The sequence below is a fragment of the Harpia harpyja genome, chromosome W, assembly GCF_026419915.1.
Source record: "Harpia harpyja isolate bHarHar1 chromosome W, bHarHar1 primary haplotype, whole genome shotgun sequence".
In the NCBI taxonomy this organism is placed as follows: domain Eukaryota; kingdom Metazoa; phylum Chordata; class Aves; order Accipitriformes; family Accipitridae; genus Harpia; species Harpia harpyja.
Window position 1 is genome coordinate 12,157,720 of NC_068968.1, and position 72,089 is coordinate 12,229,808.

Here is a 72,089-nt window from a genome sequence, read left to right on the forward strand (position 1 = left end):
CGGCGTGGGGTCCTCCATGGGCTGCAGGTGGATATCTGCTCCACCGTTAACCTCCATGGGCTGCAGGGGGACAGCCTGCCTCACTGTGGTCTTCCCCACAGGCTGCAGGGGAATCTCTGCTCCAGCACCTGGAGCACCTCCTCCCCCTCCTTCTTCACTGACCTTGGTGTCTGCAGAGTTGTTTCTCTCACATATTCCCACTCCTCTCTTCCAGCTGCTGTTGCGCAGCAGTTTTTTCCCCTTCTTAAATACGTTATCACAGAGGTGCTACCACCATCGCTGATTGGCTCAGCTTTGGCCAGCGGCGGGTCCATCTTGGAGCTGGCTCTGTCCGACATGGGGGCAGCTTCTGGCATCTTCTCACAGAAGCCACCCCTGTAGCTCCCCCCCACTGCCAAAACCTTGCCACGCAAACCCGATACATGAGCAGATAGATACCCTCTTCTTCTACATACCCTTACAGATACTACTCCCAGCTCAACAGCAATACAGACAGACAGCACATTCAGCAGAGCATGTTTTGATTTTTTTCTTCAGAGAAAAACTGGTGTTTTGAAAGGTTACATTTCAATATGCAAAAGAGAAGCAAAGGGACTATAACTGTCTGCTATTTTTCCAAGCTGCTCACCACATGGAATAGCGGTGAGCACTGAGAAGATTTTATTCAGGATGGCAGTACATCCTAGGCACTTGGATGACTAGTGCTGGAGCCTGGTCCCCATTACCTGGGACCTGAAAGCTGCAGGAAAAGACCGGAATAAGCCATGCTGGACAGGTTTCTGTTGGATACAGAGTATCAGCAAACTGATATTTGTTACTGCTGATTTTTGGTTCAGCTTGCTGCAGCCTAAGGCCACAGGCCAGAGGTGGTGCCTGAGGAAAACACCTGAGATGTGACCTGGTGATCTCTCCAGGGCTAAGAAAGTCTGAGGGTTTGGGATGACGTGGTAAAGAAGTTTGTCTGCAAACCAGTCCTGGACAGAGAAGAGACAGCTCCCATACAGAGACACCAATGGGTTCCAGATGACAGGTCAAGTGGCAGACTTCAGAGACTGAAGCCATTTGCAGCTACCTACTCTAGTTAACTATTGAACTTATCATGGTGTTGAATGCTGAAAAAGTAATGAGCGCTTTGCAGCACCTGCCCTTCAGACTGACATAGTTTGGCTGTCTGGACAGTCACTTGAGAGAAGTGCTTCTGTGAATAAAAATCAGTTGCTTGTAGAAGACTGCGTAAATATGGCCATAAGTGCACATACAGGCTAGAATTAAGGGTTTGTGCTTTTTGCATTATTCAAGTAATACTTTCCTTATCACCAGCCAAGAAAGGAAGATTCAAAGCCTTGGTAAAGCTTGCTGAGATGACAAAGGGAAAAGGGAAGCAGCCCCTACAAAGTGGTTGTCCTATTAAAGCTGCACTAAGACTAGTTTCTGTCAGTGCAACCAGGCATCTAGAGAGACATTAGGTATTAGGCAGTGTTTTATTACACAAGGTATTTATACAGAGATATACAGAGGTGCCTTTCTGTCAAAATGGCAGCCATATTTACCATCATTAACAGTCATCAGCTGCAAGATCACTTCCTGCCAAACTGAGGTAATGGTGGTGGTACTTTAATGTCTTGACCTCTTTCCAGTTTCTTCTCACAGTCAACTAGATAGTTGACCCCATCAATGACAATCTGAACTAGTTCTACCTACAACAACAACAACAACAAGAAAAACAATAAGAATAAAAGATTTAGGTAACGCTGTTAATAGAGGAAGGAAAAAATTGGCTTGTACGGCAAAGACAGCAAGTAAAGCCGGACCCAAGGAGGGCCATAGAGACCTTGGCATAGAGATCACACATGCTGTGGCACAGGGAGTATGGGTCATGCAGTGGTCCAGTGGAAGCCCATAGTAATTCCCTTCTCCCTACCCCTTCTCCTGTTCGTGCTGAGTTTGGCCTTCTGACAATAGAAATTTTCAAATAGGCCCCTAAAGGTATTTCCACCAAATTCTGCTTCTACACGTATCCTTATATAAACAAACAGAAGTGCTTAAATAAAATGTTTAGGCATGAGTTTAGAGACCTATTTCCAATGTGACCACTCTGAAGGTACAAGATCCTCCCCAGACATTTGCTGAGAACTACAGCCTGGCACAGCCATGAGTTGCCATCTGCTGTGTTCTCAGCATTCACATATTAGGACAAAGAAACTGAAAAGGCAGTGCCATGGATGTTCAGAGTCATCAGGCAGTTCTCTCTGAAGCAACAAATGCCAGTGTAAGTAAAGAGGCTCTGGTGTTTTGCCAACAGCATCTTGTGAAGTTTGGATTAATGCCTTTATCCAAATGCCTTTGGGCTTAAAAGCTATTGAACATTGGTCTGACATTTGGCAAATGACTGCAGAGACTACTGGCACTTTGTCTTTCTTCTGTAGAAAGGGGGGGCAGTTGTATTTTCTTGATGGATAGGAATGAGAGAGATGAATAGTACTGAAATGATTCAAAGAATCACGCAGAGCCCTCCCTTACTGTTTAGCACGCCTAAAGAATCTGTACATATGTGCTTACTTCTCGATGTTTTAGATTGTTGTTTTCCTATATTCTGTGAAACACAGCAGCTTTATTCAATATACAGTCAGTACTGTAGAAGAAAGAATGAACCGCATCCAAGTGGACACCAGTGAATTGCAGAGGATAATCGATTCTTACGTGTTCTATACATCATCAACTGTAGAAACTAAAACTTATTCTATGGTATTAAGATACTAGTGTAGTTCTGTGCTATTTAAGTTTAAAGCCATGTAGTTCTTTGTGTGTTTCTGAAAAAGCAAAAATTATGTTCTCCTATGAGACAACACTGTTTTTTTTAACAGGGACCCATCAAAATTAACAAGAGGGAAAATTCTTTTGCTATCGTGATAATGTGTGTCTAATAATCCTACTTCACCTGAACAATGTTTTTCGGATTTTCATTTTGATACAGAAATATTAAAGAGCATTGTTTGCTCACTGTGTAAAGTAACTAATAAAATAGGCAACCACGGGCTAACCTTTAAAGGCTTCAGTTCATCCAGGCATTTAAACGCTTGCCAAAATATAAACCTTTAAATATGTGAGTTGATCTAGCAACACATTTAAGCACTTGTTTAAATATCTTGAAGAATCAGAGCCACAGGCAACATAGCCTCATGAAAGTGATACGGGGATATGGTCAGCTGAGCAGGCTTACTGAAGACTGTGCATCCTTGGGCATAACAATTAAAACCCATTAATATTTGAGATTAGATATAGAATATGTAAACACTTACTACAAAAAGACAAGGAAGCCAAAAAGAAAAGGATCAGTAATTTGTTCAGTTTATGGTTAAAAAGCCAAAATAGCCCCCTGTACAGGAACCCTCAGAATGCTACATATACAAAAGAATTTAAGCAAAAGCAAGCCTTCCTTGTTCCTTTCTCTCCCCAGGCTTAAATCAAAATTATAAAAACCAGAAAAATGTCATCCTGATACTCTAGCAATTAATATTAACTATCCGAAGATCATAGACAAAAATAGAGTGAACAAAGATACCATCAGTCACACGTAAGTACAACTAAAGACTCTGACACTTCTTCAGCAGACAAAACTTCTCTTTTGGGGGTTTGAGGATTATAAATATTATCAGCCAGAACAAAAACAAAGTGACTTTTCAAACTTTCTAAAGAACTTGACACTGTGACATATTCAGCTGCACAGTCTTGCCTGTATCAAATACCAGACTACATGGAATGTCTTTATATTCTTTTTCCAATTTACTACAGTCTTTGTTTGGGCTCCACATATGTAAAGGAGTCGCAGCATAGCTGTGAATCCCAGGGTTCTGATACAGAAGTTTCTCCCTCAGCATTCCTTCACAATTTCTTACTATTGCATCTTTTTTGCCTTTCTGCATTTTTTACTCTGCTGCCCTGTGCTCACTGAACCTAAATCATAGGCCCTGTTTGGCATTTAACCCCTCTCATTTTCTGTACCAGTCTTTCCAGATTGCCAGCACAGCTCTCAGTGGCCCTAGAGCACAAACTGGCCCTTGTACTGCTTGCCGACATTCCACTGTCACCGGGAAGGCATACGCTCCTCCCCTGGAAAACACTGGAAGGAATCCCCCAAGAGCTGTGTTTCCAGCTGCAGCTTCAGGAATAGTCATTATTGTAACACCCTCTTGAGTCCATACAAATTCCGAAGAGGAAAAAGTGCTTAACTCCCCTGTTTTCTGGACTCTCAGCAGAAGGCCAGCTCAGCTGCTCTTTAATGGTCACTTGCAGCTGCCAAGAGAGGCAGTCTCACCTTCCTTGCTGTGTGTTTCCAGTTCCCAAGCCTGTACCTCCCTTGTGCTTGCAGGAGAATTTATGTGAGCAGAGTCAGCTGAAAACTAATTGGAATGGGGGTGCAAGGAGGGGAAGAGACACACTCATTTCCCCAATCCAGTGGTGCCATGAGCCCTGAATGCTGCTGGATGCATGGGGTAGGAGGGAAGCGGGGGTTCTTTCACATGACTGGGAGTTGGTAGGATGGAAGGGCTAGACTTTTGGCCACAGCTGTTTAGACTGACTGGCTGAAAGAACTCATCAAACCAGAGTCTTATACTTCTTCAAAGGCATGGCTCACTCCACCTGCAGCACCATACATTCCCCTGCAGAGGATCATGAGTTGATCATTCCCTACCACAATAATTCATCAGGTGCCTTTATGCAGGGAAAGATGTCCTACTCATTCTGACAGGAGTGTTGGCATTGCTGATACTGTTTTATTAAGCCCAGGAACCACATTTCTCAGGTAGAGGGACTCATCCTAAACTCATGCTGGCTTTATATCATCTATAAACCCTTCTTTTTCAGCTGACACGCTCTTGATGTACACTGGCACTGGTAGAATTGGATTCAGATGCAGAGCAGCAGCAAAATTTGCAATTTTATATTGCACAGCATAATGGTATCTTTGTAATCTTTTTCAAAATTACTGAAGAATACAAGATATCTTGTCCCCAGCATAATTCCTCCACAGGCAGTGACATGCTAGGACTCCAGACCCCATGGCATTGTTAGCTTCACAGTAGCCAGCAAGCTATATTACTGATTTTTCTTAATCTCTGTGAAATGGTTCATTAGCAATCTTTAATGACTGGTTTGTTAAAACTTAACACAAAGACTAAATCCCATTGTCTCTCTATTGTGACAGTGACTTATTTTCAAGGGATTTGTTTTTACTATAAAGTATTCAGTGGCTTAGCAGTTTATTTTACTGTCTTTTGCAGACCAGCTGTGTTGGGAAATCAGAGGTCTGAATTTGCAACCTCCAGGAGTAAAATAATTTCATATTAAGTTTGCATTGACCAGTAACTGAAACAAAGGAAAAATGCAAACAATTTTATCTTGCACCTTTAGGAATACAATTCAGTTCTGTAAACACATTTACCACATAATGGAATTTATTTTATTATATACTGAAAAAGATGTCCAATAATAAACATTTCTATCCCTCTGAGTTTGTCTTGTCCTATTTAGATTTAAAAATCTACAAGGTAGGGATTGTATCTTATCTATTGGCTTAATTCTTTGAATCCTCACTATATGAGGCACCACTGACTTCAGTAGAGGTTTTCATATAAGCAAAATTTATAGGTTCAAGTCATCTGTCAGTAGAACTCATTAATTAATCATGCCATATAATCCTTTTTATATTATTAGCATTATTTTAATATAAAGCACACATGGTGATGCTTCAGATTTTAATAAATACCTATGTATTTAGGACTAGATCCAAAGGAAGTTAGCTACCTACTTGCCAGCATAGGCATCAAAATCCAAAATTTAAATTCTCCAAACCCCTGTCAAAATATACCTTGGCTGTGAAGACATTTAAGAGGATGTCCAAATAAGAAACGACAGGAGACCTGAATTTGCTCTGTCCCATAGGCAGAAAATGCAGGGTGAGTGTCCTGGTTTCAGCTGGGATAGAGTTAACTGTCTTCCTAGTAGCTGGTACAGTGCTATGTTTTGAGTTCAGTATGCAAAGAATGTTGATAACACACTGATGTTTTCAGTTGTTGCTCAGTAGTGTTTAGCCTAAAGTCAAGGATTTTTCAGCTTCTCATGCCCAGCCAGCGAGAAAGCTGGAGGGGCACAAGAAGTTGGTACAGGACACAGCCAGGGCAGCTGACCCAAAGTGGCCAACGGGGTATTCCATACCATGTGACATCATGTCTAGTATAGGAACTGGGGGGAGTGGGGGCGGGGGATCGCCACTCAGGGACTAGCTGGGTGTCGATCGGCGGGTGGTGAGCAATTGCACTGCGCATCATTTGTACATTCCAATCCTTTTATTATTGCTGTTGTCATTTTATTAGTGTTATCATTATCATTATTAGTTTCTTCTTTTCTGTTCTATTAAACCGTTCTTATCTCAACCCACCAATTTTACTTCTTTTCCCGATTTTCTCCCCCATCCCACTGGGTGGGGGGGAGTGAGTGAGCAGCTGCGTGGTGCTTAGTTGCTGGCTGGGGTTAAACCACGACAGTGAGCAAGAAAGGGAATCCAACTGGATGGGTGTGAACCAGTTTTAATCTAGTTGCAGTCTAAGTGCATTAGCCCAGGGTTCTATTTGTGTTACAAAATCCTGGCAAGAATCAGTCTGAACTCAGGTGCTGTGCCGCAGTAATAGGACCAAACCGCATACATACCTAAGCTGCTAAAGCCTCTCAGTGCTATGCTGGTCTGTATAAATATACCTTGACAGTACACTCTATTTTGCAATGGAGTTTTAACTTGCAGCAGTCCCCAAGGTAATTAAAATTTTGCTGCTATGCAGGCAGGCAGCCTTTCAAATCCTGACCCATGCAAGCAGGTTGGCATCTGAGACAAAACCCTGTTTTGTGTTGTTAGTAGAGTCCAGTGGAGTAAGAGTCCTCGGGAGACATCTATCCCACTAGGGCCTACCCAATTGAGCATAACTGAGAGGTTAGAGCACTCGTGGGAAGTAAAAGACATGTTTGACAGAAGATTTGAACCTATATTTCCTATTTACTAGAAAAGTGCTCGAATCACTGGGCTTACAGGGTCTTGCAAGGTTAATTTTCATCTCAGTTGTTCTTGACATGTCCAAGGATGAACACAGCCCTGATCTCAGTGAGGAAAGGGAAGCTGTATAGCTGTGCTACAGGGTTTAGTATATGACTTGGAGTAAGGATTTGGCTCAGGTAGAGCTGATGGAAGTGGGCTACAACTATTTCACACTGCTGGCTTTTTCCCCATTCACCTGTAGATTTGCTCTTTGGAGCTGTTCTGCTTTATAAAATACTTAAATATTAAACTGGAAAGAGGTCTGGGACCTGAGTCTTCCAGGAGAGCAACTTCACCATCTGTCACACGACACTAAGGGGACACCACCAGACTGTAGGGTCATTTCCACTCTCTTTCTGGCTCAGTGAATATGCATTCAAACTGAAATAGCTTCAAAAGAAGTGTCTGAGACTAACCCATTTCATCTTAGCCTACAGCCCAACAGGGAGGGCTCAGACATGACAATTCAAATCTCTGCTCTACAGAAGGCAGAGGACTGATTTAAACCCAGCTCTCTTGCATCCTGTACTCGGTGTGACATTGGACATGGTAAGATGGCACCAACTCATCCTCCTCCATTATTTTGTTGTGAAAGGACTGGCTTAGTCCTGCTGTCTAACTGTAGATGTGGTGGGTTGACCTTGGCTGGCTGCCAGGTGCCCACCAAGCTGCTCTATCACTCCCCCTCCTCAGCAGGACAAGGGGGGAGAAAATAAGATTAAAAACTCAGGGGCTGAGATAAAGGCAGTTTAATAAAGAAAAGCAAAGGTCGCATGCAAAGGAAACAACAAAAAAATTATTTTCTACTTCCCATCAGCAGGTGATGTCCAGCCAGTACGCATAGCCTTAATAACGAATGCCCTCCCCCCCCCCCCCGCTCCTTTCTCTTAGCTTTTATTGCTGATCACAATGTTCATATGGGATATGGGTCAGCTGTCCTGGTTCTGTCCCCTCCCAACCTCTTGCCCACCCCCAGCCTACTGTGGAGGCACAGCCTTGATGCTGTGGGAGCACTGCTCAGCAGTAGCGAAAACACTGGTGTGTTATCAACACCTTTCTAGTGACAAATACAAAGCACAGCACTACCAGAGCTGCTATGGGGAAAGTTAACTCCATCCCAGCCAGACCCAATACAGTAGAGAAAGTGCATGACTCTGAATCCTAAAAGGAAAACTGCATGTTCATCCAGTCTTGATTTCAGTGCCTGATTCCCTGGGTGGGTTAGTCCTCAAATCCTGCTTCTTTCCTCAGCGTTTTGCACTGGGTACAGCAGGTACCTGCCCAATGTACAGTACCTAGCTCTGTTCCCAGTGTACAACTTCAGTGAACCCCATTCTTAGATACCTAACTCATGTCCAGCACTGTAGAGAGAACCTGGACACCTAGCTCATAGCTGTGTACTCCAGCAGGTAGTCAAGTATAAGAGTTTGTGCTGTGACGCTGAGAAACATCGTCCCAAGGGAATTCTGTTACCACAGCCAAATGTTTCCAGTACCTGCACGCTTTCAACAAAAAGCCTCAGCACATGGTGTAAACAAGTCACATTTATGGAGCTTGCTCAGGGTTGGGTGTTTTTCATTGTCATATTTGGCAAACACTGCACGCACAGTAGTAATTTTTCATTGTGTAAGCCTTTCCCTTGGATCAAATTCACCAGGAGAAAAAACTGCCATAGCTCTCAAAAGTGACTCTAAAGTCAGAGTGAACCCAAATGGAGGGAAACTGACTTATGTCGGTACAGATCTGAGTTTAAAAGCAAAGAAAAAACCAAACAGGTTACCTCTGATCGACCCATGCGGTCCAGGTTGGAGATATCATACACATCTGCTACAGCTGCTGTGTCCACTCCACCAGTGCCGCGCTTCTGCAGCCTCAGGTTCTCCAGGATTTTTGGAAACCTGGGATCCTAACAGAAGAAATAGGTTTGTGCACATTGCCTTTTGCCTTGCTTATTGTTATTATCCCTGATCTAATAGCACCCCCAGAAAGACAGGCAGAGACAGTTTCCTCTGTCTTCAGATTATAGCCTGTCTTGGTGGCTGTCTGCTGAGTAGATTAATTTCCATTAACAAATACAATAATTTGCAGAATAAAAATATGCTCAATTAGTCATGCATTATGCCTGGGACCTAGTTGTTGCATATCATGCAAACATCCGATTGCCGTAAACTGTCATTTTTTATTTGTTCCTTTATAAATTAGATGAAGACTTGATTTATGTCACTGGCCTTTTAAATAACTTATGTACCTTGCTAAGCTTTGGCAGCTTAACATGGACTCCAGCACGTAAACCAGTTCCCAGGTTGGAAGGACAAGTCAGAACATATCCAAGACGTTCATTCCACATGAACTCCCAGCCTCGTTCTTTAATTAATCTTTCAACCTATGAAGGCAAAAAAAAGAGAAAGGAAAAAGAAAGAGCTGCATACAAATGTCTCATCTTCTGACACTTTTTTATAGCTGAAATTCTTTTCACCTTGTATCTATGTTGATGATGAACTTCGCTATTCACCAATGGAGGTGCATAAATATATACCAAAGTAGAGTCTGGTTTGGCTCTGGTGTGAACCTTTGCATTCATCAGGCACCAAGTTCCCCAATGATTATTACAAGGATTTCTTCATCATTTTCTCACTACCACAAACCTGAAGGCTCTTTGGCACTTTATCACATGGCCTTAGCCCATGAAGCCATATGTTTACATAATAATTATGGATTTTACCTAGAATATAAATGAATTTCTAGCCTTGGTGCTTTTAGAGCAAGGTTGCAAAGCACAAGCTGTGGTGGTGCATTTCTTTCCCCCTCTCTGGGCTGATCTACAAACTCGGGAAGTCTCACCAGGCCTTAGCATAAGTGTAACGAGTCAGGCGGTTAAGCGTCCCTTGACCGTACCAGGAACTCTCACACGGCTAAGACAGGGAGTCATGCGGACCGTCTCAAGGACTCCTGTTGTCCAGCAAAAACAAAAAAAATGAAGGTAGAGATAACTAGTTCTCTCATAAACTTGAGACATCCCAGCCCTCCCCTGACAACCTTGGAGCATCCCATATCTGAATCTTAAGTCATTCTCCAACAGCCCCGGAGCCTTCCTTATCTGAATGGTAACTCATGTGAAACGGTACCAGCGCAGCTAGAATGCCAGTAATTTGCTAATGACAAAAGTCAATCATCTCCCGAACCTATAAGCAGCGGTACTAAGTGAGGCCCTTTGAGCTCTCCTGGACCGCAGCAGGCTGTAACCAGCATCTCCCTCTGAGTGGGACGCCTCCTGTTTGCGAAGATCGGAGGTCTGTCGCCGAAAGCCAATGAGACTTGGGCTGATACTCTTCGCTCCTTGAGGCTCGACCCTTCGCCCGTTGAGAAAGATGATGAAGCATTTGACGTGAATATTTTCACTGAACTCGAGGGGAATTTTTAACAGGTATACCTCTTTTACTTGCTTATGTATCTCTCTCAGTGTCTTTGTGCACGTGTGTGTGTACTAACCTGAATATTCTATAGCAAGTATATTGCAAATATTGCTTTTCAAATCTATACATAAGTTACTGTCATGAACTTCATTCAACTGTGAATGAATCTCAGGCTGCTATTATACTCATAATCCCTTTAGATATAAACCGTTGACCAAGTCTGGGACTAGGAGTCAATCCAGCTGCACATAGACTCCGACAGGAGTTTAGAAAGCAAGGGGGTCTTCTCTGAACCTCGTGACTCAATGGGAGGGTCTCCCTTACCCTTTTTACATTCCCGATCTCTGTACAAATCACAAGAAATCAATTCTAACTTGATTTTTCTTTGTATATTCCTCTCTTTTAACTTGCTACAGTTTGGGTCTCTGTATACCTAATTTTAGCTTGATTCTAAGTTAATTTTCCTGTGTGCGATTCATCCATGTGTTAAGTAATAGAGTGAACCTTGCCATCGAATTCTGTGAAGTCGCGCTTTTATATAAATTCCTATTACATCTTTTTTTTTTTTGCTAATACCACTGGAAGTGATCCTTTAAGCAGTCCAAACAACTCCCTTTCACGACACAAGCCCAAACATCTCAAACGCTGTGGAGCAAACAAAAGAAGCCAAAGCCTTGTTTTATATAATTTTCTAGGTGATTCCATCATGCTAGGTGAAGGACACTTGATTTCTAAATGCTTAAATTTCACAGCCCTGCTTCCACTATAAAAAGACTACATAGCTTCTCTATAATGCTTTTCATTAGTAGTTCTAAAACCCAATTACAAAGGAGACTGAAATCATTATCCTCAGAAATATCACAAAGATCTATTGACCTTTGAATAAGCCACTATTCTGTCCACTCAGCTACACTTCCGAGACTTATTTCTGTGATCCCAATACAATTTCAGTTCAGTAAATTCACTGTCAGAAGAAAATCAGATACATATGCCAGCTCACGTTCACAAGACCTCTGCAATATAGGCAAATAATTCTATTCTGCAGAAGGATACAAAATAATGGACTCCCCTGACATCATTTCTATATTGTGTGAGGACACAGAAATTGCTGGTAAGAACCTAGACCTGATTTCCTGCCTCAGACACCTGCTCTGGTTACAGTTCCCAAAGCTATCTGACCATTTCTCGTGGCAAGGTCCATAGGTCCACTTCTGTTGAACAAGAGCTAAGCACAGTAGCAGAGGCAAACCTGGAAACAACATCCACAAGCTATGTCGCTTAGGCCATGTCGTGGTTTCAGCCCAGCCGCTAACAAAGCGCCACGCAGCCACTCGCTCACTCTCCCCCCACCCCGGCCACAGTGGGATGAGGAGAAAATATAAAGGCTGGCTCGTGGGTCGAGATAAGGACAAGGAGGGATCACTCCCCACTTATGGTCACGGGCAAAAGACAGGCTCAACTTGGGGAAGAAACAAAATCAATTTAATTTACTACAAATCAAATCAAAACAAGGATATTAGGAAGTAAAATCAAACCTTAGAACACCTTCCCCCCACCCTTCCCTCCTTCCCGGCTCAACTCCACTCCAGGTTCTCTCTACCTCCTCCCCCCGGCGGCGCAGGGGAACAGGGGATGGGGGTTGGGGTCAGCTCGCCACACATTGTCTCTGCTGCTCCTTCCTCCTCAGGGGGAGGACTCCTCACCCTCTTCCCCTGATCCAGCATGGGGTCCCTCCCACAGGAGACAGTCCTTCACGAACTTCTCCAACGTGGGTCCTTTCCGCAGGCTTCAGTTCTTCCCGAACTTCCCTGGCATGGGTCCTTTCCGCGGGCTGCTCTTCAGTCACACACTGCTCCAGCATGGGCTTTCCCATGGAGTCACGGCCATCTTGGGGGGCCTCCGCTCCACCATTCACCTCCATGGGCTGCAGGGGGACAGCCAGCCATCTCACCACGGGCTGCAGGGGCATCAGCCTCCTCAGGCACCCCTCCTCCCCCTCCTTCTTCACTGACCTGGGTATCTGCACACGTGTTCCTCTCACATCCCAATCCCCCTACTCACTGTAGGTTCCCCTTCTTAAAGATGTTATCCCAGTGGTGCTACTACCGTCGCTGATTGGGTCGGCCTGGGCCAGAGGCGGGCCCGACTTGGAGCCAGGGGAGCTTCTAGCAGCTTCTCACAGGAGCCACCCCTGTGGCCCCCTCCCCCACTACCAAAAAAAACCCGTGCCACACAAACCCATAACAGGCCACAATCCTGTACATTATTCAGTCTCATGGGTATGCCTGAGAAGTATACCAGATCCCAGTGAACCACCCAGATGCCAAAGAAGCATCCATTAGGCACTTTTGTTTTTCCATGTTTCCAAACTTACTACATACTCAAAATTTCTTAGAGATGCTCTGAACTTACCTTCTGGTTTTCAGGGACCACTTCCACAATCCGAGATTATAGTTCCCTGCTCTCCCTACTTTGCCTTTTTTTTTTTCAGGCCAGGGCCTGTGCTGGTGGCTTTGAAGCGATATGAGAGTGCACAGTTGTATGAGCTCTACAGCAGCTGGGGATTCCCTGAGACAGGGGAGTCTCTAGAAAGCCAGAGAAGCTGGAGTGAAAGCTATTTTGCCAGAGTGAGAGGAATGAAGCAAGTGTTCCAAGGAACAAAAGCAGTATGATGGATATAAACACTGTTCCTCTACAGTGCAGATGAATTGAGCATGTCAAGGACTCCAATGGGGAGAAACAATTGTTGTATGCAGCCTGAGTATTCTTACAGTCTTGGAGACAATTTGAACCCAGTTTCAACCTTACATAAGTTAACCTCTGGGATTTAAAAGACGTGTAGATGTGGTGCTTAGGGACATGGTTTAGTGGTGGACTTGGCAGTGTTAGGTTTACGGTTGGACTCGATGATCTTAAAGGTCTTTTCCAACCTAAATGATTCTATGATTCTATGGCAATCCATCCAGGAATGATGTGGACAAGAATAGTGGAGAACAGAGTTCTGACACATCACCTATCCCGCTCTGCCTTTTTTTGCTAGTATTGCTCATGGTAATCCTTTTTCTCTGTTAAAGCAACTTTTTCTTTGCCAGAGCAGTACACAGGCCTGCACTGGGCCCAGAGCCAACTTGCTGTCATACCTGGACTGTCTAGACAAAACTGTTTTAACCCACAGATCATTCTACGAGGGCTTTTTTTCTTTATGAATAGCTAGACCAGAATAAAATCCAGGAGCCCTGGCTATCAGTCCTTAGTATTCTAGTCACAAAACCCAGTATGTCCCCAAAGTTGGCAGTGAGCTCAGGAGTCCTATGTCCTAAGTCCTGCGTACAACCTCAGCAACATCCAGTCCACTCCCAGAATCAGGGATGAGAACCAGTAAGCTAGTCTTCCAAAATAAAAGGCTTTATTTATGAACTCCTACAGCCTGCAGACATGAGGTGGCAAAGAAGAAATATTTCTTTAGCCAGCCAGTGCTGAAGATTGTAATATAAAAGCTAAAATGACATTTCATCTATTTTTCCCTACAACTCGGCTAACAACTTGCCTTTGTTTCCTTCTTTAACTGCCATTAACGTGGGTTGCTATTTGATCTGGTGTTACTTTATTTTGTTCCTTCTGGAGATGTCAGTTCAGTGTTAACCACGCTATGTAGTGATGACAACAGCCCAACAATAAACAAACAGGCATAATAAATTCATTGAGTTACTACCTCTTTCAAACCACGGCAAAATCTTTCAAACACCCGTTTCATGTTGCCACCCTTTTCCATGGAGATCACCCTGGTGTGGTCCTCTTCATTAATCCAGATAAGAAATGTCTTGTCATTGTTATGCCTGGTTGAGAGAAAAATTAGTAGCTTTAAAGCACAAGATAAGCCCTGAAAAATAACTCTCAGTATCCTTAGTTTTATTACAGTCTTTCAGGACTGTGAAGAGGTTAAGCACTGCAAAATAACATTGCTCTGCACAGTTAAGGACATGAGCTACTTTCAGAGCTTGATCCCCCATGCCAGTGGAATTATGTAGGTTTCTCAGGTCACAGTGAGAAGAGCAGTTTTCTCTGATCATATCATGCTGCCCCGAAGCTGAGCTATGAAGAACATGTCTTCAAACATGAACACAGTTGGGAGGTACAGCTGCTAAGGGAACAGGCAAAGGGAGAAGCCAAATTCTGCATGTTCAGTCACTGGGGATGTTTTTTACTGTTCTTAGAAAATTGCGCAGTTAGAAAAAAAACTAACTTGGGGGCCCAGTCATATGACCTTACTTAATTGTATTGTCTTCTAAATCAAATCCCAGTGCCCTTCATATCACTTAGTAACACTGGATTGCCACATCAGTCAAATTATATGTCTGAGGAAAACAGCTACATGTTGCTTCCGGACACTTCATTAAAGATGCTGGCTTGTCAATCAAGATAAAAATGCCTAAAGAGAAGTTATCTACTCTTGCTTCAGACAGATCAGTCATGACTAGGTTTATAAAGTGCTAGGTCAAACCTGAGGTCACTTTTCTTGGCTTTTCTCCATTTTTTCTGTCTTTTACAACAGTCTTTCTACAGAATGTAGAAGGTGATTGATAAGATTAGACTTGTTCATACAAATAGTGGAATATTACCAAGTTTGAAACACATGAAATTTGAAACTTCACCGAGAGCCTAACTTGCAGCTTGTCTTTTACTGCAACTCACTTTTCACACTTGGAGTTTGCCAGTGCAAAACCAAACAAACAGGTGCAAACATCCTGTGGCCTGACATTAGAGTTACAGAGAGGTCCAGTTATCTCATTTTCAGTCACGTACAAATATTCAGGGTAGGATTTTCCAAAGAGATTGACGTTGGCCTGACTCAGCTCCCCCTTTAATTAAATGAGTCTTCCCACTGCTTTAAGGAATGCAGAGTGAGACAACGCTGAGGAAAAAAAATCTGTTCTATGGCAATACTGGATTGTGTTCAGAAGCATATCCAGTATTATTCTGATAAGTTAAACCTGCTTTGTCAGGGAGCAGGCACTGTGAAACCTGATCAAAAGCCTGCTGGAAATCTGTGAGGATTTTTTATTTCAGTGATCTTCCAATTAGTTCCCCAGTGCCTATTTAAATCTGAGGAAGAGATTTGTTCTAGGAAAATGATAAATCTGAGGCATTCTGTTCATTGTCTCTACAACCAAACAGAAAAAGCACCAACAATGTAACTAGTATCCAGGGATCTCCTGAATAAAACAGATCTGATGTGGGCTTGTCTTACATGTGAAATATCAGGCAGAAAGAAAAAAAAATGAGTTAGTGGGATTGGAAAATATCTCAGTGAGCCAGATTTGAAAACGTACCCTTCTTTTACCAGAAATTGTTGTCTAAAAGAGTACACATTATGACATCCTCTCTGAAAGTCTGGAACCTGCCTAGGGCAAGGAGATAGGATAGAAGGCTTTTCAGAATCCCTTTTAGCCTAATTTTCCAGAATTATAACATCTATTAATCCCTAGAAATATACCAGGATGGATTCAGATGCTAGGCATTGCACAGCTGCCTCCATCATGTGATAGGGTGGGTGTGTGCACTGTAATGGGGGATATTATCCCTTTCTCTAAAAATATTCTATTCAAGCACACAAAATATCAAGGTTATAAAAGAAGAAACAGACCTAAAACAAAAAGGAAATTCAACTAGTGGATGAAAAGCTGGACATGAGCTGACAATGCGCACTCACAGCCCAGAAGGCCAAGCATATCCTGGGCTGCATCAAAAGTAGCGTGGCCAGCAGGTAGAGGGAGGTGATTCTCCCCCTCTACTCCACTCTGGTCAGACCCCACCTGGAGCCTTGCGTCCAGCTCTGGGGTCCTCAGTACGAGAAAGACATGGACCTGTTGGAGTGGGTCCAGAGGAGGGCCACGAAGATGATCAGGGGGCTGGAGCACATCTCCTATGAAGACAGGCCGAGAGAGTTGGGGTTGCTCAGCCTGGAGAAAAGAAGGCTCTGGGGAGACCTTATTGCGGCCTTTCGGTACTTAAAGGGGACTTATAAGAAAGATGGGGACAAACTTTTTAGTAGGCCTGTTGCGATAGGACAAAGGGTAATGGGTTTAAACTAAAAGAGGATAGATTCAGACCAGATGTAAGGAAGAAATTTTTTACGATGAGGGTGGTGAAACACTGGAACAGGTTGCCCAGAGAGGTGGTAGATGACCCATCCTTGGACACATTCCAGGTCAGGTTGGATGGGGCTCTGAGCAACCTGATCTAGTTGAAGATGTCCCTGCTCATTGCAGGGGGTTTGGACTAGATGACCTTTAAAGGTCCCTTCCAACCCAAACTATTCTATGATTCTATGATTCTAACCTTCTGTATCCACTCTTTGTCCAGCTTAATTGGAAAGAAAGGAATACTTTCAGCTTGGGGAATTAAAATAACATCTTGTCTCTCAAAAGTGGGGACGGCAGGAAGGAATTTACAGTGCAATAGCCTGCAACTGTACTGCCAATGGTTCCTAGCTGACGGTGTTGCTACAGTAGAGTTTTAGGCTGTATTTCTAACCTCAATCTGCTGATTTTAGGGTGACTCACTGGCTCTTTCTCAAATCAACTTTTTATCTTGAAATAGGAAAAAAAGATATAAAAAACCCATAGAAGGAGCCATGCTTATGATACTACGTTGTGTTGCTGATATAAATGACTGTTTATATAGAATCCTAGAATCATTTAGGTTGGAAAAGACCCTTAAGAACATCGAGTTCAACCGTAAACCTAACACTGCCAAGTCCACCACTAAACCATGTCCCTAAGCGCCACATCTACACGGTCTTTTAAATACCTCCAGGGATGGTGACTCCACCACTGCCCTGGGCAGCCTGTTCCAATGCTTCACAACCCTTTTCAGTGAAGACATTTTTCCTAACATCCAAGCTAAACCTCCCCTGGCGCAACTTGAGGCCGTGTCCTATCGCTTGTTACTTGGGAGAAGAGACCGACACCCACCTCGCTACAACCTCCTTTCAGGGAGTTGTAGGGAGCGATAAGGTCTCCCCCTCAGCCTCCTTTTCTCCAGACTAAACAACCCCAGTTCCCTCAGCTGCTCCTCATAGGACTTGTTCTCTAGACCCTTCACCAGCTTCGTTGCTCTTCTCTGGACACGTTCCAGCACCTCAATGTCTTTCTTGTAGTGAGGGCACCAACACCGAACACAGTATTCGAGGGGCGGCCTCACCAGTGCCAAGTACAGGGGGACAATCACTTCCCTAGTCCTGCTGGCCCCACTATTTCTGATACAAGCCAGGATGTTATTGGCCTTCTTGGCCACCTGGGCACACTGCTGGCTCATATTCAGTGGGCTGTGGACCAAAACCCCCAGGTCCTTTTCTGCCAGGCAGCTTTCCAGCCACTCTTCCCCAAGCCTGTAGCACTGCATGGGGTTGTTGTGACCCAAGTGCAGGACCCGGCACTTAGCCTTTTTGAATCTCATACAGTTGGCCTCGGCCCATCGATCCAGCCTTTCCAGGTCCCTCTGTAGATCCTTCCTACCCTCAAGCAGCTCAAATTCTCACCCAACTTGGTGTCATCTGGAAACTTACTGAGGGTGCACTCGATCCCCTCGTCCAGATCTTTGATAAAGACATTAAAGAGAACTGGCCCCAATTCTGAGCCCTGGGGAACACCACTTGTGACCGGCCACCAACTGGATTTAACTCCACTCACCACAACCCTTTGGGCTCGGCAATCCAGCCAGTTTTTTACCCAGCAAAGAATACACCAGTCCAAGCCACGGGCAGCCATCTTCTCCAGGAGAATGCTGTGGGAAACGGTGTCAAAGGCTTTACTAAAGTCCAGGTAAACAACAGCCACAGCCTTTCCCTCATCTGCTAAGTGGGTCACCTTGTCATAGAAGCAGATCACGTTAGTCAAGCAGGACCTGCCTTTCATAAACCCATGCTGACTGGGCCTGATCACCTGGTTGTCCTGTACGTGCTATGTGATGGCACTCAAGATGAGCTGCTCCATAACCTTCCCCGGCACCGAGGTCAGGCTGACAGGCCTGTAGTTCCCCGGATCCTCCTTCTGACCCTGCTTGTAAATGGGCATCACATTGGCAAGCCTCCAGTCAACTGGGACCTCCCCTGGTTAGCCAGGACTGCTGATAAATGATTGAAAGCAGCTTGGTAAGCACTTCCGCCAGCTCCCTCAGTACCCTTGGGTGGATCCCATCCAGCCCCATAGACTTGTGTGTGTGTCTCAGTGGTGTAGCAGGTCGCTAACCATTTCCCCTTGGATTATGGGGGCTTCATTCTGCTCCCTGTCCTTGCTTTCCAACTGAGGGGGCTGGGTACCCCGAGAACAATTGGTCTTGCTATTAAAGATGGAGGCAAAGAAGGCACTAAGTACCTCAGCCTTTGTCACTATGTTCCCCCCCGCATCCAATAAAGGATTCTCCTTAGCCTTCCTTTTGTTGCTAATGTAGTTATAGAAACATTTTTTATTGTCTTTTACCTCAGTAGCCAGATTAAGTTCTAGTTGGGCTTTGGCCCTTCTAATTTTCTCCCTGCATAACCTCACAACATCCTTGTAGTCCTCCTGATTTGCCTGCTCCTTCTTCCAAAGGTCATAAATTCTCTTTTTTTTCCTGAGTTCCAACCAAAGCTCTCTGTTCAGCCAGGTTGGTCGTCTTCTTCCCTGCTGGCTCGTCTTTCGTCACATGGGGATGGCCTGCTCCTGCGCCTTTAAGATTTCCTTCTTGAAGAATGTCCAGCCTTCCTGGACTCCTTTGCCCATCCTTTGCCCTGCCTCCCAGTCTGCCCTCTGGAAGTCCAAGGTAGCAGTTCTGCTAACCCCCCTCCTTACTTCTCCGAGAACCCAAAACTCTGTCATTTCATGATCACTGTGCCCAAGATGGCCTCCAACCACCACATTACCCACAAGTCCTTTTCTGTTTGCAAACAACAGGTCCAGTGGGGCGCCTTCCCTTGTTGGCTCCCTCACCAGCTATCAGGAAGTTATCTTCCACACACTCCAGGAACCTCCTATACTGTTTCCTCTCCGCTGTATTGTATTTCCAGCAGACATCTGGTAAGTTGAAGTCCCCCATGAGAACAAGGGCTAGCGATCATGAGACTTCTCCCAGCTGCTTACAGAATATTTCATCTGTCTCTTCATCCTGGTTGGATGAAGACCATCATGATATCTGCCTTGCTGGCCTTCCCCTTGATTCTTACCCATAAACAGTCGACCACTTCATCACCATCGTGAAACCCTAGACAGTCAAAACTCTCCCTAAGATACAGGGCTACCCCACCACCTCTCCTTCCTTGCCTGTCTCTTCTGAAGAGTTTATAGCCATCCATTACAGCACTCCAGTTGTGCGGGTCATCCCACCATGTTTCCATGATTGCAACTATATCATAGTTTTCCAGCTGCACAATGGCTTCCAGCTCCTCCTGTTTGTTGCCCGTGCTGCGTGCATCAGTGTAGATGTACTTCAGTTGGGCTATTGATCCTGCCACCTTTTTGGGGGGAGAAGCCCTAATTCCTATGTGTCTGTTTTCAAGTGCTTTCGTGGTTTCTAACACATCGATAACCCTTGCATCTTTGCTGTCTTTGCCTATATGAATATAAAGGTCTTAAATTTTTAATTTTTTTTTAATTAATCATTTAAAACATTGCAAAAAAAATTTAAAAAAAACCCCTGAACATGGTGTGAGTATCAGTGCAGAGTGACTGTGGGGTTAGGACAAGCAAGGACACTTGTAATACAGTCTTTTAAACATGACACAAGCTTCTACGTGTCACAGAACATACCAGATTCCTCTGGCATCCGGCCAGTCACGTGCCATCCCAGCACATGTTAGCAAAGGGGACACTGGCTTATCAAAGAGAAAATGATCCTGGACACCAAAATAGAACCAGAGAGAGAGACACAAACAGAGAAAGAGAAGAAACAAAACAAAATTGAAGTTTATTCAGGGGAGCAGTATGACACTGTCTTATGCTTTTAATATGAAGGTAATCAATACAAGTAAATCACATAGCATGGCTTGTGAACCTGGTTCCTTCCTGACTGAAAACTAAAAGCACTTTACCCAGGTGACTTTCTTAGAGGGCAGGTTCTCACTGACACTGGTAATATGACTTAAGTTTTGCGAAAAAAACATTTTTGAATTGTAGAGAGGTGGGGACCTAATACCACATATGCACAACAGAGGGGATTGTGGAGGGACTTAACCACTATAACCAGAAATGTACATCTGCATACAGACAAATTTCAGGGTAGGAGAAGGCAACGAGTCCTTAAAGATAGCCAAATATCCAATGCTAGATCTGAAAAGAGATTTCTCCAGCATAGAGATGTAGCAGTTTATTTTGAGTGTGAATCAAGGTAGGAATTAAATTGGTGCTAAGCTTGATCTTTTGGAATCACAGACTTGTTCTATTCCTCAATTCAGTGAGGAATCAGAGATTCAATTTCTGATTTAATAAATGTATCACTTGGTGTGCCACAGACTTGCCACATTCCAAATCATTTTGTTTTCACTTGGCTGTTTTTTTCCCAAGCAAATAAGTATTGATTTTCATGTGTGTGTGTGGAAAATTTATTAGTTCTTATTTCCTCAAATGCTGTCATATCAAATGTGGGGTTTTTCTTAGGATTTAATTGAGAATAGGGAAGCAAGCTATCCAGAATAAATATGACAAGGTAGACAAGTTGATAAGCTTTGCCTTTTTTCCCCCTCAATTGAGAAATTTAGGCCTTCATCTTTGAATGCCCTGTGATGGGCATGATGCAGCCCAAACACCAACCATACAGAAAAAAATGAGAGTTCTCTCTGCTCATCATAGGGACACAACATTTATTTCCTCAATTTGCTCCACTCTTCATTTTTGTTTCAGAGAAAAAATCCTCCTTCTGCAAGAAATCAGCCAAGCACTATTAGTTTCCCTTACATGCCTATGGCCCAAATATGCAAACGACTGAATGCCTCCTGTGTTGAATGCTATTCAACTCTCACTGACTTGAGTTTACAGAAATCAAATGGTGCTTATTAACGGTCAGCAGAAAGACTGACATCTTAGAGGTTTGAGATCCTAAAATACTGAAGGAAGTAAGCAATGATATGAGTTAAAGATGGAATCTGAGGTTGCAGCATTCAATGCCCTGATTTTCATAAATTTGCATTACTGTGAAAACAAACCAAACAAGGCAAAATGCTGAATCAGCAAAGCCTATTCCACTTCCCAAAGAACTTAACCGGTAAACCATGAAGGAATTATGTTCTCAGTGCTCTTATTTTGACCTGTGCTTCTTGAAGAGCTCTCTACTGCTGAAGAAGGCAATGAAATAAAACCTAAGATAGGTAATCAATATCTTGTCAATAATCATATTGCCAAGGACATTCAATGAAAAAAGTTTCTGATCTTACATAAATTCTTATCTCCTAGTTAATCCAGAGTGTGACACCTAGTTGCAAGATTATAAATAGTTATGTTATTTCATCAGCTCCCTTTTGGTTGATGTTATGGATTAATGCGCTATGAATATAGCTAACAAGGTATGGCTATGCCTTTGGATATTTAAAATGCACATTCAAGCTTTGGTTTTTTTGAAGCAGTCTTCTAGATTTTTGCATTTTTAAAAGTCTCAATATGAATCCCTGTTATGGATTTTCAAAATAGTTGACTGTTGTCCAGTTTTGTCATGAAAACACTTGGAAACTTCGATCCTCTCAAACATGTTTCTGCAGGAACTGAATAATGAGATGATGCAACAAAACCCATGATGAAAATCCTTGTGTTCCTACCTGTGTGACAATGAAAACTATTGTTATGGACCCGATCCTTCAAGTCCTTAAACACGGTTATGGGACTGGGAAAAGTTGACCTGGATGCAGTTTGCTACAACCATTTTGGAGAAATTAAAATTAGTGTCATTTTGACATAAAAAAAATATAGCAAAAAACCCCACCCTAACAGTCTAGAATACAGAAAATATATAATATTTATCTCAGTGTAATATGTAATACTACTAGTTTAATTTGTTATTAATATAGAAAATATGAATCTTTCCTCAAGGAAATAACCAAAAAAGAGTCCCGAATTGGTTTATAATTTGGCCAAAGACGTGGCAATAGCCATATATATTTGATTTGACAGAGACCTTCCTATGTGGAACATAAATAAATTTTTTTGGATCTGCACGGTATGTATTTAGCCAAAATATAGACTCTTGACAATTTTCCATCATCCTAAAAATATTGACAGGCCATTAACTACTGGGTTTATGCTGTGATTATCTTCCTTAGCCATGCAGAAAAGCATGTACACCAAAGAAAGCCAAAGATAAAAATGAGAGTAAATGAAGATGGTGTCAGCACTGGATGTATCGCAGAGCTCCCAGCTTGCATCCAGGCAATCCACCAGCTCAGAGCCATGCTGGCTGAAGCAGACGGTCATATCTGAAGCTGCAAGAGTAAAACAGCAAAGTTTGCCCAGCCATGCCTAAGGGGGAGTCAGGCAGGAGCTGTTATCAATAAAGAAGAGTAAATTGCTGTTAGGAATAACGAAGAGACGAGGAAGACAAGGAGGAGGGGCCTGGGGTGATATGACCGAAAAGGATCAGAAAACCAAAAAAAAATGCGGCTTGAGCAGGGTCACCTCCAGCATTTGCATGTAAGCAAGGAAGCGTCTACAAGGCACTGTTATGGAGAAATCCCCAAAATCCTTTCTGGGAAATTAGCATGCTGGGGTGCCTCTCTAAAGTGCCTGTACACTAATGCATGCAGCATGGGGAATAAACATGAGGAATTAGAGATCTGTGCACAGTTGCAGGGCTATGATCCTGTTGGGATCACAGAGATGTGGTAGAATGGCTACCAAGACTGGAGTGTTGCAATGGAGGGGTACAGGCTCTTTAGGAAAGACAGTATGGGAAGACAAGGAGGGGGAGTTGCCCTTTATGTTAGAGAACAACTGGAATGTATGGAGCTCTGTCTGGGGATGGATGATGAGCCTCTGAGAGCTTATGGTATTAAAGAGCATACAGGTATGGGAGACACTGTAGTGGATGTCTGCTACAGGCTGCCTGACCAGGAAGAGCAAGTGGATGAGGCCTTCTACAGACAGCTAGGAGCAGCCTCACATTTGCAGGGGCCTCCTGGGGTACTTTAACCACCCCAATATCTGCTAGAGGGACAACACAGCAGGGCATGAGCAATCTGAGAGGTTCCTGGAGAGCATCAATGACAACTTCCTCACCCAAGTGACAGAGGAGCCAACGAGGAGAGGTGCTCTGCTGGACCTCCTGCTCACCAACAAGGAGGGGCTCGTTGGGGATGTGAAGGTCAAAGGCAGCCTTGGCTGCAGTGACCATGAGATGGTGGAGTTCAGGATCCTGAGGGGAAGGAGGGAGGAGGGTGAAAAGCAAGTTCACAACCTTGGACTTCAGGAGAGCAGACTTTGGCCTTTTCAAGGATCTGCTTGGAAGAGTCCCATGGGATAAGGCCCTGGAGGGAAGAGGGGCCAAAGCAAGCTGGTTAATATTCAAGGATGTCCTCCTCCAAGCTCAAGAGCGGTCCATCCCAACGAGCAGGAAGTCAGGCAAAGATCCCATGAGGCCTGTGTGGATGAACAAGGAGCTCCTGGCCAAACTCAAACACAGAAAGGAAGCATAAAGAGGGTGGAAGCAGGGATGGGTAACCTGGGAGGAATACAGAGATGCTGTCTGAGCATGCAGAGATGTAGTTAGGAAAGCCAAAGCCCACCTGGAACTGAATCTGGGCAGGGATGTCAAAGGCAACAAGAAGAGCTTCTAGAAGTACATAAGTAAGTGGAAAAAGGAAGGTTAGGGAAAATGTGGGCCCGCTGCTGAATGGAGTAGGGGACCTGGTGACACAGGACATGGAAAAGGCTGAGGTACCAAATGCCTCAGTCTTTACTAGCAAGACCGGCCTTTGGGAATCCCAGTCCCCAGAGACCAGGGGCAAAGGCTGGAGCAAGGAAGACGTACCCTTGGTGGAAGAGGATCAGTTTGGGGAATACTTAAGCAAACTGGACGTACATAAGTCCATGGGCCCTGATGGGATGCACCCACGAGTACTGAGGGAACTGGCAGATGTCATTGCAAGGCCATTCTCAATTATCTTTGAATGATCATGGCGATTGGGAGAAGTGCCTGGGGACTGGAGGAAAGCAAACGTCACTCCCGTCTTCAGGAAGGGCAAGAAGGAAGATCCAGGGAAATACAGGCCAGTCAGCCTCACCTCGATCCCTGGGAAGGTGATGGAGCAGCGAGTCCTGGGAATCATTTCCAGGCACATGAAAGGCAAGAAGGTGATCGGGAGTAGTCAGCGTGGATTCACCAGGGGGTAGTCATGCTTGAGCAACCTGATAACCTTCTATGATGAAATGACTGGCTTGGTAGATGAGGGGAGAGCAGTGGATATTGTCTACTTTGACTTCAGGAAGGCCTTGGACACTGTCTCCCATAAGATCCTCATAGAGAAGCTGTTGAAGTATGGGCTGGATGAGCAGACAGCGAGGTGGGGCGAAAACTGGCTGGACGGCTGGGCACAGAGGGTGGTGATCAGGGGAACAAAGTCCAGCTGGAGGCCAATAAGTAGCGGTGTACCCCAGGGGTCAATACTGGGTCCAGGCCTGTTCAACATCTTCACTGATTGGAGTGTGCTACCTTGAACTTCTAGCCCTTATACCTGTTTGGCTGAGTTAGAATCATAGAATCATTTAGGTTGGAAAAGACCCTTAAGAACATCGAGTTCAACCGTAAACCTAACACTGCCAAGTCCACCACTAAACCATGTCCCTAAGCGCCACATCTACACGGTCTTTTAAATACCTCCAGGGATGGTGACTCCACCACTGCCCTGGGCAGCCTGTTCCAATGCTTCACAACCCTTTTCAGTGAAGACATTTTTCCTAACATCCAAGCTAAACCTCCCCTGGCGCAACTTGAGGCCGTGTCCTATCGCTTGTTACTTGGGAGAAGAGACCGACACCCACCTCGCTACAACCTCCTTTCAGGGAGTTGTAGGGAGCGATAAGGTCTCCCCCTCAGCCTCCTTTTCTCCAGACTAAACAACCCCAGTTCCCTCAGCTGCTCCTCATAGGACTTGTTCTCTAGACCCTTCACCAGCTTCGTTGCTCTTCTCTGGACACGTTCCAGCACCTCAATGTCTTTCTTGTAGTGAGGGCACCAACACCGAACACAGTATTCGAGGGGCGGCCTCACCAGTGCCAAGTACAGGGGGACAATCACTTCCCTAGTCCTGCTGGCCCCACTATTTCTGATACAAGCCAGGATGTTATTGGCCTTCTTGGCCACCTGGGCACACTGCTGGCTCATATTCAGCCGGCTGTGGACCAATACCCCCAGGTCCTTTTCTGCCAGGCAGCTTTCCAGCCACTCCAGTCGTTCCACCCCAAGTCGTTACTTGACAGGCTGTTACTTGTTGTTGCTGACATATTTACTCCGGATGCTGATTTATGTGTTCCCTCACGTGATCAGGTCCTTGATCCCTTTCTTGCTGTACATCAAACTCCAAGAAATGTTAATGGCTGTTTTCGATTTTTGCTGATTGCTGTGCTGTTTATCACTTTGCTTTGCGTGGGAGAGCTATGCTAAAAGTACTTGCCTTGAGCCTAATCTGGTATTTCGGCCCTACATTGCTGTTGTCTCAGTACTCCGAGAACCATCTCATGAAGACGATCAGCCATTACATCTTTCCCCTTTTCTCCTCGGAGAGACAACTTGAGGAGGTATACTGTGGGGCTTAGCTGCCTACCGGGGTTAAGCCCCAATCCGTCTAACAGTCTATCCCTCAAATCCATATTTCTCCAATACAGAGGCAAGAATGCTGTGGGAGACCATGTCAAAGGCCTTACAGAAGTCCACGTAGATGACATCCGTAGCTCTTCCCTTGTCCGCTGATGCAGTCACTCCATCGTAGAAGGCCACTAGATTAGTCAGGCATGATTTGCCCTTGCTGAAGCCATGCTGGCTGTCTCTCATCACCTCCCTGACTTCCGTATGGCTTCAGCATAACTTCCAGGAGGATCTGCTCCATGATCTTCCCAGGCACAGAGGTGAGGCTGACAGGTCGGTAGTTCCCAGGGTCCTCCTTTCTACCCTTTTTAAAAATGGGTGCAATGTTTCCCTTTTTCCAGTCACCAGGGACTTCACCTGACTGCCGTGACTTTTCAAATATCATGGAGAGTGGCTTGGCAACTACTTCTGCCAGTTTCCCCAGGACCCTGGGATGCATCTTGTCGGGTCCCATGGACTTCTGTATGTTCAGGTTCCTCAGGTGGTCTCGAACCTGATCTCCTACGATGGGAGGGACTTCATTCCTCCAGTCCCTGCCTTGAGGTCCATCCACTCGAGAGGTGTGGGAAGAGAGATTACCACTGAAAACTGAGGCAAAAAAGTTGTTGAGTACCTCAGCCTTCTCCTTGTCCGTTGTCACCAGTTTGTGAGTTGTGTTCATCAGAGGGGGTACACTTTCTTTGGCCTTCCTTTTCTGGCTGACATACCTATAGAAGCCCTTTTTATTATTCTTTGCATCCCTTGCCAAGTTCAGCTCGAGCCACGCCTTGGCCTTCCTGACCCCATCCCTACACAACCGGGCAGTGTCCCTATACTCTTCCCAGGACACCTGTCCCTGCTTCCACTGCCTGTGCATTTCCTTCTTGCCCTTTAGTTTGACCAGCAGGTCTTGGCTCATCCATGCCGGTCTCTTGCCTTCCTTTCCTGATTTCTTACACCTAGGGATCGAGAGCTCTTGCGCTTTATGGAAAGCGTCCTTAAAGATCTGCCAGCTCTGTTCTGCTCCCTCATTCCTGAGGGCAGTTTCCCAGGGGGACCTATTGACTAACTCCTTGAACAGCTGGAAATTTGCTTTCCTAAAATTCAGGGTCCTGACTTTACTCTTCGCCTGACCCATATCCCTCAGCACTGCAAACTCCACCAGTGCAGGATCACTGTAGCCCAGGCTGCCTCCAATCTTGACGTCACCGATTAGCTCACTTGGCGCTGGTGACCATCAGGTCCAGTATCGCATCCCCTCTGGTAGGGCTGTCTATTACCTGGCTTAAGAAATTATCCTCAATGCACTCTAGGAGTCTCCTGGATTGCCTGCAGCTCGCCGTGCTACTTCTCCAGCAGATGTCGGGGTGGTTGAAGTCCCCCAGCTGGATGAGAGCCTGCGAGCGCGATGCCTCCTGGAGCTGGAGTAAGAAGGCTTCATCAGTAGGCTCCCCTTGATCGGGCGGCCTGTAGTAAACACCAACCACAAGGTTCCCTTTGTTGCCTCGGTCTCTAGTTCTTACCCATAAGCTTTCAACCTGCTCGTGGCTATTCTTCAGAGACAGCTCTTCACAATCTATCCATTTCTTGACATAGAGGAAAACCCCTCCGCCCCTCCTTCCTCGCCTGTCCCTTCTGAAAAGCCTGTAGCCATCGATAGCTGCACTCCAGTCATGGGTTTCGTCCCGCCAAGTTTCAGTAATGGCAATTAGGTCATAGCTTTCCAGCAGCACGATGGCTTCCAGAGGTGGAAAGCTGCTGCGTGGAGTCCCACAGAACAAGTCGTAGAAGCCGTCAAAGGAGAAGGCGAGTCGGGTCATTTGGCAGATGTGAAAGCCATCCAACTGGCCCTAGAGATTGCTGAATGAGAAAAGTAGCCAGTACTCTATCTCTCTACTGACTCATGGATGGTGGCAAATGCCCTATGAGGGTGGCTACAGCAGTGGAAGAAGACCAATTGGCATCACAGACGTAAACCCATCTGGGCTGCTGCATTGTGGCAGGACACTGCTGCCCAGGTAGAGAACCTTGCTGTAAAGGTACGTCATGTAGATGCTCACGTGCCTAAGAACCGTGCTACTGAAGAACATCGAAACAACAAACAGGTAGACAAGGTTGTCAAAATTGAAGTGGCTCAGATGGACCTGGACTGGGAGCATAAGGGTGAGCTATTCGTAGCTCAGTGGGCCCATGCAACATCTGGACATCTAGGAAGAGATGCAATGTACAGAGCCAGGGGTGATCCAGGGATGGGCCTGAACACTGAAGCCATCACACAGGTTTTCCGTGAAAGCAAAACATGCACCATAATCAAGCAAGTAAAGCCTCTCTGGTATAGAGAATGGTGGCTGCAATATCAATATGGGGAGGTGTCCTGGTTTCAGCTGGGATAGAGTTAATTGTCTTCCTAGTAGCTGGTACTGTGCTATGTTTTGAGTTCAGTATGCAAAGAATGTTGATAACACGCTGATGTTTTCAGTTGTTGCTCAGTAGTGTTTAGCCTAAAGTCAAGGATTTTTCAGCTTCTCATGCCCAGCCAGCGAGAAAGCTGGAGGGGCACAAGAAGTTGGCACAGGACACAGCCAGGGCAGCTGACCCAAAGTGGCCAACGGGGTATTCCATACCATGTGACGTCACATCTAGTATAGAAACCGGGGGGAGTGGGGGCGGGGGATCGCCACTCAGGGACTAGCTGGGTGTCGATCGGCAGGTGGTGAGCAATTGCACTGCGCATCATTTGTACATTCCAATCCTTTTATTATTGCTGTTGTCATTTTATTAGTGTTATCATTATCATTATTAGTTTCTTCTTTTCTGTTCTATTAAACCGTTCTTATCTCAACCCACGAGTTTTACTTCTTTTCCTGATTTTCTCCCCCATCCCACTGGGTGGGGGGGAGTGAGTGAGCGGCTGCATGGTGCTTAGTTGCTGGCTGGGGTTAAACCACGACAGGAGGCCTGGCAGATCAATTATATCACACTGCCATGAACCCACCAAGGCAAGCACTGCATGCTTACCATGGTGGAGGTGACCACCGGAGGGTTGGAAACACCCTGTAGCCAATATCACTGCTCGAAACACCATCCTGATCCCTGTAAAGCAAGTTCTGTGGCAGTACAGCACCCCAGAAAGAATCATGTCAGACAACAGGACTCATTTCCAAAGCAACTTCATGAGCATCTGGGCCAAGGAACACGGCATTGATCACAGAATCATAGAATAGTTTGGGTTGGAAGGGACCTTTAAAGGTCATCTAGTCCAACCCCCCCTGCAATGAACAGGGACATCTTCAACTAGATCAGGTTGCTCAGAGCCCCGTCCAACCTGACCTTGAATGTTTCCAGGGATGGGGCTTCTACAACCTCTCTGGGCAACCTGTTCCGGTGTTTCAGCAAACAGGATTGGGTGTACCACATTCCCTATCACGCACCAGCCTCTGGAAAGACTGAAGGATGCAACGGACTGTTAAAGACTGTAATGAAAGTGATGGGCACTGGGACACAGAAGGACTGGGATGCAAATTTAGCAGAAGCCGCTTGGCTGTTTAATACCAGAGGATCAGATAACTGACCTGGCCCTGCCCAAACAAAACTCCTATGTGCTGTAGAAGGAGATAAGGTCCCTGTAGTGCGTGTAGGAAACTGGCTGGGAAAGTCATCATGGGCAAATCCATTCGTGGGATTGCTTTCGGTCAAGGACTCGGGTATAATTGGTGGGTAATGCAGGAGGATGGGGAAATCTGTTGTGCACCTCAAGGAGATTTAACCCTAGGGGAAAATAACCCATGATTTGAGTTGTATATTATAGGAAGTACAACAGCAGGAATCACCTGAACCAACAGAGAATGAGCCTTGCAAGAAGCCAAGCAAGTGCAGCAGTGACCCAACCTGAGCTGGCTTTGGCATCCAATAACTCAACACAACACGCAACCTCTCCTGTCCTGAGTGACCACCATAATGAACGGAGCCCAAGTCATAGACTAAGTGAACTCAATGGACATTTTATGGACATTTTACAGGGGAGGCCCATAGACTAAGGGAATGATATCTGTGTATATATCAAAGGACAGGAAGGGGGAGAGGTGATTAATGAGGATGTATTGGAGAGTGTAGGACCCGAGCGTGACGTAAATGGTATGGAATAAAGTGTAGAGGTTGTACGGGGTTTGGCTGGGATGGAGTTAACTTTCTTCATAGCAGCTGGTACGGTGCTGTGTCTTAGATTTGTGGCTAAAACAGTGTTGATAACACACTAGTGTTTTGCCTATTGCTGAGCAGTGCTTGCACAAGTATCAAGGCTTTCTCTTTTTTCCCCACTCTGTTCCCTGCAGTGAGTAGGCCAGGGGTGGGAGGGGACACAACCTGGACAGCTGACCCAGACTGACCAAAGGGATATTCCATGCCATACAACATCACGCTCAGCAATAAAAACTGAGGGAAGGAGGGGTTTGGAAGGTAGTCATTGCTTGGAGACTGGCTGGGCATCAGTCTACTTGTGGGAGGTGGTGAGTGATTGCCTTTGCATCACTTCTTTTGTTTTCTTCCTCTTTCCTTCGCTTATTAAACTCTCTTTATCTCAATCCATGAATTTTCTTGCTTTTGCTCTTCCTATTCTTTCCCCTGTCCCAGTGGGCTGGGAGAGTGAGTGAACAGCTGTGTGGTGCTTAGCTGCTGGCCACACTACTTAAAAAATGTTTCTCTGCTAATTGGTTTATAACTGCATCAATCTTTGTAGAAATTAGTTCTTTCAATGCACCACAAGTGACATACACATTTGGACTTTATTTTGGAAACATATAGGACTGAATGAGTTGCATCTTAACTAGCCCTGATTTTTAATTCTTTAAACATTTCTTCTTTAGTTGTCTAAATGAGGTCTAATTTCTGTGATATTGTACACAACACTTTTTTGAAGTATAAAGCTTAGTAATTTTATATTACATATTTGAAGGACACTTTTAGCATTCGTAGCAAGAGACCACAACCATATGGCACTAGGATGATACTCCCATAGTAATAAGACTGGTTTTCCAAAACATTATAGACAGCTTCTTCCTTTATTAACTGGACGACGTCAGGGGTTTCGGCTACTAACCCATTTTGCACACTGTATTAGAAATATTCAGGGAAGTGATCTAAAATGAACCATTTCAGTGTAAGACTGTTGAGTCTAGAGCACTGTATATATTCTACATGCAGATCAGCAAATATTTATTAAATGATCTGGATGATGGAGCAAAGTGTACCCTCAGCAAATTTGCAGATGACAGAAAACATGCTTCGGACCGTCCCACCTGGAAAGCAGCTTGGCAGAAAAGGACCTGGGCCTCCTGGTGGACAACAAGTTGAACATGAGACAGCAATGTGACCTTGCTGCAAAAAAGGCTAACAGTACCCTAGGCTGCATTAGGCAAAGTATTGCCAGCAGGTTGAGGGAGGTGATCCTTCCCCTCTGCTCAGCACTGGTGAGGTCACACCTGGAGTCCTGTGGCCAGTTACTGGGCTCCCCAGTAGAAGAGAGACATAGACATACTGGAGAGAGTCCAATGAAGGACCACGAAGATGATGAAGGGACTGGAGCATCTCTCTTTTGAAGAACGGCTGAGAGAGCTGGGACTGTTTAGCCTGGAGAAGAGAGGCTTGGGGGGGATATCATCAATGCATATAAATGCCTGAAGGGAGGGCATAAAGAAGACAGAGACAGTCTCTTTTCAGTGGTTCCCAGTGACAGGACAAGAGGCAATGGGCACAAACTGAAACACAGGAGGTTCTGCCTGAACATCAGGAAACCCTGTTTTACTGTGAGGGTGACCGAGCACTGGCACAGGTTGCCCAGAGACGTTGTGGAGTCTCCCTCCTTGGAGATATTCAAAAGCCATCTGGACATGGTCCTGGGCAGCCTGCTCTAGGTGGCCCTGCTTGAGCAGGGGGGTTGGACCAGATGACCTCCAGAGGTCCCTTCCAACCCACACCATTCTGTGATTCTTTGATTCTGTACATGGGCTTGATCTGCAGTCCATCTCAAATGCTTCTGAATCAATTGCACACTCTCCCATGACAGCTCAGGCATTGCAATACCAATAATGGGCATGGAATGGGAATGCATGATCATGCAATTTTCCTTCCAGGCATGATAATTCTTGTCCTTCTGTGGACAACTCCCCATACCTAGAGAGCTAGGAAGAGCTGTTAGCTCTTGATGGTCCTGCTTTGGGTGGGATTTCCAAGGTAATGGCTCTCTGGAAACTCCCTTTTGTTCCCAGGAGAAGCAGCCATCTACTATTACCCTGACTCAGCCCAGGATTAACAGCTATCTTTTATTTTCTGCCAGTACTGCCCTCCAAGCAGAGCTTCTAAGTTTGATAGCATATTTCCATACATTCTGTATGGTATGTCTAAATATTTTGATGTTTTTAATATTTTGTACCAGCCATGGAAACTGGTTTGCTGCTAGGTGACTGTAAAAGTGAGATTTGGTAAATAATTATTAGAAATCTTATACTAACACTATGACTGAAACAATAGACAAAAGTATAGCCAAGCAATTAACTAGTAGAGGTAGTTACTCTCAAGTTTGGCAGTTCTTGGCTCTTATGACTAGATGTTCCTGTACCCTAGATGAGAACAATGTTGAAACTGACCACATGTGATTGAAACTGCGTTAAGCTTCAAGATCAAAGAACAAGGACAAGAATAAAGACTTGAAGGACAGCCAACAAGAACTTCAAATGGGTTGGTGGTCACAAAAGCAGCCCTTTGACTCAAATGGCTCCTTCATTGCACATGATTGGATGTAGGCAGTACTAAGATAATCAGTTGCAATTATTTTTATGTATATGTATACTAATCTGATTAATATGTAATTAGTTACTCCATATAACCTGTTTGTGCTAAAGCTGTGGTATGCACGCTAGGTGGAACTATCCCCCGTGCATCCAGCGCTGCAATAAAGAATGCCTGCTTTCTAAAACTCCAAAACGAGTCTTAGAGAGTTTCTTCGACTGGCTTTTCGGTATCAGTTAAGAGCCCCTTTTTGTTAACACATGTAAATCTAAGATGACTCCATAAGAATCATTTTCATATAAATATGGGGTCTACACATAGCAAAACAGAGAGTAGAAGAAAAGAAGAAAGGAAGGCAAGCAAGGAAGTCCAAACTTAACACCAGGGACCTTATCTCCACTCACTGAAAAACTTGAGAGGTATAATTCTCCCCACTTTACTCATACGAGAAGATGAAGCTTTCTCTCTTTCACACACACACACATGCTCTGTCACTCTTTCTTTCTCTTTTCCTAAAGCTTTTAGAGTCTTTTATCTTCACTTAGTCATCCTTGCTGTAAGTTTCTTTAAATTGTAATTGGATAGTCTTCCAGATTCTGGGGGGTCCTTTTGTCAGAGGAATTTCTGGGGATATAGCCCCTATTTGATGAAATTGAGAGTTGCTAAATTAACAAAGGTCTGACTAAAGATACAATTCCTTGCTTGTAGTAGAAATCCTGTTTTACCAGCAACTGTTTTTAAGGAACCCTAAAACAAAATACTTATGCTTGTACATTCATGTTCCCATGTTCCTGTATTTTATTTTCTGTCAAATTAGACTCTGAATTTATGAATATCATGATCTGTGTGTGTGTGTTGCATGGAGAATTTGGATCTTAGCCTGCACGTTTGATGTTGGAAGGACAATCTGTTATTGGAACCATAGGAACAAGAATGGAAGGTCCCTACATTGAATCCATTGAAGCAAGGAGGTGAAACAATGAGGTTCTGTCAATGCTACTGCCTTACTTCTGATTTATATCACAAGTGCACAGTTCTGGAGTAGCGTCAAGAAAACAGTGTGTCCTTAGCTAACTTAGCTTGATTTTAATATTAAAAATGACACCCACTTGTGCATAATGAGTATGTAAATGTAAGACCACCTTAATATAATGAGTTAGGTCATTATTTAGACACGTGTAGAAGTACTTTTGTTATATAAATTGTTTGTAACCAATCATGTATTTTGTTACCACTTTTTCCTTGATCCTGATGTGTATATAAGACCCTGTTTGCGTTTCTGGTGTGTGCTAGCTTTGTGGAGTTACCATCTAGCACCCATCTCTGCGCAGACATGAAATAAACAAATATCTCGGCTCTGTGTGTTATCAGCTCTTCGCACACCAGGTGAAGAACCCTGTTTGGGGACAACACGCTTGCTACCCTCGACCTTAGAGATCCCAAATGTGTAGGCACCATTTGAACTAATTTCCCCAAATCAGTTTCATTTTTGCATTTTCTCTGAGTGTAAATGTGGCTCTTATTCACATGCAAAAGCCCTACACGTAACATGGAGTTATACTTACATCAATAAGCTGCTGCTGATCCTTCTCAGACATATTGGTCAAACTGTAGTACTTTCCAGAAAGGTCTCCTTTCAGCCCAGCTAGAGCAGTGACCACAACATTTTCCACTTCTCTTCTCTCTGCCCTGGTACAAGCTGGAGGAAGGCTGAGGCCTCGGATGCTACGACCAGTACGTACACGTGATGAGAGGACATAGCGCTCATCAAATTGACCATGGGTGATCTGAAGGAAGAATGTTTTTTTAATTTACACACAGTCCCCCATTTTGTATACTACCATTTAAAAAACCCATCATACAAAAATGGGGCATCTTTCTGCTCAAGGATCATGACCTCTCCTAGATATCACAGAACATTAGGAACCCCTCATTGTTTCAGATACTAAGGTTTTTTTAGGAACTCCAAAGTTCTTTTGCTGACTGAATGTGGCAAAGTAACCAGCTGATCCTTCTTAGCTCCAGCATGGAATATGAAAGGATCTGAGTGGCTTTTGGAAATACAGATATGAACATAGAAAGAAGGCCAGGTATGAAAGATCTTTTGAAAGAGGAAAGCCCAAGATGATGCTAATCTACATGGTTATTGAACTATGAAGGAAATACTAAGCAATGGGTAAGATTTGATTGTGCGTGTGCGGGGCAGGGGGGAAATGCTTTCACTCTAATCCTTAAATACATGGTTGTCTTTATCTCATGAACAGACTCACAGTGCCATTAGGCAGAGGCCCAAATGCTTAGTACCAGCTGGGATTAATCCCTCTGTTAAGAACAAGGTAGGGATGCAACTAGCTTGCTGTTAGGGCTGTGAGTGCACCAAGGAGCTCTGCAAACCTCTTTCACCCTCTCTCCACTGGGTTTTAGCCAGCTCTGATATTGCACAGCTGTATAACCATGGATCCAACAACTTTGAAAAGAGCTGTCTGAAAAAGATCTGTGAGAAGTTTCATCTGGGGTCTTTACACCTTGGTTTGAGCTGCATTTAATCTAAGGCCCTCACCCTCAGTCCTTGCCTGAGCTACTTTGTAGGTATGCCTGTGCCTGGCCTTGTACCTTGTTTAGCCTGACCCTGCCTCGCTGACCTGACCTCAGACTTGCCTTGTCACTATGGGATTCTCTATCAATCGCTGGGCTGTTGGCTGAACCTGGTTACTGTAACTAGACCTGTTCTCTTCTTGCTTGGGCACTGTGGAACTGTGCCCTTGGTGAGCCCATTGTTCTGCCTGTCTTGTTATCGCTCTTGGCTCCTGGCTTGCTCCTCTTGCACAGTCTCATGCCTCTGACACTTCTGCATGATTTCAGGGTGTAATTGAATAGAGTAATCAGGTGAACACTAGAGTAGTCCAGTGAAAGAGGTTCAGTAAAGAGAGGAAATTAGAAGAGAAGAATAAGGAAGAGAAAGAAAGGCCATGCAGATGCTAGCCTGGTTTGTCCTTTGTCATATGCTGAAAACCCCATCAGACCTAAGTTGTAAACTAACAGCCTTGCAAAAAGAAAGGACAGAACCAGGCCTCACTTCATTTAGACATACAGTCATTTGTGGCATCCCAGTTTCCTTAGCCAGTTTCCTCATTTTCTTTGGAGTTGGATCAGGGGAAAAAAAGTACTTTTACATACAATATCATCATTGTAAGAAGCAGCACTGAATCTTTATTTCCTCATTATTTTATTTAAATCCTACCTTGGATGCATCCAGGTCTGTGTGATGCTTCATTGTGCGTGGATCATAGCCATTATGTCTCACTTTAATGACAGGGTCAAAAATCTCAGCAAATACCTATGGAGTCAAGAGAATCTACAAAGAGTCTTCAGTATCATAGAAACACGTTAATGCACTAACTTCAGTCACAAGGGAAATCCCTTGGTACAGGCTTCTGGATGGCAGCCATAAAGAGGACTTTGCAAGTGCTGACAGGGGTAAATATGAAGGGAAGGGTCATATGTAGGTTGTATCTTTGAAAAGTGGTCTCTGAAAAAAATTATCTCTCAAAATCTGATCTATTTTCAATAGATCTCTCTTTTATGTAGCAGAGGGTAACTGCCAGTTTCTCAGTTGCTCTGAGTTTCTGCTGTACCTCTTAGAAGCAGAACATGGAATTTCACCCTCTGTCTCCTAACAATAAATTGGGAGATTATTGGTGGTGGATTTCAGTCATTTTGACCTAAACAGTGCTCTGTAGTGGTTGCTCATCTTCACAACAAAAATTGCACCTTACCTTACAATTGCACCTTACTTTAGTTACAAGCTTATTCTAGTTACCACAGATAGGTACTGAATGTGGTGGCAACCAGATTAGATTTCAGGATTTATTAGCAACTAAAATACACGTTCAGTTCCCAGGCAGCTTGTGTCCTGTTCTTAGGTCATATGAGAATACCTATGTCTTCACTGCCATTGGATACTGGTGCTAGTTAGAGCCATTTAGCACAGGTATGACAACACTGATCACAATCACACCTTCATTCTGTTGTGTAGCAATAACTCTGGCAGAGCTTTTTAAGGCAGTCACCATGTCTAAATAAGTAAAACAAATCACAGAAGCTGGTAGTTCCAGAATACCAGGTGTCGTCTTCCATCCTGAGCAGCTCAGCATTTGGAATACTATTAAGCAATTGTATAATAATAGATACCCTTGTATGGTAAGACTGAAGGAAGCAGACCACAGAGGTAAATAAAAATAAGGATTTTCTTCTTTTTCTGTTCTCCTTGTTTCAGAATTACATAAACCTGTCTATCCTAATACTGTCTTTGGCTTTTGTCGTGGTCCAATAGCTATGGCTTAAAGATGCCCGGCACTTCACAGAAGCCATTTTCTTTTCAGTTCTGCCTCAACTGTTTTACAATGTAATTAATTTCCATATTACCTTTATTTTGATTTGTCTCATTGAGTTTCCATAAACTATGTTTAGTAGTAGGAAAGAGAGCAGCTGTTGGAGGCAAATAGAGTATTGCTCCCAAGCAGCCATATTTTATTAACTTTGACTGCAGTACAGAGGGGTCCTTTAGCAATGCCTCATATTCACTGCATTTCCTAATGTAGAATAGCATTCAAATCCTCATAAAGAGCAGGGAAAATACTGTCTGTATGCACATGGCCTGCCCCTTATATATTCTCTGGGATACAATTTCCCTTAGGAGTGCATATTCTACTAAGAATCTGTGTTCATATAACAAGCTCTTGTGAACTATACCATACAAACTGAACCAAATATGATAGCATTGTGAAAATATTTTACCTCATAGGATTCTTCATCACCTGCAACCATGCCCACAGTTTTAATGAAAGGGTGGCCAGGATTGTCAACCCCGGTTTGGATACACTGGTCTAAGGTGTAGCCATTGGGAGTCATCTTGTCCCTTAGCCTAGCATAAATTGCTGGTGTGAGGCATTCAGCCATGCAGTTGTTATGTTTGCGGAGATCAGGATAGTCTGCACTGAAGAGAAAAAAAAATCACAAGCACTTAATGTGATATCTTTAAACAGTAATCCTTGCTAGTTTAAGAAACTACTTAAGTGATCAGGAGATATGGAGTACATAGCACAGTTGAAAAATATAATTAGTTCTTGGTTTATACATGTATTGGGTTTATGTGGCAAGTTTTTCGGGGGGGTGCTGCAGGAGTGGCTTCTATGAGAAGAGATCAGGGGCTGCCCCCACGTCGGACAGAGCCAGTTTCAGCCTGCTCCAAAATGGACCCACCTCTGGCCAAAGCTGGGCCAATCAGTGAAGCTGGTGGCATCTCTGTGATAACATATTTAAGAAAGGGTAAAAAACACTGCATAGCAAGTTGTGAGAGAGAGAAATGAGAAAAAAAATGTGAGAAAAACAATCCTACAGACACCAAGGTCAGTGAAGAAGGAGGGGGAGGAGGTGCTCCAGGCGCTGGAGCAGAGATTCCCCTGCAGCCTGTGGGGAAGACCATGGTGAGGCAGGCTGTCCCCCTGCAGCCTGCGGAGGACCCCACACCAGAGGAGGTGGATATGCCCTGAAGGAAGCTGCAGCCCATGGCGAGCCCATGCTAAAGCAGGCTCCTGGCAGGAACTGCAGGCCACGGAGAGGAGTCCACGCAGGAGCAGGTTTTCTAGCAGGAACTGTGGCCTGTGGAGGACCCATGCAGGAGCAGTCTTTTCCTGAAAGACTGTACCTCATGGAAAGGACCCATGCTGGAGCTGTTCTTGAAGAACTGCAGCTTGTTCTTGGGTTCTTGGGAAGGATCCACATTGGAGAAGTTGGTGAAGGACTATATCCCATGGGAGGGACCCCACAATGGAGCAGGGGAACAGTGTGAGGAGGAAGGAGTGGCAGAGATGAAGTGTTATGAGCTGACCGCAACCCCCATTCTCCATTCCCCCTGTGCCGCTTGGGGGGCAGGAGAGAGAAGAGTTAGGAGTGAAGTTGAGCCTGGGAAGACGGGAGTGTGAGGGACAGGTGGTTTTAGTTTTGTTTTTATTTCTCACTATCCTACTCTGTTACAATTAATTGGCAATAAATTAAATTAATCTTCCCCAAGTCGAGTCTGTTTTGCCCGTGACAGTAATTGCTGAGTGATCTCCCTGTCCTTATCTCAACCCATGAGGTTTTTAATCTTATTTTCTCCCCCTGTCTTGCTGAAGAGGGGGAATAAGAGAGTGGCTGGGTGGGCATCTGGCAGCCAGCCAAGGATAACCCACCACAATATGTTGCACTGAAATTTAGGAAGGGAGGAATATTGAAGTCACGCAAAGTACTCCACACTGCACTGGTGGGCAACTGCACTAACAGACAATAGCAGCTTTCTGTTACTTGGAGCAACCAGAAAAATGAATACTAATGATCTTTGAAAGTGTATTAAACCTTATTAAAACTCTGCTGAGACACTCTTATTCAGAATTAAAAGAGCTCTAACATTGTTTTGTTCAAGTAGGAAATTAATTATGTTTAACTGGATAAGAGCTCTCATTCTGAACCAAGATGTTCTTGCAGCTTTGTGGACATCAGTGGAACTGTCTGATCTATATCAGCTGGGAATCTAACTCTTTTACAATATTTGGGGTTGTTTTAATGGTTTTATTTACAAAAAGCTGTACAGTATAATGAACCAGAGAAAATGAAGACATTATGCTTTAGTAAAGCATTTTTGCAAGTGAGTCAAATCATATTTACCTTGTTTTGATAACATGTTGCTTTATGCACAACCCCATTATTTTTATAAGAATTTATTTGAACTAAGATACTATTTGCCACATAAAAAAAAGTCTGTCAAAGCCTGGTCCTTTTTTTGTGTGTGTGTGCTTTGTTCTGTTTTTTCACAAATATGGCCAGCAAAGTCAACTTACATATCTGTAGCTAGTTTCTAATCATCAACCAACTAGTTTTTAAACAGCATTAGGAATATTTCAAGTACAGTAGCTATATAAGGGGTTTCTTTACTGCTTGCATAATTAAAATACTTCCATGGTTCCTAATAGTAGAATCTATACAATCAGGCAGTCCAATAGGCGCTGAAAGCATTCAAGAGCTGACGAGATAAAATAAGAACTAATTTGGTGCTTTGCCTAAAAATGGAACCCTTTTTCAGGCTTGTCATTGTTTGGCAATGTTTTTGTGAGTGTGTTGATATGATCTCACATCCCTATTTTCTGGTCTTGAAGGCCATTGTCAGTGCTATCTAAAACTGGGGTTACTAATAAAGGATGCTGGGTTTTAGGTTGTCAGTCAACAGCCCATATGCAGATACATAGATGGTGTGTTTGCATGAGGGAGTAGGTACTCTGCAGCTTTAATGGGATCCTCCTCCCCCAAAGAGTTAAACGCTATGCCTAGCCCAGTTAACTGGGCCCTATGCTCAGCTGGCTACTTAACCCAAAGTGCTTACCTTGGAGGGAAGAGTTTTCGTTTTTCTTGAACAGCAGCCTTAACATTTTGCTTATTGAGGAGGTACCCAGTGGTTAGGACCCCTGTGCCTGCTGCTGCAAAGAGTGCAGCAGTTGCACGGCCAGCCATGAGACGACAGAATGTGCTAGCCATTTGTCTTGGAAAGATACAATTTCTAGAAGAGAAGACAACCTAAAATCAACCCATAAGACCTCATACAATGCAAATGAAAAATAAACCCTCACTTTTAACTGTAGTCCAATAAAAGAAGCAATTAATTTTTATTACTGGTTTGCATTGAAACACTGCGTTAAGAAAAATGGTTAGCATTTACTGTATTTCTATATATGTACCTTTGGTAGACTTGGAAATCAATTGATTTTTAGTGCTGTATTGAGCGCACAATTCTAAACCCAACACCCAGAATATTTTAATTGTTTTAATGATTTAGGGCCATAAGTGAATGCTTTAGCTTGCTTCATAGTAACAATGCATTACATAGAGACATCTTTCCACTGACCAAAAAGGTACAATATCAGAGTAAGAAACAGCAGACAAAAATATTTAAAATGAAAGGAGTATTTTGGTATTTTGGTGAAAGGAGTAATAGGAAAGGAGGTTGAAACCTTGTGGAGGTTTTGAGTCTGAGGTTTTGAGTATTTCATGGTATAATCAATTATATAATTGTCGTGGTTTAACCCCAGCCAGCAACCAAACACCACGCAGCCGCTCACTCACTCCCCCCCACCCAGTGGGATGGGGGAGAAAATCGGGAAAAGAAGCAAAACCCGTGGGTTGAGATAAGAACGGTTTAATAGAACAGAAAAGAAGAACCTAATAATGATAATGATAACACTAATAAAATGACAACAGCAATAATGAAAGGATTGGAATGTACAAATGATGCGCAGTGCAATTGCTCACCACCCGCCGACCGACACCCAGCCAGTCCCCGAGCGGCGAATCCCTGCCCCCCACTTCCTCGTTCCTATACTGGATGGGACGTCACATGGTATGGAATACACCGTTGGCCACTTTGGGTCAGCTGCCCTGGCTGTGTCCTGTGCCAACTTCTTGTGCCCCTCCAGCTTTCTCACTGGCTGGGCATGAGAAGCTGAAAAATCCTTGACTTTAGTCTAAACACTACTGAGCAACAACTGAAAACATCAGTGTTATCAACATTCTTTGCATACTGAACTCAAAACATAGCACTGTACCAGCTACTAGGAAGACAGTTAACTCTATCCCAGCTGAAACCAGGACAATAATGTTGACTGTAGATTGCAGGGTTTTGTGGCATGGAGTGGGATAAGGCATCCTGCTAAGTCAGAAGTGTGAGTTCTATATTTTTATTGAAAATGCTTCCAGGTGACTCTGCTGTAAGTGGCTGTCTAGTCAGAAAAGTCAAATGTGGCAGGATGTGGCATTAGATAGGTCATTCCTTTCAGTGCTATCACCTACAGAAACTCATACGCCTTTTCCATGCTAGCCTGACCTGTTAAACACTTTTTGTGCTTTTTTTCCATATGAATAAAGTTGAAGTAGACCAGAACTCATCAGCCTGAAAAAGAGACAGTTTGGAGGAGGGATATGGTAGGGACCTAAAAATCCTGAGTGGCGTGGGAAGCATGGATAGAGATCAACTCTTCACTGCCTTTTCCAATATAAGAATACAGTCCATCAAATGCAACTAGTGGGAGCAACATTCAAAACAAACAAAAAGGTAGGTGAATCTTTACACAATCTGTCATAGACCTATGGAACTCCTTGTCAAAGGATGATGTAGATGCAGGACATTTGCATGGGTTCAACAGGAGACTGGGCAAGTACATGGAAGAGATTCATTGTGGGCTTTAAGCAGACAAATGAAAACAGGCTAACAAAATTCCCTGATCTGAAAATAGCTGAAAGCTGTGAGAGTATCAAGGAGTATCACATGTTTGTTCTGCTCTCTTCTCTGAGCATCAACTTATGGCCATTGTTGGACAGAGTACTGGGTTATGAAGACCCCTGGGCTGGATCAGTACTGTTATTCTTGACATTTAGGATGCTATGGAAGTATACAAGCATCTTTCAGAATACCCTCCAGCATGCCCTCCACCCCTCCGCACCCTGTTGCTAACTGACTTCTCACCTTCAGTTCGTTGCTATGTACGGTTTGTCACTATGCATGGTTCATCGTTATGCACAACTTGCCCCACCACAATGTTTGAGACATTAACTCTTTCAGTCTCTCACAGTGAGGAGTCCTCCCCCTGAGGAGGAAGGAGTGGCAGAGACAATGTGTGATGAACTGACTGCAACCCCCATTCCCTGTCCCCCTGTGCTGCTCGGGAGAGGATGTAGAGAAAATCGGGAGTGAAGTTAAGCCCGGGAAGAAGGGAGGGGTGGGGGGAAGGTGTTTTAAGATTTGTTTTTATTTCTCATTATCCTACTCTGATTTGATTGCTAATAAATGATACTAATTTCCCCAAGTTGAGTCTGTTTTGCCCATGATGGTAATTGGTGAATGATCTCTCCCTGTCATTATCTCGACCCACAAGCTTTTTGTTATATTTTCTCTCCCCTGTCCATCTGAGAAGGGGAGTGGTAGAGTGGCTTTGGTGGGCACCTGGCATCCAGCCAAGGTCAACCCACCACACCGCGATTACGCCACCTGCATGGACTTGCCTTTATCTAACAGTGTAGCAAGAAGTTCTCATGAGAATATAATTTCTATTTGCCAGTAGAAATGATGAATAGAGCTGTTTCCCTTTAAGAAAAGCCTATAATAGCTGGAATGACCAAAATGGGGAAACCCTTTCTATGGACAGGGTCTGCACAGCATGCTGTGTGTGGATCAGAGGCCCGCTGAATGCTGCATAACTCAGGGTTCCCAGCATCTAAAGGGATGTAAGATTGTCTATTTTTTTCTTTCTTTCTTTCTTGTCTTAGCTCTAATAAATAGCATTTTAAATGATACTTTACAGAGTGCTTTTCTTACTGGGATCATAACAAACCAGCACTTCCTGGTGCAAAGCACCAAGTCCCCAAAAATAGAAGCAACAGAACATCTCTACAGCTACTAAATAATTAATGCATTAAAATATCATATTAGCCCTTTGGGGCCACAGCAGATCACTAGAAGTTCAAGATCTGTTAATTGCCTGAAAAGTTTTGGCCCCTTTTAAGAATCACAGAATTCTCCATATTGCAAGTATGGAGTGATGACAACAGTCCTCAGCAAAGTATGACTCTGGAGTGACTACAGAGCTCTGGGGGCAGTAGTCAAGGGCATGGGGGCCCAGGTGGTACTCTCCTCAAATCTGCCAGTGAGGGTAAAAGGCATGAGGAGGCTATTACAGGTCAATAATTGGCTGCGGAGCTGTTCTTGGCAACAAACAGAGGTTTGGTTTCCATGACCATGGGACCCTGTTTGAGGATCAGTGTCTGCTTGGTAGAAATGGGAACCACCTCACTAAGTGGGGCAAATGTATCATTGCCAATAGGACGGCTGACCTGGGGCTAACCTGGTAAGGAGGTTTTTAAACTAGGAATGATGGGGGATGGAGAGAGTTACCAGGAGCCCTGTGAGGGAGTGATGGACAGGGTAGATGAGCAAAGGGCCTGGGGTGATATGACCGAAAAGGATCAGAAAACCAAAAAAAAATGCGGCTTGAGCAGGGTCACCTCCAGCATTTGCATGTAAGCAAGGAAGCGTCTACAAGGCACTGTTATGGAGAAATCCCCAAAATCCTTTCTGGGAAATTAGCATGCTGGGGTGCCTCTCTAAAGTGCCTGTACACTAATGCATGCAGCATGGGGAATAAACATGAGGAATTAGAGATCTGTGCACAGTTGCAGGGCTATGATCCTGTTGGGATCACAGAGATGTGGTAGAATGGCTACCAAGACTGGAGTGTTGCAATGGAGGGGTACAGGCTCTTTAGGAAAGACAGTATGGGAAGACAAGGAGGGGGAGTTGCCCTTTATGTTAGAGAACAACTGGAATGTATGGAGCTCTGTCTGGGGATGGATGATGAGCCTCTGAGAGCTTATGGTATTAAAGAGCATACAGGTATGGGAGACACTGTAGTGGATGTCTGCTACAGGCTGCCTGACCAGGAAGAGCAAGTGGATGAGGCCTTCTACAGACAGCTAGGAGCAGCCTCACATTTGCAGGGGCCTCCTGGGGTACTTTAACCACCCCAATATCTGCTAGAGGGACAACACAGCAGGGCATGAGCAATCTGAGAGGTTCCTGGAGAGCATCAATGACAACTTCCTCACCCAAGTGACAGAGGAGCCAACGAGGAGAGGTGCTCTGCTGGACCTCCTGCTCACCAACAAGGAGGGGCTCGTTGGGGATGTGAAGGTCAAAGGCAGCCTTGGCTGCAGTGACCATGAGATGGTGGAGTTCAGGATCCTGAGGGGAAGGAGGGAGGAGGGTGAAAAGCAAGTTCACAACCTTGGACTTCAGGAGAGCAGACTTTGGCCTTTTCAAGGATCTGCTTGGAAGAGTCCCATGGGATAAGGCCCTGGAGGGAAGAGGGGCCAAAGCAAGCTGGTTAATATTCAAGGATGTCCTCCTCCAAGCTCAAGAGCGGTCCATCCCAACGAGCAGGAAGTCAGGCAAAGATCCCATGAGGCCTGTGTGGATGAACAAGGAGCTCCTGGCCAAACTCAAACACAGAAAGGAAGCATAAAGAGGGTGGAAGCAGGGATGGGTAACCTGGGAGGAATACAGAGATGCTGTCTGAGCATGCAGAGATGTAGTTAGGAAAGCCAAAGCCCACCTGGAACTGAATCTGGGCAGGGATGTCAAAGGCAACAAGAAGAGCTTCTAGAAGTACATAAGTAAGTGGAAAAAGGAAGGTTAGGGAAAATGTGGGCCCGCTGCTGAATGGAGTAGGGGACCTGGTGACACAGGACATGGAAAAGGCTGAGGTACCAAATGCCTCAGTCTTTACTAGCAAGACCGGCCTTTGGGAATCCCAGTCCCCAGAGACCAGGGGCAAAGGCTGGAGCAAGGAAGACGTACCCTTGGTGGAAGAGGATCAGTTTGGGGAATACTTAAGCAAACTGGACGTACATAAGTCCATGGGCCCTGATGGGATGCACCCACGAGTACTGAGGGAACTGGCAGATGTCATTGCAAGGCCATTCTCAATTATCTTTGAATGATCATGGCGATTGGGAGAAGTGCCTGGGGACTGGAGGAAAGCAAACGTCACTCCCGTCTTCAGGAAGGGCAAGAAGGAAGATCCAGGGAAATACAGGCCAGTCAGCCTCACCTCGATCCCTGGGAAGGTGATGGAGCAGCGAGTCCTGGGAATCATTTCCAGGCACATGAAAGGCAAGAAGGTGATCGGGAGTAGTCAGCGTGGATTCACCAGGGGGTAGTCATGCTTGAGCAACCTGATAACCTTCTATGATGAAATGACTGGCTTGGTAGATGAGGGGAGAGCAGTGGATATTGTCTACTTTGACTTCAGGAAGGCCTTGGACACTGTCTCCCATAAGATCCTCATAGAGAAGCTGTTGAAGTATGGGCTGGATGAGCAGACAGCGAGGTGGGGCGAAAACTGGCTGGACGGCTGGGCACAGAGGGTGGTGATCAGGGGAACAAAGTCCAGCTGGAGGCCAATAAGTAGCGGTGTACCCCAGGGGTCAATACTGGGTCCAGGCCTGTTCAACATCTTCACTGATTGGAGTGTGCTACCTTGAACTTCTAGCCCTTATACCTGTTTGGCTGAGTTAGAATCATAGAATCATTTAGGTTGGAAAAGACCCTTAAGAACATCGAGTTCAACCGTAAACCTAACACTGCCAAGTCCACCACTAAACCATGTCCCTAAGCGCCACATCTACACGGTCTTTTAAATACCTCCAGGGATGGTGACTCCACCACTGCCCTGGGCAGCCTGTTCCAATGCTTCACAACCCTTTTCAGTGAAGACATTTTTCCTAACATCCAAGCTAAACCTCCCCTGGCGCAACTTGAGGCCGTGTCCTATCGCTTGTTACTTGGGAGAAGAGACCGACACCCACCTCGCTACAACCTCCTTTCAGGGAGTTGTAGGGAGCGATAAGGTCTCCCCCTCAGCCTCCTTTTCTCCAGACTAAACAACCCCAGTTCCCTCAGCTGCTCCTCATAGGACTTGTTCTCTAGACCCTTCACCAGCTTCGTTGCTCTTCTCTGGACACGTTCCAGCACCTCAATGTCTTTCTTGTGGTGAGGGCACCAACACCGAACACAGTATTCGAGGGGCGGCCTCACCAGTGCCAAGTACAGGGGGACAATCACTTCCCTAGTCCTGCTGGCCCCACTATTTCTGATACAAGCCAGGATGTTATTGGCCTTCTTGGCCACCTGGGCACACTGCTGGCTCATATTCAGCCGGCTGTGGACCAATACCCCCAGGTCCTTTTCTGCCAGGCAGCTTTCCAGCCACTCCAGTCGTTCCACCCCAAGTCGTTACTTGACAGGCTGTTACTTGTTGTTGCTGACATATTTACTCCGGATGCTGATTTATGTGTTCCCTCACGTGATCAGGTCCTTGATCCCTTTCTTGCTGTACATCAAACTCCAAGAAATGTTAATGGCTGTTTTCGATTTTTGCTGATTGCTGTGCTGTTTATCACTTTGCTTTGCGTGGGAGAGCTATGCTAAAAGTACTTGCCTTGAGCCTAATCTGGTATTTCGGCCCTACATTGCTGTTGTCTCAGTACTCCGAGAACCATCTCATGAAGACGATCAGCCATTACATCTTTCCCCTTTTCTCCTCGGAGAGACAACTTGAGGAGGTATACTGTGGGGCTTAGCTGCCTACCGGGGTTAAGCCCCAATCCGTCTAACAGTCTATCCCTCAAATCCATATTTCTCCAATACAGAGGCAAGAATGCTGTGGGAGACCATGTCAAAGGCCTTACAGAAGTCCACGTAGATGACATCCGTAGCTCTTCCCTTGTCCGCTGATGCAGTCACTCCATCGTAGAAGGCCACTAGATTAGTCAGGCATGATTTGCCCTTGCTGAAGCCATGCTGGCTGTCTCTCATCACCTCCCTGACTTCCGTATGGCTTCAGCATAACTTCCAGGAGGATCTGCTCCATGATCTTCCCAGGCACAGAGGTGAGGCTGACAGGTCGGTAGTTCCCAGGGTCCTCCTTTCTACCCTTTTTAAAAATGGGTGCAATGTTTCCCTTTTTCCAGTCACCAGGGACTTCACCTGACTGCCGTGACTTTTCAAATATCATGGAGAGTGGCTTGGCAACTACTTCTGCCAGTTTCCCCAGGACCCTGGGATGCATCTTGTCGGGTCCCATGGACTTCTGTATGTTCAGGTTCCTCAGGTGGTCTCGAACCTGATCTCCTACGATGGGAGGGACTTCATTCCTCCAGTCCCTGCCTTGAGGTCCATCCACTCGAGAGGTGTGGGAAGAGAGATTACCACTGAAAACTGAGGCAAAAAAGTTGTTGAGTACCTCAGCCTTCTCCTTGTCCGTTGTCACCAGTTTGTGAGTTGTGTTCATCAGAGGGGGTACACTTTCTTTGGCCTTCCTTTTCTGGCTGACATACCTATAGAAGCCCTTTTTATTATTCTTTGCATCCCTTGCCAAGTTCAGCTCGAGCCACGCCTTGGCCTTCCTGACCCCATCCCTACACAACCGGGCAGTGTCCCTATACTCTTCCCAGGACACCTGTCCCTGCTTCCACTGCCTGTGCATTTCCTTCTTGCCCTTTAGTTTGACCAGCAGGTCTTGGCTCATCCATGCCGGTCTCTTGCCTTCCTTTCCTGATTTCTTACACCTAGGGATCGAGAGCTCTTGCGCTTTATGGAAAGCGTCCTTAAAGATCTGCCAGCTCTGTTCTGCTCCCTCATTCCTGAGGGCAGTTTCCCAGGGGGACCTATTGACTAACTCCTTGAACAGCTGGAAATTTGCTTTCCTAAAATTCAGGGTCCTGACTTTACTCTTCGCCTGACCCATATCCCTCAGCACTGCAAACTCCACCAGTGCAGGATCACTGTAGCCCAGGCTGCCTCCAATCTTGACGTCACCGATTAGCTCACTTGGCGCTGGTGACCATCAGGTCCAGTATCGCATCCCCTCTGGTAGGGCTGTCTATTACCTGGCTTAAGAAATTATCCTCAATGCACTCTAGGAGTCTCCTGGATTGCCTGCAGCTCGCCGTGCTACTTCTCCAGCAGATGTCGGGGTGGTTGAAGTCCCCCAGCTGGATGAGAGCCTGCGAGCGCGATGCCTCCTGGAGCTGGAGTAAGAAGGCTTCATCAGTAGGCTCCCCTTGATCGGGCGGCCTGTAGTAAACACCAACCACAAGGTTCCCTTTGTTGCCTCGGTCTCTAGTTCTTACCCATAAGCTTTCAACCTGCTCGTGGCTATTCTTCAGAGACAGCTCTTCACAATCTATCCATTTCTTGACATAGAGGAAAACCCCTCCGCCCCTCCTTCCTCGCCTGTCCCTTCTGAAAAGCCTGTAGCCATCGATAGCCGCACTCCAGTCATGGGTTTCGTCCCGCCAAGTTTCAGTAATGGCAATTAGGTCATAGCTTTCCAGCAGCACGATGGCTTCCAGAGGTGGAAAGCTGCTGCGTGGAGTCCCACAGAACAAGTCGTAGAAGCCGTCAAAGGAGAAGGCGAGTCGGGTCATTTGGCAGATGTGAAAGCCATCCAACTGGCCCTAGAGATTGCTGAATGAGAAAAGTAGCCAGTACTCTATCTCTCTACTGACTCATGGATGGTGGCAAATGCCCTATGAGGGTGGCTACAGCAGTGGAAGAAGACCAATTGGCATCACAGACGTAAACCCATCTGGGCTGCTGCATTGTGGCAGGACACTGCTGCCCAGGTAGAGAACCTTGCTGTAAAGGTACGTCATGTAGATGCTCACGTGCCTAAGAACCGTGCTACTGAAGAACATCGAAACAACAAACAGGTAGACAAGGTTGTCAAAATTGAAGTGGCTCAGATGGACCTGGACTGGGAGCATAAGGGTGAGCTATTCGTAGCTCAGTGGGCCCATGCAACATCTGGACATCTAGGAAGAGATGCAATGTACAGAGCCAGGGGTGATCCAGGGATGGGCCTGAACACTGAAGCCATCACACAGGTTTTCCGTGAAAGCAAAACATGCACCATAATCAAGCAAGTAAAGCCTCTCTGGTATAGAGAACGGTGGCTGCAATATCAATATGGGGAGGTGTCCTGGTTTCAGCTGGGATAGAGTTAATTGTCTTCCTAGTAGCTGGTACTGTGCTATGTTTTGAGTTCAGTATGCAAAGAATGTTGATAACACGCTGATGTTTTCAGTTGTTGCTCAGTAGTGTTTAGCCTAAAGTCAAGGATTTTTCAGCTTCTCATGCCCAGCCAGCGAGAAAGCTGGAGGGGCACAAGAAGTTGGCACAGGACACAGCCAGGGCAGCTGACCCAAAGTGGCCAACGGGGTATTCCATACCATGTGACGTCACATCTAGTATAGAAACCGGGGGGAGTGGGGGCGGGGGATCGCCACTCAGGGACTAGCTGGGTGTCGATCGGCAGGTGGTGAGCAATTGCACTGCGCATCATTTGTACATTCCAATCCTTTTATTATTGCTGTTGTCATTTTATTAGTGTTATCATTATCATATTAGTTTCTTCTTTTCTGTTCTATTAAACCGTTCTTATCTCAACCCACGAGTTTTACTTCTTTTCCTGATTTTCTCCCCCATCCCACTGGGTGGGGGGGAGTGAGTGAGCGGCTGCATGGTGCTTAGTTGCTGGCTGGGGTTAAACCACGACAGGAGGCCTGGCAGATCAATTATATCACACTGCCATGAACCCACCAAGGCAAGCACTGCATGCTTACCATGGTGGAGGTGACCACCGGAGGGTTGGAAACACCCTGTAGCCAATATCACTGCTCGAAACACCATCCTGATCCCTGTAAAGCAAGTTCTGTGGCAGTACAGCACCCCAGAAAGAATCATGTCAGACAACAGGACTCATTTCCAAAGCAACTTCATGAGCATCTGGGCCAAGGAACACGGCATTGATCACAGAATCATAGAATAGTTTGGGTTGGAAGGGACCTTTAAAGGTCATCTAGTCCAACCCCCCCTGCAATGAACAGGGACATCTTCAACTAGATCAGGTTGCTCAGAGCCCCGTCCAACCTGACCTTGAATGTTTCCAGGGATGGGGCTTCTACAACCTCTCTGGGCAACCTGTTCCGGTGTTTCAGCAAACAGGATTGGGTGTACCACATTCCCTATCACGCACCAGCCTCTGGAAAGACTGAAGGATGCAACGGACTGTTAAAGACTGTAATGAAAGTGATGGGCACTGGGACACAGAAGGACTGGGATGCAAATTTAGCAGAAGCCGCTTGGCTGTTTAATACCAGAGGATCAGATAACTGACCTGGCCCTGCCCAAACAAAACTCCTATGTGCTGTAGAAGGAGATAAGGTCCCTGTAGTGCGTGTAGGAAACTGGCTGGGAAAGTCATCATGGGCAAATCCATTCGTGGGATTGCTTTCGGTCAAGGACTCGGGTATAATTGGTGGGTAATGCAGGAGGATGGGGAAATCTGTTGTGCACCTCAAGGAGATTTAACCCTAGGGGAAAATAACCCATGATTTGAGTTGTATATTATAGGAAGTACAACAGCAGGAATCACCTGAACCAACAGAGAATGAGCCTTGCAAGAAGCCAAGCAAGTGCAGCAGTGACCCAACCTGAGCTGGCTTTGGCATCCAATAACTCAACACAACACGCAACCTCTCCTGTCCTGAGTGACCACCATAATGAACGGAGCCCAAGTCATAGACTAAGTGAACTCAATGGACATTTTATGGACATTTTACAGGGGAGGCCCATAGACTAAGGGAATGATATCTGTGTATATATCAAAGGACAGGAAGGGGGAGAGGTGATTAATGAGGATGTATTGGAGAGTGTAGGACCCGAGCGTGACGTAAATGGTATGGAATAAAGTGTAGAGGTTGTACGGGGTTTGGCTGGGATGGAGTTAACTTTCTTCATAGCAGCTGGTACGGTGCTGTGTCTTAGATTTGTGGCTAAAACAGTGTTGATAACACACTAGTGTTTTGCCTATTGCTGAGCAGTGCTTGCACAAGTATCAAGGCTTTCTCTTTTTTCCCCACTCTGTTCCCTGCAGTGAGTAGGCCAGGGGTGGGAGGGGACACAACCTGGACAGCTGACCCAGACTGACCAAAGGGATATTCCATGCCATACAACATCACGCTCAGCAATAAAAACTGAGGGAAGGAGGGGTTTGGAAGGTAGTCATTGCTTGGAGACTGGCTGGGCATCAGTCTACTTGTGGGAGGTGGTGAGTGATTGCCTTTGCATCACTTCTTTTGTTTTCTTCCTCTTTCCTTCGCTTATTAAACTCTCTTTATCTCAATCCATGAATTTTCTTGCTTTTGCTCTTCCTATTCTTTCCCCTGTCCCAGTGGGCTGGGAGAGTGAGTGAACAGCTGTGTGGTGCTTAGCTGCTGGCCACACTACTTAAAAAATGTTTCTCTGCTAATTGGTTTATAACTGCATCAATCTTTGTAGAAATTAGTTCTTTCAATGCACCACAAGTGACATACACATTTGGACTTTATTTTGGAAACATATAGGACTGAATGAGTTGCATCTTAACTAGCCCTGATTTTTAATTCTTTAAACATTTCTTCTTTAGTTGTCTAAATGAGGTCTAATTTCTGTGATATTGTACACAACACTTTTTTGAAGTATAAAGCTTAGTAATTTTATATTACATATTTGAAGGACACTTTTAGCATTCGTAGCAAGAGACCACAACCATATGGCACTAGGATGATACTCCCATAGTAATAAGACTGGTTTTCCAAAACATTATAGACAGCTTCTTCCTTTATTAACTGGACGACGTCAGGGGTTTCGGCTACTAACCCATTTTGCACACTGTATTAGAAATATTCAGGGAAGTGATCTAAAATGAACCATTTCAGTGTAAGACTGTTGAGTCTAGAGCACTGTATATATTCTACATGCAGATCAGGAAACACAACAGTCCAAAGTGAATGAATGAGGACTGGTATTTCACAGTGTGGACATATAAATTGGAACACTAACTCAGATCCACAGATTAAGACAGCACTGATGTTATTGCGGACTGATGAAAAGAATAGCAGACAGAGAATACCAGCTAGAGAAAAGCTGGAGCTTCTCAAATACCATAGCATGTCACAGAGATACAAAAATGTACCTCGTGCACTGCTATACCAGTCTATGCTGCAACTGGGAGGGTGCACCTGCATTTACTGCACATGGCATCACTATTGGGTTTGGCTCGCCAACTCTCCAATGCAAGTGGCTTGCAACAGTTACTGGTCATAATGTGATGGTCTTATTCAAGTCATTAATCTCCTGCTTTTCCTTACCACTGCCAGGGGTGATTGGCCCAAACCCCACACAGTTGTGCTCTGTTGTCAGCCAGCACCTATAATACTTCTGTCTTTCTTTCCATTGCAGATGGCATGGCCTTGGATACAAGCTTCAGCAGTACCCACAATTGCATATCCATTAATTGCTGAAGGCGGAGTGTAAGATATACATGTATCAGCTGGTATCCAGCATCAGGTGGTTTTCCTGTGGGTAAGGTGGAGGGATTTTTCTCTTGTTAGCTAAGCATGCTGCAAGACATTTTGATGACTCCTGGGATTTGAATCTAACTTACAGCTTTACAAAATGCTTGGACAACTAGCCTTACACATTTTGCCTTTATTATGTCATTCTGCTCACAGTTTGGATGCTGGATTTGCCTCATGATAACTAGTTAAGATATCTTTTGTATCCCTCCAGGACTACGCATGCTTTTGGCTCAAGGGCAGAGCCTGGAGTATAGCTCAATAGTTCTGAGAGTGGAATTTGTCACTGGCAATACTGGCAAAATTTTCCATGCAACAGGTTTACTCCTATAGTGAACAAATTTGATTAATTCCTTACAAGCCATCTTGTGGATCAAGTTGATAGGGAGTGGTCACTTCATGTGTGAAGTGATTAATTGTGAGGGGAATAAATGCTACGTTGACTTAAAGTAACAGTCGCTAAGCCATGCAACATATAGCATTAAGTGTCTGCAAAACCAAGTTTTCTTCATAGCTGAACACAATTATTCCTGATGTCCCACCACATCAGCACTATAAAGGGTAAGCAAATTCAGAGCCAAATTGGAATTGCCTTTTCTAGAGCAATATTCAATAAGCTATGGCTTCCAGTGAATCAGCAAAAACAATCTGAAAGGTCATGATCTTGCAGATCATAGCCTATCTCTTTTCTCTCTCCAAGATTTGCTCAGCTACCTGCAACCAGCCTTTAGAACATTAGTGCTCTGACAGGAGTGTATTGTGTTTTTAAAATTCCATTTTAATACTCTCTCTCTCTCTATAAAACCTACCATGCACAGAATGCAGAGACAAAAGCCAGCTGCAAGATTCAGTAGAAGTCACTGCAGCAATTGTGGTGCTGGCTGAGAAACAGCCCAAAGGATTCCAAATATCATTTAAGGTGGAGCTGCTGTTAGTAGCCACAGTCTGAATCCCAGGATGAAAAAAAAAAAAAAATGCCTCTTTTAGGGCATTAAACCAGTTTTCCCTCTTCATAATACATCAAGATTACAGCCTCTGTTAAAGGCCAATGTAGGCTCCAAAAGAAATACAATTTTTATAGATCGGGTCCCTCACCAACACTAAAAAGATACCTTTTTTTAATTAATAACTTATGAAAATTCTAGTGAACCAAGACATATCAAAACTCCCCTTGCTACTCCGACCAGAGGTTGCATAGAATTCTTCAGGACATTTGATTCACAGCTACAACCTTCTTCAGACTATTTCAGCAGTATCATATTGCACACAGTGATCCTGTGATCTGCATGCAGGTGAAACCATTCCATCCATTTCAAAAACTGAATCATCACAAATGCACAAACCACCTCTTTACACTTTAAGGAACTTGCAGTCTTTACTACTGCTTTTAATATAAACAAACTCTTTTGCAATTAACCCTTTACTCTCTTGAACTTCTTTTAAAGATAAAGCTGTCAGCTCTATTTTCTTAGGTGGATATTCATGTAGTTGAACATAAATATTGATTATCCTTTATTTTATACTAGGCAGCACATGTGCTTTTAGCCAAGGATGGAAAGAAGGTACAAGGGTTACAGACTGAACAGTGACATTTCTAGAAATAGAACTAGATTAAATATTTGAATCATGTCATGGGTGATATTAAGTGCCACACCATGTGATCCCGAGTGACATTTTAGAGGAATGGCAGAGTCATAGCTAAAGTTCACACAGACACATAAACACCGATAATATATATGCACATTTTAAACTGTTAAGTTGTCTAATGGTGATACTGTACTGAGCAGAACTTTCCATGTGGTGGAGAAATAGGTTACAAAAGATGCTGGTCTTTTATATTTGAGAAATAATTCCTTTGAGTCATCCTTAGCTTGATCTAGAACCCACAGAAGCCAGTGGAAATTTATCTCTGCCCTTCTACAGCAGTTATGGGCAGCTTAGAAACATCTGCAAGAAATGTCATAAGTGACTAAATGCCTGATATACCATTTTTAGATGCCTAAAAAACAGTTTACATTGCTCTTGTTTTGCTATATCATTCTACAAGGTCAGAGGATAAGATCTAAATTAAAACATTAAATCTCATAAATCAGTATTGGTGAGGTTTTTTTCAGTTTCTCATAGCTCAGCCTGAGCAAGACCTGAATCTTTCTGACCGATCTCTGTTTAAGATAAAAATCTCCAGAGTGCAGAAATAATGACAGTGCAGACATCATTCTAATTATGTCTTAATCACAGCATGGAATGTCTCTAGGAAAAATAAACTAAAATTCAATTTCTTTTCTCCTCATAATTCCAGAGGTCAGTGAACAGGTATAAAAATCTAATCCTCTTTTTAAAAAAAAAACCAAACAGAAAATGCCAAACTCCTTGTTATGAAAGGAGGAAATATGGAAAAGACTGTGACTCTTAATAGGTCAAACAACTACCCTTTAGTCACAACACTCTTTTTGATTTCTACCAGCTAAAGATCTGGTCCATTAGATTTGACCTGGTGAGATTTAGAACCCCAAATTCTCTTACTGATGCCAGTCAAAGGTTTTGGGAGTGCTTGCCCTTTTGAATCAGTCAACCACTATTTTACAATATGAGAAACTCATCTCCACAGTGCAGAGAGCTACAAACTCTCTAACTCTCAAATAACTTCCCAAATTAAAGATGGTTTCTCTGAACTGTTATTACATCTCTGCAAAGGAACTTATTTTCCCCTTATTTAAACTGTTACTTAAGGGTTGACATCTGAAGCAGCTGCACAGTGGGCTGACACATTTTCCTGCACCAAGTAGTTACGCAAATCAATAAATTATAACCAAGTTACATCACATCCTGTGGTGCTTTGAATTCATTTTTAATAAGCCTTGTATTTGAAATGCCACCATTTGAGTTACCTCAAATAAGATAAGCAATAGAGTTAGTTAAACTGACCTTGAAGCTGAAGGTAGACACGTCCTGCTACCTGCAGTGAGCCCAGAGTGTAAAGGGAATAACAAGTTGGTGTGCTCACAGGATTCCAGGTAATATGAGAGGGGGGAAGGGGAGAGGGAAAGGAAAATAACTGCTTCAGTGGCCAATCCTATTTCACTCAGTTATGTCAATGACATTTGCTCACACAAGGGTGCCCTTGAGGACTTAAGTAGGCTGTGGCAAAAGGGGGCCATTTAACAGTTGGGTGATAGCAACATCATCTTTCAAACACCTCTCAAGGGGAAAGAGTTTACATCAGCAAATGATTGGCCAGATGCTTAACTGCAATGAGCTGCCTCTCCACTGCTTCACCCCAAGGGCCCATTTGGTAACAGCCGAAGGAGAAAGGTCACGAGCAGCTTCTGTGCTGGTTTGCCTTGCCTGCCTGAACTACTTTGATACACATAAGAGCAGGAGAAATCCATGTGTACTCACCCCAAATGGAAGATGGTCAGAGCAGGAAACTGGACCCAAATTGTCAGGAGAATGAGATGAGATCACAGTAGGCCTGTATGTTTTTTTCTTACTTTTTAATTCACTACATTAATTTTTGACAGACTTCTGGCAGAGAAGTCCAGAAATATGAAATGTAAAATGTGCTGATAGAAAACAACTGTTAAGGATACCTGAAGCCTCCCATTTAGAATTACTGTAGCTGCATAGTGGTAAAGTACTAGAAGAAATAATACATGATGGATGGAAGTGCAAAAAAGAAAATGCAATTTTGTTCACCAAACTCTGCTCCCACTGAAGCTGAACATTTATCAAGGCTGACAGAGGAACACAGAGGCCCATGCTGAACAGCTTTTAAAAAATCCAAGACTTTAAAACCCTTTTTCCTTTGTCCATTTAATATTTCTTGAATTATACTTGGTGTCCTGGTTTCAGCTGGGATAGAGTTAATTGTCTTCCTAGTAGCTGGTACAGTGCTATGTTTTGAGTTCAGTATGCGAAGAATGTTGATAACACTGATGTTTTCAGTTGTTGCTCAGTAGTGTTTAGTCTCAAGTCAAGGATTTTTCAGCTTCTCATACCCAGCCAGCAAGAAGGCTGGAGGGGCACAAGAAGTTGGCACAGGACACAGCCAGGGCAGCTGACCCAAAGTGGCCAACGGGGTATTCCATACCATGTGACATCACGTCTAGTATAGAAACCGGGGGGAGTGGGGGCGGGGGATCGCCGCTCGGGGACTAGCTGGGTGTCGATCGGCGGGTGGTGAGCAATTGCACTGCGCATCATTTGTACATTCCAATCCTTTCATTATTGCTGTTGTCATTTTATTAGTGTTATCATTATCATTATTAGTTTCTTCTTTTCTGTTCTATTAAACCGTTCTTATCTCAACCCACGAGTTTTACTTCTTTTCCTGATTTTCTCCCCCATCCCACTGGGTGTGGGGGGAGTGAGTGAGCGGCTGCGCGGTGCTTAGTTGCTGGCTGGGGTTAAACCACGACAACTACCTGTGCTCCCAAATTTTTTAGCATTCTTCCCAGGGCTCTGAAATCTCTTGATTGACCTCAAACTTTTTGTTGTGAAATCCTTAGTACCCATGTGAAAGAGCAGGAACAGATAGTAGTCTGAAGGTTGTACTAAGCTCTTCAGTCTTGTGGTGATGTCCCTAATTTGGGCCCCAGGGAGGCAGCAAACTTTCCTGAAAAGAGGGTCTGGTCTGCAAATGGGTGCTTCCATTCTGCACAGGAGGGAATCACCAATGACCATAACTTGCCATTGTTTCTTCTCGGCACTGGTCTTAATGCAGGGTTTGTTGTGAGGGGTTGGTCTCTCTGACCTTGGCAAGACTGCTTGTGCAGATTCCTCCTCTATCTCATTATGCGCTTCATCTACCATACCCAGGGCCTCGTACCTATTCTGTAATGGTATCTTAAAGGGTAAGGAGGGGGTTTCTCTTACCGCTCCATGCTGTAACCTTCTTCCGCCCCTCCTTATCCCTCGTAACGTTGCCTTCCTCCTGGCACAAAGCAGATCCTGGATCTGCCTCCATAGTGGCCACGCCGAGTTGGCTTGCATGCATCATAGATGGCAGAGTAGAGCTCCATTGGTCAATCTCCCTCTCAGACTCTCAAATGCTCTTCAGTCTGCCCACCTCCTCCTGCAGCTTGGCCACCAAGCAGAGCAGTTCATCAGTCTGGTCACACCTCCCACAAGCTTGCTTGCTATCACTTTCCACCTCTAGGAATATCCCTGCACACATCCCACAGCCAGAAACCTGGGTGGTCACATGCTTTGACAGGAGCTCTGTCTGGGTGGCTGGATTGGTTCTACTGGGTGCTAGAAGCTCAGAAGCAGAGGACACTGCTTTTTGCCAGGTGGTCACCATGCTGCCCACTGCTGTGCACCTGCCTGCTGGGAAATATATATGTTCATCTGTTGCAATCAGCTGGGCTGATTGTTTTAGCCTGTTTAAATCTCCTGCGCTGCTGGCTGCAGGCTCCGCCCCTTGCTGTCTCTTCCAATCAGTGGGTCCGGAGTCAGTTGCTCGGGGAATGTTCCCTGTTCAGACAAGCCTCTACTTGTCCACTTGTATCCCTCATGTGTCCCTTACCGCTGCTTGGTGCTGCCGCTGTTGGTGCCCCTCGCACTGCTCCAGCGTCCGTTGCAATCAGTTTTGTGCGCATCTTTGTTCTTTTAGGCTTTGATCTGGCAAATAGCTTAAACATCTGCTTAAGTTGGCAAGGCACTTAAAGTTCAGGGTACCAGCCAATTAACTTTGAGATAAAGGCCTTTGTGTTCAGGGGCTTTATGAAAAAGGATGTCTTTCGTTAAAAATTTAAACTGAAATATGAGCCTCAGTCATAAGTTCCTGAACTGGAGTCTGACAGTGTGGGTGGGGACTGCATTATGAACAAAGAGATGACAGCCTGCACAGAAGAAATGTTAGTACACAAACCTCTGCACTTAATGCAGACTGGGGACCTTATAGCCAGAGCAAAAGATATTACACAATCATAAAGTAGTTTTTGCTGAGTATGAAAGGAAAAGCTGGCTTCTGTTTTCATTGCTGATTCCTGCACAGGGCAGATTTGTTTTATACTGCTGTTGTGATCATATTTCTATACTCATGTTACATCAAGAGATCTTCCAATGGCTTCTTTGGATCAATACCAAAAATGTAGTGTTGGACTGATAAAAAGCACAGATGTGGTAAAGAGGGGGTGCTTCAAATACTAGGTAGTCCAGATGCACTGATCTGAGGTGGCTGCTTTGCTTTTAATTATGGTGGATATGCACAGCGCTCTCATTAATCTGAGGAAGTCATAACACTTTTGAGGAGAGATGTCTGTGTTTTATAAAGTTTCACAAAGCTGAGATTGGGGTTAGGAAATTGCCAAGTGTCGTGGTTTAACCCCAGCCAGCAACTAAGCACCACGCAGCTGCTCACTCACTGCCCCCATACCCAGTGGGATGGGGGAGAAAATCGGGAAAAGAAGTAAAACTCGTGGGTTGAGATAAGAACGGTTTAATAGAACAGAAAAGAAGAAACTAATAATGATAATGATAACACTAATAAAATGACAACAGCAATAATAAAAGGATTGGAATGTACAAATGATGCGCAGTGCAATTGCTCACCACCCGCCGATCGACACCCAGCTAGTCCCCGAGCGGCGATCCCCCGCCCCCACTCCCCCCGGTTTCTATACTAGACGTGATGTCACATGGTATGGAATACCCCGTTGGCCACTTTGGGTCAGCTGCCCTGGCTGTGTCCTGTGCCAACTTCTTGTGCCCCTCCAGCCTTCTTGCTGGCTGGGTATGAGAAGCTGAAAAATCCTTGACTTGAGACTAAACACTACTGAGCAACAACTGAAAACATCAGTGTTATCAACATTCTTCGCATACTGAACTCAAAACATAGCACAGTACCAGCTACTAGGAAGACAATTAACTCTATCCCAGCTGAAACCAGGACAGTAGTGTTTTCCTCTATCCTCCCAGTAATGGGGGGAATCTTTAGAAGAAACAGGTGAGCCCAGGATATCAATACCTAGCTCCAGGACTGGTGCCTCCTCCAAAACTCTGGGTTTTTAAACCATGGAAGAGCCTTCAAGACACAAGATATGCTTGGGCCTGATGGGATCCACCTGTCTTGATGGGGAAAACACGTCTTTGGGCGTAAGCTGGCGGGACTGATCGAGAGCGCTTTAAATTAGAATCGATGGGGGAAGGGGATACCAACAGGATTGCAGTAGGTAAGCCAAGGGTTGGCATGGCATCGCCTGAGGGTGGCAATGCTAGTGAGAACATTTACACTGCTCCAGGGAGCATGGAGGGCTCAGAGCGTATCTGAAATGCTTGTACACCAATGCACGCAGTATGAGAAACAAACAGGATGAACTGGAAGCGTTGGTCAGTTCCCAGAGCTATGATGTCATTGGTATTAGTGAGACTTGGTGGAATGAGTCCCACGATTGGAGTGCTGGGATGGAGGGCTACAGGCTGTTCTGGAGGGATAGGCAGGGCAGGTGAGGTGAAGGAGTTGCACTGAATGTAAGGGAGAGGTTTGACTGTACAGCCCTTATAGTTAGTGATGATGTGGTTGAGAGCCTCTGGGTGAGGATTAGGGGGATGGAAAACAAAGGAGATGTTGTAGTGGGTGTCTACTACTGATCACCCAGCCAGGATGTAAGCACTGATGCATTACTCTATAGGCAATTAGGAGAAATCTCTGGATGGGTAGCCCTTGTCCTTATGGAAGATTTCAACTTCCCAGACATGATCTGGGAACGCCATACTGCTGTGATGAGCAGGTCTTGGAAATTCTTGAGATTTGTAGGAGAGAAGTTCCTGTCACAAGTACTCAGTGAGCCAACTAGCAAAGATGTCCTCCTAGACTTGCTGTTTGTGAATAGAGAAGGACTCGTGGGAGATGTGTTGGTAGGTGGCTGTCTTGGCCACAGTGATCATGAAATGGTTGGGTTCAAACTTTTCAGTGTAATGAGAAAACAGGACAGCAGAGTTGCTACCCTGGACTTCAGGAGAGCAAACTTTAAGCTATTCAGGGAGCTAGTTAGCAGAGTACCCTTGGAATCTGCTTTAGAGGGCTTAGGAGTCCAGGAGTGCTGGTCAGTCTTTAAGACCCACCTTTTAGAAGCACAGGAGCAGGCAATCCCATTGTGTCAAAAGTCAAGCAAGCAGGGCAGAAGACCAGCTTGGCTAAACAGGAAGCTCCTCATGGAGCTCAAGAGGAAAAAGAAACTGTATGATCTCTGGAAGCGAGGTCAGGCTTCGCAGGAAGACTACAGAGCTGTGGTACATATACGCAAGGAGAAGACATGAAAGGCCAAAGCTCGATGAATGAAATGATAGAGTTTTCAATTCTCGGAGAAGTAAGGAGGGGGGTTAGCAGAACTGCTACCTTGGACTTCCAGAGGGCAGACTTTGGCAAAGGAGTCCAGGAAGGCTGGACATTCTTCAAGAAGGAAATCTTAAAGGCGCAGGAGCAGGCCATCCCCATGTGACGAAAGACGAGCCAGCAGGGAAGAAGACGACCAACCTGGCTGAACAGAGAGCTTTGGTTGGAACTCAGGAAAAAAAAGAGAATTTATGACCTTTGGAAGAAGGAGCAGGCAAATCAGGAGGACTACAAGGATGTTGTGAGGTTATGCAGGGAGAAAATTAGAAGGGCCAAAGCCCAACTAGAACTTAATCTGGCTACTGAGGTAAAAGACAATAAAAAATGTTTCTATAACTACATTAGCAACAAAAGGAAGGCTAAGGAGAATCCTTTATTGGATGCGGGGGGGAACATAGTGACAAAGGCTGAGGTACTTAGTGCCTTCTTTGCCTCCATCTTTAATAGCAAGACCAATTGTTCTCGGGGTACCCAGCCCCCTCAGTTGGAAAGCAAGGACAGGGAGCAGAATGAAGCCCCCATAATCCAAGGGGAAATGGTTAGCGACCTGCTACACCACTGAGACACACACACAAGTCTATGGGGCTGGATGGGATCCACCCAAGGGTACTGAGGGAGCTGGCGGAAGTGCTTACCAAGCTGCTTTCAATCATTTATCAGCAGTCCTGGCTAACCAGGGGAGGTCCCAGTTGACTGGAGGCTTGCCAATGTGATGCCCATTTACAAGCAGGGTCAGAAGGAGGATCCGGGGAACTACAGGCCTGTCAGCCTGACCTCGGTGCCGGGGAAGGTTATGGAGCAGCTCATCTTGAGTGCCATCACATAGCACGTACAGGACAACCAGGTGATCAGGCCCAGTCAGCATGGGTTTATGAAAGGCAGGTCCTGCTTGACTAACGTGATCTGCTTCTATGACAAGGTGACCCACTTAGCAGATGAGGGAAAGGCTGTGGCTGTTGTTTACCTGGACTTTAGTAAAGCCTTTGACACCGTTTCCCACAGCATTCTCCTGGAGAAGATGGCTGCCCGTGGCTTGGACTGGTGTATTCTTTGCTGGGTAAAAAACTGGCTGGATGGCCGAGCCCAAAGAGTTGTGGTGAATGCAGTTAAATCCACTTGGCAGCCGGTCACGAGTGGTGTTCCCCAGGGCTCAGAATTGGGGCCAGTTCTCTTTAATGTCTTTATCAAAGATCTGGACGAGGGGATCGAGTGCACCCTCAGTAAGTTTCCAGATGACACCAAGTTGGGTGAGAATGTTGAGCTGCTTGAGGGTAGGAAGGATCTACAGAGGGACCTGGAAAGGCTGGATTGATGGGCCGAGGCCAACTGTATGAGATTCAAAAAGGCTAAGTGCCGGGTCCTGCACTTGGGTCACAACAACCCCATGCAGTGCTACAGGCTTGGGGAAGAGTGGCTGGAAAGCTGCCTGGCAGAAAAGGACCTGGGGGTTTTGGTCCACAGCCCACTGAATATGAGCCAGCAGTGTGCCCAGGTGGCCAAGAAGGCCAATAACATCCTGGCTTGTATCAGAAATAGTGGGGCCAGCAGGACTAGGGAAGTGATTGTCCCCCTGTACTTGGCACTGGTGAGGCCGCCCCTCGAATACTGTGTTCGGTGTTGGTGCCCTCACCACAAGAAAGACATTGAGGTGCTGGAACGTGTCCAGAGAAGAGCAACGAAGCTGATGAAGGGTCTAGAGAACAAGTCCTATGAGGAGCAGCTGAGGGAACTGGGGTTGTTTAGTCTGGAGAAAAGGAGGCTGAGGGGGAGACCTTATCGCTCTCTACAACTACCTGAAAGGAGGTTGTAGCGAGGTGGGTGTCGGTCTCTTCTCCCAAGTAACAAGCGATAGGATGACAGGAAACGGCCTCAAGTTGCGCCAGGGGAGGTTTAGCTTGGATGTTAGGAAAAATGTCTTCACTGAAAAGGGTTGTGAAGCATTGGAACAGGCTGCCCAGGGCAGCGGTTACCATGCCTTGAGGTAATTAAAGGACGTGTTGACGTGGCGCTTAGGGACATGGTTTAGTGGTGGACTTGGCAGTGTTAGGTTTACGGTTGAACTCGATGTTCTTAAGGGTCTTTTCCAACCTAAATGATTCTATGATTCTATGACTACAATATTCAATTAGAGTTGAAACTGGCCTGTGTTGTTTCAGACAACAAGAAAGGCTTTTATAAGTGTGTTAATAGCAAGAGGAGGTCTATGGAAAACAATGGAGCCATACTTGTTGAAGATGGTCACCTGACTAATAGGCATGAAGAAAAAGTGGAGGCATTCAATGGTTTTTTTGCTTCAGTCTTTAATAATACTGATAGAGCATGAGCTGCCCAGTCCCCTGAGTCAGAGGGTGACTGTGGGAGCAGTGATTTTTCCATATGTGGACACTGAAACTGTAAGGGACCAGCTGTATCAGCTGAATGTTCATAAGTCCATGGGGCCAGATGGGATTCATCCCAGTGTGCTGAAGGAGCTGGCGGATGTTATGGCAGGACCCCTCTCGATCATCCACCAAAGGTCTTGGGAGTCTGGGGAGTTCCCTGTTGATTGGAAGCTAGCCAACATTATTCCAATTTCCAAGAAGGGCATGAGGGAAGGCCCAGGGAACTACAGACCTGTTAGTCTAACCTCAGTTCCTGGAAAAATTATGGAGAAGATCATACTGGGTGCTATTGAAAGGCATTTAAAGGACAATGCAATCCTCAGGCACAGTCAACATGGGTTCACAAAGGGAAAGTCCTGTTTAACTAATTTGATATCCTTCTATGATGAGGTCACCCACCTAGTGGATGAAGGGAAGGCTGTGGATATAGTCTTTCTTGATTTTAATAAGGCTTTTGATACTGTCCCTCACAGCATCCTTCTGGACAAGTTGTCCAACTGTGGGATGAGCAGGTACATGGTGCACTGGGTGAAGAACTGGCTGAAGGGCAGGGCTCAAAGTTTGTAGTGAAGGGGGCTGCATCTGGCTGGCGACTAGTCACCCACAGTGTTCCTCAGGGTTCAATTCTAGGGCCAGTTCTGTTCAATATATTTATCAATGATCTGGATGCAGGAGCTGAATGCACCATTAGCAAGTTTGCTGATGATACCAAACTGGGAGGTGCTGTTGACTCTCTTGAGGGATGAGAGGCCTTGCAGAAGGATCTGGATAGATTGGAGCATTGGGCAATGATTAATGGCATGAAATCTAACAAGAACAAAGGCTGGATTCTGCACCTGGGATGGAGTAATGCTGGACACAAGTATAAATTGGGAGAGGAGTGGCTGGAGAGCAGCCCTGTAGAAAGGGATCTGGGGGTGCTGGTGGACAGCAGGCTCAATACGAGTCAGCAGTGTTCCCTGGCAGCCAACAGGGAAAACCCACATCCTAGGGTGCATTAAACACAGTGTAACCAGCCCGTCAAAAGAGGTGATTATCCCTCTGTATTTAGTGTTGGTGCGGCCTCAACTTGAGTACTATTGAGCATGGGTACGTGACTTGAGATGAAAAACCACCACAAAAGGGGATTCTACCAGGAAAAATGCCGCTCCGGTTTCCAAACAGAGTAGAAGGGCTGATCTTATTTCTGATCCTCTTGAAGGGACTCCTGAGCCAATTTTATGAGAAGTGAATACTGGATACTCTGACCAGAATTAGAGGGGCCCTGCCTCCAGCCAGGTGGAGGAAAGGGATAACCGGGTCTATTGGACTGTGTGGATTCGATGGCCTGGCACGTTAGACCCACAGGAGTATAAGGTAGACACCGGCGCACAGTGTACTCTAATGCCATCAAGTTATAAAGGGGCAGAACCCATTTGTATTTCTGGTGTGACAGGGGGATCCCAAGAGTTAACTGTATTGGAAGCTGAAGTAAGCCTAACTGGGAATGAATGGCAGAAACGCCCCATTGTGACTGGTCCAGAGGCTCCGTGCATCCTTGGCATAGATTCTCAGGAGAGGGTATTTTAAGGACCCAAAGGGGTATCAGTAGGCTTTTGGTATAGCTGCCTTGGAGATGGAGGGAATTAAACAGCTGTCTACCCTGCCTGGTCTCTCTCAAGACCCTTCGATTGTGGGGTTGCTGAGGGTTGAAGAACAAGTGCCAATTGCTACCACGACGGTGCACCGGCAGCAATATCGCACCAACCAATACTCTCTGATTCCCATCCACAAGTTGATTCGTCAACTGGAGAGCCAAGGAGTGATGAGCAGAACTCGCTCACCCTTTAATAGTCCCATATGGCCAGTGCGAAAGTCTAATGGAGAATGGAGACTAACAGTTGACTATCGTGGCCTGAATGAAGTCACGCCACTGCTGAGCGCTGCCCTGTCGGATATGCTAGAACTTCAATACGAACTAGAGTCAAAGGCAGCCAAGTGGTACGCCACAATTGACATTGCTAATGCATTTTTCTCAATCCCTTTGGCAGCGGAGTGAAGGCCACAATTTGCTTTCACTTGGAGGGGTGTCCAGTACACCTGGAATCGACTGCCCCAGGGGTGGAAATGCAGCCCCACCATTTGCCATGGACTAATCCAGACTGCACTGGAAAAGGGTGAAGCTCCGGAACACCTGCAATACATTGATGACATCATCATATGGGGCAACACGGCAGAAGAAGTCTTTGAGAAAGGGAAGAAAATAATCCAAATCCTTCTGAAAGCCGGTTTTGCCATAAAAGAAAGTAAGGTCAAGGGACCTGCACAGGAGATCCAGTTTTTAGGAATAAAATGGCAAGATGGACATCGTCAGATCCCAATGGACGTGATCAACAAAATAGCAGCTATGTCTTCATCGACTAATAAAAAGGAAACACAGGCCTTCTTAGGTGTTGTGGGGTTTTGCAGAATGCGTATTCCAAATTACAGTCTGATTGTAAGCCCTCTCTATCAAGTGACCTGGAAGAAGAATGATTTTAAATGGGGCCCTGAGCAACAACAAGCCTTTGAACAAATTAAACGGGAGATTGTTCACGCAGTAGCCCTTGGACCAGTCCGGGCAGGACAAGATGTTAAAAATGTGCTCCATACTGCAGCCGGGGGAATGGTCCTACCTGGAGCCTCTGGCAGAAAGCACCTGGGGAGACCCGAGGCCGACCCCTGGGGTTTTGGAGTCGAGGATATCGAGGATCTGAGGCTCGCTATACTCCAACTGAAAAAGAGATATTGGCAGCATATGAAGGAGTTCAAGCTGCCTCAGAAGTGGTTGGTACTGAAACTCAGCTCCTCTTAGCACCCCGACTGCCAGTGCTGGGCTGGATGTTCTAAGGGGAGGTCTCCTCTACACATCATGCGACTGATGCCACGTGGAGTAAGTGGATTGCACTGATCACACAATGGGCTCGCATAGGAAACCCCAGTCACCCAGGAATTGTGGAAGTGATCACGGACTGGCCAGAAGGCAAAGATTTTGGAATGTCGCCAGAGTAGGAGGTGGCACGTGCTGCAGAGGCCCCACTGTATAATAAACTCCCAGAAAATGAGAGGCAATATGCCCTGTTCACTGATGGGTCCTGTCGCATCGTGGGAAAGCATCGGAGGTGGAAGGCTGCCGTATGGAGTCCTACATGACAAGTTGCAGAAACTGCTGAAGGAGAAGGTGAAACGAGTCAGTTTGCAGAGGTGAAAGCCATCCAGCTAGCATTAGATATTGCTGAAAGAGAAAAGTGGCCAGTGCTCTATCTCTATACTGACTCATGGATGGTGGCAAATGCCCTGTGGGGGTGGCTACAGCAATGGAAGCAGAGCAACTGGCAGCGCAGAGGTAAACCCATTTGGGCTGCCGCACTGTGGCAAGATATTGCATCCCGGCTAGAGAATCTGGTTGTAAAAGTACGTCATGTAGATGCTCACATACCCAAGAGTCGGGCCACTGAAGAACATCAAAACAACCAACAGGTGGATCAGGCTGCCAAGATTGAAGTGGTCAGGTGGACCTGGACTGGCAACATAAGGGTGAACTATTTATGGCTCAGTGGGCCCATGATGCTTCAGGCCATCAGGGAAGAGATGCAACATATAGATGGGCTTGTGATCGAGGGGTGGACTTGACCATGGATACTATTGCACAGGTTATCCATGAATGTGAAACATGTGCTGCAATTAAGCAAGCAGGGCATTTGAAGCCCCTGTGGTATGGAGGGCGATGGCTGAAATATAAATATGGGGAAGCCTGGCAGATTGACTATATCACACTCCCACAAACTCGCCAAGGCAAGCGCTATGTGCTTACAATGGTGGAAGCAACCACTGGATGGCTGGAAACATATTCTGTACCCCATGCCACTGCCCGGAACACTATCCTGGGCCTTGAAAAGCAGGTCTTGTGGTGACATGGCACCCCAGAAAGAATTGAGTCAGACAACGGGACTCATTTCCAAAACAACCTCATAGACACCTGGGCCAAAGAGCATGGCATTGAGTGGGTATATGATATCCCCTATCATGCACCAGCCTCTGGGAAAATTAAGCGATACAATGGACTGTTAAAGACTACATTGTGAGCAATGGGGGGTGGGACCTTCAAACATTGGGATACACATTTAGCAAAAGCCACCTGTTTAGTCAACACCAGAGGATCTGCCAATTGGGGTGGCCCTGTCCAGTCAGAACTGTTACTTTACTGTAGAAGGGGATAAAGTCCCTGTAGTGCACATAAAAAATATGTTAGGGAAGACAGCCTGGGTTACTCCTGCCTCAGGCAAAGGCAAACCCATTTGTGGGATTGCTTTTGCTGAAGGGCCTGGGTGCACTTGGTGGGTGATGCAAAAAGATGGGGAAGTCTGATGTGTGCCTCAAGGGGATTTGATTTTAGGTGAGAATAGCCAGAATTAAACTCTATGATATTAGTTGCTATATAACCCTGCTACTGTATGCTATCATTACTATAATTATATGCTACATCCATAGTACTACAGTAAGAATCACTTAGATCAAGCAAGAATGAACTGTGATAAAACTGAGCAAAGTGCAGTAGTGATGGAACCAGAACTGACTCCAGCATGCAACCATCCAACAGTGCATCCCACCCTCCTCCTGCGTCCAATGTCACCCACTCGCCATACTGCACTGAAGCCTGATCCTGCTCTACCGACTGAGAGGACTTTGCACCATCCCTCCTGCCCAGAAAGACTGGTATGACAGATGGAGCCCAGAGTCGGGAACCAAATGAACTCAACAAACTTTTTATGAACATGACCCATAAACTAAAGGAATGATATCTCTGTGTATGTGTATACATATATATATCTCTCAGAAGGACAGAAAAGGTGTTGATGATTGACCGGGATGTAACTGAAGGTATGAGAACTGAGCATGACGTCAGTGGTATAGAATAAGGGGTGGATACTGTCCTGGTTTCAGCTGGGATAGAGTTAATTGCCTTCCTAGTAGCTGGTATAGTGCTATGTTTTGAGTTCAGTATGAGAAGAATGTTGATAACGCTGATGTTTTCAGTTGTTGCTAAGTAGTGTTTAGTCTCAAGTCAAGGATTTTTCAGCTTCTCATGCCCAGCCAATGAGAAAGCTGGAGGGGCACAAGAAGTTGGCACAGGACACAGCCAGGGCAGCTGACCCAAAGTGGCCAACGGGGTATTCCATACCATGTGACGTCATGTCTAGTATATAAACTGGGGGGAGTGGGCCTGGGGGGAATGACCGCTCGGGGACTAGCTGGGTGTCGGTCGGCGGGTAGTGAGCAATTGCATTGTGCATCACTTTTATATTCTACTCCATTTATTATTATTATTGTTATATTATTATTGTTATTTTTATCATTATTAGTTTCTTCTTTTCTGTTCTATTAAACTGTTCTTATCTCAACCCACGAGTTTTACTTTTTTTTTTCTGGTTGTCTCCCCCATCCCACTGGGTGGGGGGAAGTGAATGAGTGGCTGCGTGGTGCTTAGTTGCTGGCTGGGGTTAAACCATGACAACAACCCTGGGCTAAGCTGTCTACACAGCTCCCTGTGAGTTGTGTCTGCAGAGAGACAGGTCCTCAAGGCAATCCAAGGCTGGGTCGCTTTTGTAACCCCCCCCCCCCCCATGAGTCACCTGTGTGCACTAGACATGGTGAAACTCGTTTGTGAACTATGAGCTGGACAATCCATACAATCCACCCTGTGACCTGAGTCACAATTCAACCACATGTATGTCATCATTAACTGATATATTGGTATAAGTTTCATCTGTGTGCTTTAGTAGAGTTAGGTATTCCTCAGTTTCTGGGTGAACCCTTACCTGAGAGAGAGATTTTTACAATCATTCTTTTTCCACAACTAACGGCAATGCATACTACAATAATCGAAATGATAATAACAATCTTTGTTTGTAACAAGTTAATAATCCATCCAGAAAATACCCATCCTATCCTACCAAAAATATTTCCCAACCAGGTGTCCTTCATTTGGTCCTGCAGCTCATGAGTAACTTCGACTATCTTCTTCATCTTCTGGAGGTTTTCCTGAAGAGGTAGTGACACATTAAGAATTGTGACACAGCATTCTTCTTGTTCATGGTTTGCCTTCAAGTATCCACACACCCCTTGTTCTTTGAGTAATATCATATCCAGTGCAAGTCAATTTTGAAGTGCGACTTTTGAGGCAGTTTGTACTTAGAATCATAGAATCATAGAATCATTTCGGTTGGAAAAGACCTTCAAGATCATCGAGTCCAACCATTAACCATGCCCCCTAAACCATGCCCTGGAGTACCCTGTCCACTCGCTTTTTGAATACCTCCAGGGATGGTGAATCAACCACTTCCCTGGGCAGCCCATTCCAATGTTTGACAACCCTCTCAGTAAAAAAATTTTTCCTAATATCTAACCTAAATCTCCCTTGCCTCAACTTGAGGCCATTTCCTCTTGTCCTATCTCCAGACACCTGACAGAAGAGACCAACACCCACCTCACTACAACCCCCCTTCAGGTAGTTGTAGAGAGCAATAAGGTCTCCCCTCAGCCTCCTCTTTTCTAGACTGAACAACCCCAGATCCCTCAGCCGCTCCTCATAAGACACGTGCTCCAGGCCCCTCACCAACTTGGTTGCCCTCCTCTGGACACGCTCTAGCAGCTCAATGTCTTTCCTGTAGTGAGGGGCCCAAAACCGAACACAGTACTCGAGGTGTGGCCTCACCAGTGCCGAGTACAGGGGAACAACCACCTCCCTGTTCCTGCTGGCCACACTGTTTCTGATACAGGCTAGGATGCGATTGGCCTTCTTGGCCACCTGGGCACACTGCTGGCTCATATTCAGCCAGCTGTCAACCAGCACCCCCAGGTCTTTCTCTGCCAGGCAGCTTTCCAGCCACTCTTCCCCAAGCCTGTAGCGCTGCATGGGGTTGCCGTGACCGAAGTGCAGGACCCGGCACTTGGCCTTATTAAACTTCATACAATTGGCCTCAGCCCATCGATCCAGCCTGTCCAGATCTCTTTGTAGAGCCTCCCTACCCTCAAGCAGATCGACCCTGCCTCCCAACTTGGTGTCGTCTGCAAACTTGCTGAGGGTGCACTCAATCCCCTCATCCAAATCATCGATAAAGATATTAAACAGAACAGGGCCCAACACCGAGCCCTGGGGAACACCACTTTTGACCCGCCGCCAACTGGATTTCACCCCATTCACCACTACCCTCTGGGCTCGGCCATCCAGCCAGTTTTTCACCCAGTGAATAGTGCACTTATCCAGGCCACGAGACGCCAGCTTCTCAAGGAGTATGCCATGAGAGACAGTGTCAAAGGCCTTGCTGAAGTCTAGGAAAATAACATCGACAGCCTTTCCCTCATCCACTAGGCGGGTCACCTGGTCATAGAAGGAGATCAGGTTGGTCAAGCAGGACCTGCCTTTCGTAAACCCATGCTGACTGGGCCTGATCCCCCTCTTATCCTGGAGTTGCCATGTGAGTGCTTTCAAAACAAACCGTTCCATAATCTTCCCTGGTACCGAGGTCAGGCTGACAGGCCTGTAGTTCCCCGGATCCTCCCTCCGACCCTTCTTATAAATGGGAGTCACATTGGCAAGCCTCCAGTCCTCTGGGACCTCCCCTGTTGACCAGGAACGCTGATAGATGATAGAGAGTGGCTTGGCAAGGACCTCTGCCAGTTCCCTCAGTACTCTTGGATGGATCCCATCAGGTCCCATAGATTTGTGAGTGTCCAGATGGCGTAACAGGTCCCTAACTAATTCCTCCTGGATTAAGGGGGGTATGTTATGCTCTTCATCCTTACCTTCCAGCTCATGGGGTGCAGTACCCTGAGGATGACTGGACTCACTATTAAAGACTGAGGCAAAGAAAGCATTAAGTACCTCGGCCTTTTCCTCATCACTGGTTGCTACGTTCCCTTCTGTATCCATTAAAGGAAAGATATTCTCCTTGGGATTCTTTTTACTGTTAACATATTTGTAAAAACATTTTTTGTTGTCCCTTACGATAGTGGCCAGATTTAGTTCTTGTGTATCTAGCAATTCAAAATTATCTTTAGTGAGGTCTGCCAAAGCTTCCACTTGTGCAGTTAAATTGGACAGCAAAATTCTAGTTTTAAGGTGACCTATTCCTAGCCCAAAGAGTCCTTCGGCCCATACCGCTAATTTCTGGGATACAGTCCAATCGGTGTTGTCTGTACTTCGTTTGGTATGGGGATGCCACAGTCCT

At 45.3% G+C, this 72,089-nt stretch overlaps 1 protein-coding gene across 1 annotated transcript; it reads right to left on the reverse strand.

The window, feature by feature from the left end:
- Positions 1 to 1,462: 1,462 nt before the first annotated feature.
- LOC128136206 (creatine kinase S-type, mitochondrial) lies at positions 1,463 to 56,125 on the reverse strand. The gene is made up of 10 exons (XM_052775406.1): positions 56,047 to 56,125; positions 40,499 to 40,672; positions 37,879 to 38,077; positions 36,323 to 36,418; positions 34,647 to 34,868; positions 20,286 to 20,371; positions 14,213 to 14,336; positions 9,336 to 9,470; positions 8,868 to 8,993; positions 1,463 to 1,697 (listed from the first exon to the last, which is right to left on the reverse strand). The coding sequence occupies exons 2-10, from the start codon at positions 40,648 to 40,650 to the stop codon at positions 1,578 to 1,580; spliced, it is 1,260 nt and encodes a 419-aa protein (XP_052631366.1). The 5' UTR covers positions 40,651 to 40,672; positions 56,047 to 56,125; the 3' UTR covers positions 1,463 to 1,577.
- Between the last annotated feature and the right edge of the window lie 15,964 nt (positions 56,126 to 72,089).

Bases quoted from the DNA above. Each gene is read 5' to 3' on its own strand.
- LOC128136206 (XM_052775406.1), bottom strand. From the start codon at position 40,650: ATGGCTAGCACATTCTGTCGTCTCATGGCTGGCCGTGCAACTGCTGCA. The intron at 38,078-40,498 runs GTAAGCACTTTG...TTTTCTCTTCAG, and splicing joins CGAAAACTCTTCCCTCCAAG to TGCAGACTATCCTGATCTCC. The intron at 20,372-34,646 runs GTAAGTATAACT...TTTGGTGTCCAG, and splicing joins ATCAGCAGCAGCTTATTGAT to GATCATTTTCTCTTTGATAA.